The sequence below is a fragment of the Neovison vison genome, chromosome 4 (assembly GCF_020171115.1).
Source record: "Neovison vison isolate M4711 chromosome 4, ASM_NN_V1, whole genome shotgun sequence".
Classification (NCBI taxonomy): Eukaryota; Metazoa; Chordata; class Mammalia; order Carnivora; family Mustelidae; genus Neogale; species Neogale vison.
This window is the reverse complement of record NC_058094.1, coordinates 179,948,355-180,020,443: the sequence shown is the minus strand read 5'-3', so window position 1 is coordinate 180,020,443 and position 72,089 is coordinate 179,948,355. Positions and strand designations below refer to the sequence as shown.

Genomic DNA, 72,089 nt, shown 5'->3' with positions numbered 1-72,089 from the left:
GCAGGGCTGATGGGCTCTCTGTCCCCATCTGTGTGTAACTGCAGGGGTGCTAGGTGCTGAGGACTGTTCTAGGTGGGAGCAGCTTCACAAAGCACAGATAGGACAGTGGGAGGGCCCTGAAGCTTCCTATGTAAGTGGGAAGTATGATGAGACAGGAAGGATGCCTGCAAGGTGACCAGGGAAAGAGCTTGAGGGAAGCGGGCAGAGAGCACAGCATATAGGATGAGCCCAGAGACTTGAATGAAATTCTCCAGAAAAATAAAATGAAGTTTGAAGGGCTGGAGCATGAAGCAAAAGTTGGAGCTACAGGTTGGAGGAGCAGGGACTCAGGCAGGGAAGTACGGTCTGGCCTTATAAGTCTTGGTGAGAAATATGAATTTGAAGATCAAAGCACTCATGCACATGCATGTGCACACACACCCACATTCGTAATGCTTATATAGTTGAATTTCATAACGTCTATGAAAGTCTTGATTCCTTAACTTCTATGACATAGGATACATATTTGAATTTGGAACTTTCTAGACTTCTACAGTATTTTTAATTCTTCACGTTACGTTCTTGGAGTTTGTACCATTCTGGGACACAAAGCAAGCATTTGGAAGGTGCAGGATTTCACTGGGAAGTCTCTTGGCAGGCATTGAGCCCACTGATTCTAGTCACAGCATTGTGGCCCCTCAGCACCTCCGGTGAGGGCTGGCCTTCCTTTGGGGCTATTCTGAGCAGTAGCAGCTCTAGCCTTCCCTGCACACTGAAAGGTGCCACAGAAACTTGCAGCATTTCTAGCCAATAATTCAGATTCACTGGTTTCAGCTGATCCATCCACTTGGAGACCATTCAGAGCCAACAGGAGGTCTGGGTTTCTACAAGTTTCTTAAATGAGAGAAAGTTGAGCTAAGAAGTATGAGGAGAATTATGCTGTTGACAGGTGAGTGTTTCAAGTGTGGGTCTTGGCAATGAACTATTCACTTATAGTTTATGAGGCAATGATGAGACAGCTGCAAAGAAGCAAATCTCTGAGACATGACAGTTCAGTCCCAAAGACCATTAACAGAGGGTCAGCTCATCAAACACATCTGCAGAAATAGAACAGAGCAGACCTCTGTGCAATCCCACACATCGGAGTGATGGCTGCAGAATTCCATTTAATCTAGTCCCAGTGCAAATTGGAAACCCAAGAGTTCACGCCACAGCCACAGGCTTCAAAGCCTCTTCTTGTCTCTGCTAACCAGCTCAAGGAGAGAGAACCTGAAGGGAAGGTTTTCAGAGTGGATTTTGTTTCTTACAATTTGTTTAAACTTGAATATGCTTTTTGTAGGCATAATGAATGAAATTATTAATTAATCATTTTTTGCAACAGTGAAAAAAGCTTCCATTTTAATTACGGTTCGTTGTCATGTAGCTTGAATACAATCAGAAAGTCATATTTGAATTTAAACTATTCCTCCCCTATTTTTCTTACACAATCACATCTGTGTCTTTTTTTCCTACTTACAAAAGTGGCATGTTTGTGGCAAGTTACATATGTTTATGTGTGTGTATAAACATAAGCATATGTCCCCATGTATAAGCACACGTGTATACATACATCTATCTGACTTATGTGTACATATACACACGTATATACTTTACATAACATACATATATACCTTATATAAAATTATAAAATGAAAAGGAATTGTCCATCCTTTCCCCCATCATCAGCTCCACTCTCTATAAGCAACCACTGAAAAAGTGATGTTTTTTCCTCTGGACAGGATGTTCAAATGGGCTTTCCGTACCTCCTTCTCCTTGGAGGGACCAATATAGCAGACACCAAGCCCAAAGTGAAGGGGATATACGTGCGCACACACACTCACACTCACACTCACACACACACACAGAATGTACTGAGACAATGCAAGAGCCTATTCCTCCACAGAGAGAGGCAGCAGATACAAGGGAGGCTGATGGGTGGGGAGTTCTTTGGGGCAAGTGTGCTTAGACCCACCACCACTCCCTTGGAGGAACAGGAGGTTCCTCCTAACTCCAAGCCTAGGGAAGTGGCATTCCAGGGATGCCATGTCCCCATGGCATTGCTGGTTTAAAAGGTGAACACTTTTGAAATTTTAAAAGGTCTTGTCAAATATTTTTAAACTTGCACCAGTTACTCCAAAAGTGTTTGCGGGTGTCTGTTTTCTCACATTTGCACTGACACTGAATATAACCAATTTTTAAATTTTTGCCAAAGAATAGATCAACATATTCCTGGGGCCATGTTGCAGATTACTGACGTACCACAGAACTGGTGGAGTAAAGAAAGCTAAATCACCAGATGGCATCTGAGGGTCTCTGTTTTTCTACCATGATTTTATGACCCAAAGTGGTCCATGTGAGAACCCAATAGACGTTCCTCTCCTTACAGCTTTGCAGTAATCTTCCCTTGTGGAAATGGGTGCTTTAGAAAAGATTGTTGTATGATTCTGTTAGCAGGTGTTTTAAAGATCATTTTAATAATGTCTTTAGGATAAAATATGTTTATTATAGAATATATTTTAAAAACACAAAGATCAATCAAAAGGAAGAAGATAATCATTGTCTTAACTTTACCACTCAGATATACTATTATCCCTCTATAAATTAATGAATATACAAAAATAGGATTATATATATATATATTTCTATAAATTGGATCATATTCTACATGTTGCAGCCCTTTCTCTCTTACTTGCTGGATCCATGAACACCTTGTCATGGGATTAAGAAACCTCTACAGGCTTGCTGCTCAAAGTGTAGTCCAAGGACCAAGAGCATTGGCATCACCTGGGAACTTGTTGGAAATGCACAACCTGAGGCCGAGCTCACATCTACGAGTCAGATCTTCATCTCAACAAGATTCCTAACTGATTCATAAGCACATTAAGATGTGAGAAGTGGGATCTACAGCATCCTTTTTAATGGCTGACAAGTACACCACAGCACCAGAGTTTAATTGATTCTAACCAGTGTTGGGAGAGTTTATCCATCTAGGTGGCCAGGAACCATTTTCCTAGAAATCCTTGTCAGAGCCAGTCTCATTGGCCTTGAATAACAGAGACAATCCTTGCTGAGTGAGGTTGTGGGAAAACCAAGTCTGGGCCTAAGACTTCACTGGAGAGGTGTCTCACAGATGACTGTTCTCAGAATGGTTTTAAAAAAAGTGTTTACTATGTGATGGTAACAGATGCTTCCAAACAAAGAGAACAGGAAGCTGGTGCCTTCTCTGTCTACATTCAGCCGGGCTGAATGAGTTCTATTAAATTCGCCACAAACTTTGCTAAAGAGCCCAGCAAGCTGCAATGAAAATTACAGAACAGCTCCCAAGCACTCTAAGTAATCAGCTAAAATTGAGCTGTTTTCCATATTCTTTGCTGATAATGCAAATGGAACCTTTAAAGCGAGTGGCTCTAAGTTACCGCACATACTACAAGCTGAGAAGGCCCATGAGGTCCACACAGATGCTGCCACTGTACCCTGAGCCCTGCCACAGGACGACTGGTCCCCCACTAGAGGATTACGGGCCTAGGGCCAATCATCGGAATAGATTAGCTGTCAGGAAGTAAAAGCACTCTAGGGGAAAGGTTTGGTCTGTCTAAAATGTCTATGATTTTCTTCAGCACAGGCTGTTTTCCCTTGAAAGAGGCTCCCTTGTGCTGTCCAGGAGAAAAAGATTCTGGGTTAAAGAGTAAGATGCAGGACTCTATGTCTAAACTGGCCTCAAGCACCCGGAGCCCCAAGGTTATCAACCAGAGCAGAATGCAACTGCAGAAATTAACAATCTGGGACAAACTGACTATTTCCTCTCAGATTTTCTTAGTTCTGAATGGGGCATCTGGGAATAAACATCACTTTGGGATTTGGTAAGAGGCCAAGAGAAGGAGCCATGGAAAGGAAGATGACACTGCCTATAAATGCCAACCTACCCTTGTCCTAGCAATGTGACCCTAATGGTAACTGAAAGTTTCTGACCCTTAACTTCCAGGAAATAGGATGATAATACCCCCACGGGGAAGGGGCTCCTGGATGGATCAGTCAGTTAAATATCCTACTCTTGATTTCAGTTCAGGTCATGATCTCAGGGCTGTGGGATCAAGCCCTGCATGGGGCTCTGCACTGAGCGAGGAGTCTGCTTGAATTTCTCTCTCTCCCTCTCCCTCTGTCCCCTCTGCTCACATGTGTGCCCCGTGTGCATTCTCTTTCTCTAAAAAAAAACAAAAACAAAAACAAAAAAAAACTCTTCACAGGTAAGTCACTAGAAATGTTGTCACTTCAGATATGGTAAGTATCTAATAAATGCTGTTCTCCCTCCCTCATTCCCCAAAATGAACCAAACCTCACATGTTTCCTTTTCTCTCTCTTTACTCACACTTCAATCAGCAGAGATGAATGTGAAGGTCCATGAAGAATACATGTCACTTCCAGAAAGTCATTACAGCTAAACTCTAAATTCTTAGTACTCTTCACAAACAATAAATTTGTATTCAGCTGTTTATATCTGTTTAAACAACTCTTAATTCCAAAAGGAAAAGGATTCTTTACACATTAGATGAGTAAAACGTGGACAGAAAGAGAAGTCCAGCTGACTAGCATGTGGGAAAAATGAGTGCTTGCGTGTACTCCTGATGGGCATGTAAATCAATTCTAGAAGGCACTTCTAGCGAGTAGTGTGCATTACCTTGGACATGAAATTTTCACATCTGAAAAATGTAGAAAGTAATCATTGATCTCCAACAAGATTTAGTTTTTCCATTGTACCTTTCTTATTCTTTATAATGTTTATATAATTATACAAGTAATACATAAATATATGTCCCTATAAAAATAATGTATTATGAAAGCAAAATAAAAAATGAAAGCTGCCTTTACTCTCATCTTCCCTCTTCCCTCTCTTACCTTCCTCTCTAAAAATAATTTCTGATAAAATTTGTTTATCTTTCTAGACATTGTGCTAAACAGTTGCAGCATATGCGTTACATTCTCTGTAATCCCAAAACCATTTATTTAATAGTTCACCTCTCCCCTCTGATTTAAAATGCCATTTAAAAAATAAAAAATAAACAGTGGCTTATTGATACAGTGGAATATTATGCATGAGGAAGCTCTAACATGGATATAAAAGATCACCAGGATATATTATTAAGTAAATAAAAAGACTAATGCAGGGGTGCCTGGGTGGCTCAGTTGTTAAGGGTCTGCCTTCAGCTCAGGTCATGGTCCCAGCATCGTGGGATTGAGCCCCGCATTGGGCTCCCTGCTCAAGGAGTCTGCTTCTCCCTCTCCCAGTCCCCCTGCTTGTGTTCCCTCTCTTGCTATAGCTCTGTCAAATAAATAAAATCTTAAAAAAAAAAAAGTACAAAAAAAAAAAAAAGCAATGCATGGAAAGAGTACACATACTATTTGCATAAGAAAGAGAGAAGATATTTGATTTTATTTATATTTGCATAAAAAAACACTAAAAGATTATTGTGATGACGTGAGGAAAAAAAGAGAAAAAGAAAAAAGAGAGAGAAAAGGAGGGGGGAAAAAAAAAAGAAACCCTAGAAGAAGGAATAAAAACACAAGAACATAAGTAATTATCTGAAGGAGGCAGCAAGTGGCAAAATGGGGCAAAGGGGAATAACAGAAAGGGGAATAATACTTCTTTGTGCTAGGCAGAATAACTGTCCCCAAATATGTCTATGTCCTCATCCCCACTACCTGGGGTTATATGACCATTATAGGACAATTGAGAAGTATAGTTGCACATGGAATTAAGGTCACTAATCAAATGACCTTGAGATAGGGAGCATATCCTGGGTTATCCAGGTGGGCACAATGTAGTCACAAAGATCCTTAAAAGTGGAGAAGGGAAGCAAAGAGGAAAGTCGGAGGAAGGTGTGACTTCTAAGAGAAAGGCACAGACAAATGCAAGATCACTTGCTTTGAAGATGGAGGAAAGGGGCTATGAGGCAAGGAATGTGGATATATTAGGGTTCTCTTGAGAAACAGAAGATATAAAAAGAGACAAGATATATATGTGTATATATTATACAGAGATAGCTACAGACACAGACATAGGCATAGATATATACAGAGAGAATGATTTTAAGGAATTGACATATGAGATCATGGAGGTTGATAAATCCCTAATCGGCTATCTACAAGGGGCAACCCAGGAGAACCACTGATTAATTCCAGTCTAAATCCAAAGGTTTAAGAATCAAGGGAGCTGATGTTGTGAAGCCCCGTCCAAGGGCAGGAGATGACCATGTCCCAGCTCAGCAGGCAGGCAGGAAGGAAGGAGAAGAATGCTCCCTTCCTCTGCTTGTTTTCCTAACTGACCCTCAGGGGATTGGATGAGAGTCACCCACCCTGGGGAGGGCCAGCTACTTTACCAGCAAAACTGCTAATCCCATCTGCAAACACAGAAATAATGTTTAATCTGAGCACCCTGTGGCCCAAACTGACACAAAATTAACCATCACAGTGCAAAACCTCTAGAAGATGGAAGGGGTAATCTCCTTTAAGACTGCAGAAAGATGTAAACTCTTGTCAACACCTTGATCATTGCCCAGTGAGATCCAGGCTGAACTTCTAACTACAAAAATTCACTTACTTTCTAATTTTATTTGTTCCTAGTAAATATGCTTTTGGCTGTTAATTCTGCATGGAAAGCCACTTTCAAGTGCCTTTAATTGTTTTTGAGTATGCAGTGGTCTCAGTGCTATTCATTTTTCAAACTTTACATGATTTTATAATTACTCTTTATCCAAAAAATAAAGGGTGCTTACAAATTTCAAAATAGACTCTTTCTGCTCTTTTTTTTCTAATTGTTTTATTTGTTGTTTTTGTTTACTTTTAAATTAAGTTATTAAATTGTTTTATTATTTGACAATCTATTTTTTAATTGATTTTGCATATCCTTTTTTTTTTTAAAGATTTTATTTATTTATGGGAGAGAGAGAGAGAGTGAGAGAGAACATGAACAGGAGGAAGGGGCAGAGGGAGAAGCAGGCTCCCTGCTGAGCAAAGAGCCTGATGTGGGGCTCAATCCCAAGACCCTGGGATTAGGACCTGAGTTGAAGGCAGAGGCTTAAGCCACTGAGCCACCCAGGCACCCCTGATTTTGCATTCTTCTTAAAGCACAAATCTGATCAAGTTTCTTGCTTCAACAGTTCCTCATTCTCCTCAGGATAAAATCTAAAACTCACTGGGCTTCCTGGGAATCCCTTCACAATAGCCCCGCCCCCGTCCATCCACTCCCCCAGCACCCTGGCTCACGGCTGCCTCGGACTCCTCCCTGGTCTCACCCTGCTCTATTCCACCCTCCAACCTTCCCACCACATCGACCAATGCCACTGCATACTCTGTGGTCACACAGAGTTCCATTTAGTTTCATGAACATGCCAGGCTTGCTCTGGTCTCAGGAACAGAACATGTGCCATTTTCTCTGGGGAAACATTTTCTCATTTCTATTCCATTGACTGAAGAGCTCCTGCTCATCCTTCAGGTCCGAGGATGGTCATCTGTTTCTCCAGAAAGCCCTCAGCAAAGGTAAGGAGCCCCTGCCCATCTCCACACAGCACCTACCAGGTCACTTACCAGGTCATCACACAAAACTCCCATCACCTATTTTTTCCTCTAGAACTGTGACCGACTTAAGGGCCAAGACTGTGTTTTATCCATCCTAATGTGAAGTTCCCTCTTCTCGGCCCACTCAAAGTTCCTGGCGCTCAGGGCATATGTGTTGAGCATTTACTTGCTCAACAGATTCATGTACTTCAATAAGAAGAAAAGAAACCGATAGAAGAAAACACTGTATATACACAAAGCATTTTCAGCAGTTATGTATTAAAAACTTGCTGTCTTCTGGGCACTATATAAAATACATTACATGTGCTATTTCTTCATATCATGATGTTACAATGCTTATCATTGGGGGAGAACTGAAGAGATAATTTTATTCCTTTGACTTTTGAAATTTCCCAATTTATCGAAATCAGGGAAAATAGTTATGTAATGGTGCTCCTCTCCTATGGAGGTGTGGTGATATATACGAATATAAAATCCATATGCGTCATGGCCATTCTGTGAAAACTGACCTTGTGAAGAAGGCACTAAGCCAGTGGGAACTCGGAATTTGCATGGCGTCTCTTTAACTCCCCTAAAGCCTTAACACATGGTGAGTTCCAAAAGCACCTGCTGGCTCTATACATGTGCCACCTCATGTTTGTTTCTCCAGGCCTCTAAGTGAAACAGTGCCCACAAACACAGCTGCTGCTAGTGTGGGTATTGTTACCCTCTCATTCTCTGTGAAGCTGTGAAGAAATAAAAAATTCATCCTTCTGCATGCTATAGAATCACCAGTGGAAAATAATAAAGCTTAAATGAGCAGCATCTGAGCCACTGGAAAATATTCTCGAGCCTGTTCACCTCTATTAAGCCCTAACCCATTCTATAGTGCCACATAAACAATCTAGCACATTAACATTCCCAGTTTAGGCTCACAAGTCTCAGAATCCTCATTTTGAGCCTTTGATTAATGCACGATTATTTGAACAATAAAAAGTATTATTTTTTTTTAGTTCACAATAGAGCTTTGTGTGAGCAAATGTATGTGCTTTTCAGTCAAACATAAATAGCCCTACTTGGTTATGAATGAAATCAGCATTTATTGTACTAATAATTCACAAACATGAATTAAATATACCTAGAGTTAAACAAGCTTTAGTCCCTGCCTTCAATGCTAATGTCGCTCCTCTTTTTCATCATTTGTCTCAAACAGATATTTAGTAATACATTCTGGATTTGTAAGAAAAAAGGTCAAACAAATATGGTTATATCTGTTATAACCTGGTAAACATGAATAAAGCCCACTTGGACATTAAACCTGCAATCTTTATTCTTTATTCTTCTGCCCGTATATTGATTTCATATCACACTCAATACCTTTACTTAATGGGAAGTTATGGGAATGGTAATGCAGCATCTGGTACATTTGTTTTCTTTCATGTAAACCTCAACCTTCTAAATAATAGAGGTCCCATCTCAGCTGTGGTATTTAGACGAATTCTTACAGTTTGTAATGATAATCTCTACCATATTTTAGATCATTCCTATGTGCCAAAAATGCTCATCCTCACAGTGATTCCACAAGGTAGTTACTATGCCCATTCGAAGGAAGCAGAACCAGAGGCTAAACTAGGTGCTGTGCCATGTCCATGGTACCACTAACAAATGGAGAAGTCTGGGCTACAGTCCAGAACTTCATCTTTAAGAAAAATGACTAGAGAGAGGAAAACCTCAAAAATTATCCCTAACATCACTGAATTATTTTTTCACAAAGTAAGCTAATAGGTTTCTTTCAAGTTTTCATTTGTGTTAAGGTCCAAGACTAACTCTACCTTGGGTAAAGTTGAGTGCTTAAGATAAAGCTGCCCTGGCTTGAGATCCCCATATCCCATACAAAGTGTGGTGCTGGAAAACAAATAGGAGGAGGCCTGGGTGTGGACCCTAAGGTAGGAAATTTGGAAAAATTCAAAGATTGGAAATGTGGAGTGCAGGGTTTCAGGCATAAAGGTCAAATTGAGGGGTGCTCAGGTGGCTCAGTGGGTTAAAGCCTCTGCCTTCAGCTTGGGTCATGATCTCAGGGTCCTGGGATCAAGCCCCACATCAGGTTCTCTGCTTCATGGGGAGTCTGCTTCCTTCTCTCTCTCTCTGCCTGCCTCTCTACCTACTTATGATCTCTGTCAAATAAATAAATAAATTATTATTTTTTAAATAAAAGGTCAAATTGAGACAACCACCACAGTCTCTTACTCCCCAAACACAAATCTCTTGAAGTCACAAAGTACTGATGTGTTGTTATGACCAGTTGCACTCCTGAGAAGTACAAAGTACAAGAAAATTATTTCCCATATATTTTCTCCTCATATCTTCATCAATAATGAATTCAGCCACTAAAAGAATAGAGAACATAGAGTCATGACCAGATAATGAGGTGTTTATAATAGAGCATATTGTTCTCCAATCAAATAGAACTAAGAAATAGCAATTAAGTCCAACAACATTAACATTAAACACAAGTTTCTAATGTACATACCATTGATAATACAGATCCCATCTTGGTTGAAGGTGGGGTAAGGAGTACTTCAACCATGAGATTAGGAGGACTATAGTAGTACTCTTTCCCCCCCAAGTCCTTGCTTTTCTATGCCTAAAGCAGAAGGAGGTAACTGCATTTCCTTCAACTCAGAGGGTGGGAAAACTAGTACAATACAGCTAATAATGTTCAACATAATTCCTGAGCTACATTAATGGCGAGGAAGTTTTCTTACCCAAGATCATAGTAATTGTCAAAACCTGAGGGGCAAGAATTGTTGAAGAGAAAGGCAAGACACAAGTTGTCAAAGGCAGAGATTCATGGAAGAGAGGTGTCACCAAATAAATGGGGCCAGAAGCTGAAATGGGGTTGAATGGAGTCAATCAAGTAAGAAATAAGATCAAAGAGCCTGGGAGTCAGCAGACAGAGTCTGGATCACCCTCAGCAAGAGGCAATACTCTGAGAGCCCAAAGCACCAAGAACTAGACTGACAGAGCAAAGAGAAGAGGCAACATGAAAGGACTCATGGAATCAATGCTAGAGAGGCTCAGGAAATGTCATCATGACGAATGACAGCTACCAGGCATAACCTCATGCCAACCCTAAGTTAAATGCTCTAAAAGTATCATTTCACTTAATCATTACAAACTCTGTAGGGGAAGCTGACCCCAGAGACCAAATCTTTGAATCATTCTACTACTATCTGAAGAAACTATGAACTCAGAATGGGTCCTTGATAAGTGGTGGCTCTCTGACTGTTCTGAAAAAAAAGAAGTGACTAACCCTAGAACCTCCTGTAACTGTTATAGCAAATTGTATTACAGATGATATGCTCCATAGTGGTGCCAGCACTCTAATTGTCCTGTGGAAGAATAGTCAATGCCAGCTGCTAGCTAGAGGAATACAAAACCACCATTTCATAGTTGAGAGCCCCCACTGAATCTGACTGGAAGTAAGTTCAGGGAAATCTTTTTGGTGCTTGAAAAATAAGGCCAAATGAAGAAGCACAGGAAAGGTAGACCCAAGATCCAAGGGTATTTGTGGCCACATCCTCAAAATACCTCATCTTCCAGTTTGAGGACATGTTGGAAAAGTGGCATTCATATTTATAGGTCCTTAGGAATCTAATCTGCTACAGTACAAGGTCTTAATCAGTCAGGAATTTTTTTTTCACCATCCATTCTTGCTCTCTCTTTCCTTTTCCTTAAGGTCTTCCACTACCTACAACCTTATTCTCTAACAAGGCCAAGAGTCCAAGAAAGTGTCTAGGATGCTAGCCTGCATTCTAGTTCTTCGAAAATAAAATTCCTATAAGCTATTATCTTAGAGTAGGCTCCCTAGAAGCAGAGCCTAAGACAAGGATGATTGTAGGTGGGATTTACTGGAGTGGGGGGGTACTTTCCAATAGGGAATAAAACAAGGAAGACAGGTCAGAGAAAAGAGCTAAGCCAGTGCATGTTCTTAGTTGAAGCTTGACTTCAGTCTGTTCTCATGGAGAGCTGTAGAACACAAAATGCACCATAGAGCCAGTCCCCAATTGGAACAAGACCAGTTTTCCTTCCCCATGCCAGCTAGCTCTTGGCAGTGTGCTAAGAAGCAGAATATGTGGAGGAGCATTATGTCCCAGGCAGGCAGATTCTATTCAGCCTGGGACAGGCCTCCCAAGAAAAGGACAGCTCTCGCTTGACTGTTTTCTATTTCATAGTTGTATTAGTTCTGTACTTTGTTCCCAGATGGGGTTTCATACTTTCTTTCACCCAATTCAGTCTATTTAAAGTTAGTGAAAACTTGCTTCAGTGGTTCAAAAATACAGCATCTCTTGGAAATCTGTCAAACAATTTACTTGGGTTCTATTTTTTTTTAATCTCTATTTTTAAATATTTTAGAGAGAGCCCCCAAATCTCTCCTGATTCAAAGAATTGCAGGACACATAAAAGCCTCTTTGTAATTCCTTTTGCATTTTATACCATGTCTGTCCTCTCACAAGGTATAATTTGTTCTGCCTCTTTAACTTTGACACCAATGTAAATGAGGCCTATTTGTAGAGAAAGCAGAGAGTTAATAGCCATTAAATCTGAAGCATTACCTTTTCTTATTTGCAATAGGAATGAAGATTATTATCTTATAGTCCCCAAATGGTACCCATTTCAAGTGCTGAGTTTAAAGGGATTAGGGCATATTTCAATGTTGATTAAGAGTCAGGAAGGAGGAGAAGAGGTGGGAGACAGCAATGGAGTAGAGAGACCCTAGACTCACCTCATCCCATGAATATAACTAGATAACTATTCAGTTATGCTACATACCCCAGAGATAGATCTGAAGACTGGCAGAACAAACTCCACAACTAAAGATAGAGAAGAGACCCCATTGAAGAAGATAAGAAGTATGGAGATGCAGTTTGGGAGAGAAACAGATCTTAGCCACTGTGGTGGCAAGCTGGTGGGGTGGGGTGTGGGGGTTGCTGTGGTCATATAGAATGGCAAAAGACAGAGTAACATAGGAGAGTGCACTGGGAAAATGAATCCCTATAGCAATTGGCTTAGAAAGCAAGAGTGCTCAAATTTCATGAGCTCTTGCAACCAGTGAGGAGTTTAAAAGGTCAACGTGCTTGGCTCTGGGAGAGCTAGGAGGACATTGAGGCTTCTCTTGGAGAGAAATTAGGCAAAACCCATTTATAGACAGTGTGAAAACAGTGATCTGAAGAGCACCTGGGGTACACAGAGGGGATTTCTTCTTCTTCTTAAAGCTATTACCCTCAAGAACAGGAGATATAGGTGAATTTCTTAACACAGAGAAACAGGTACAGAGACTTAGACAAAATGAGAAAATAGAGAAATTTGTCCCCCCAAAAAAAGAACAGAACAAGATCATGACCAGAGATCAGGCAAAACAGATATAAGTTACTTGCCTGATGGAGAATTTAAAGCAATGATCATAAGGATACTCACTGGGTAAAAGAGTAGAGGACATCAGTGAAACCATTAACATGATGATAAAGGGTAACATAGCAGAGATAAAGGCTCAATAAATGAAATGAGAAACACACTTGATTGAATGAGCAGCAGGCTGGAAGAAACAGAGGAACAAACTAATGACCTGGATGACAGAGTAATGGAAAGTAATCAAGCTGAACAAGAGAAAGAAAAAAAAAATTATGCAAAATGAGACTAGACTCGGGAATCTCAGTGACTCCACCAAACATAATAATATATATATTATAGGAGTCACAGAAGAAGGAGAGAGAAAGGGGCATAGAGAATTTATTTGAAGAAATAATAGCTGAAACTTCCCTTATCAGGGAAAGGAAATAGATATCTACATCCAGAAAGCACAGAGAACCGCCCCCCCAAACAAAATCAACAAAAGCAGATCCACACCACGGCAATTAAATGGCAAATTAAAATGGCAAAATATAGTCATAAAGAAAAAAAATATTAAAAGCATTAGGACAAAAGGAGATAGTTACATACAAAGAAAACCCCATCAGGCTATCAGTGAATTTTTCAGCAGAAACTTTCCAAGCCAGAAAGGAGTGACATGATAATTCAAAGTGCGGAATGAGGAAAAAACTCTGTGCTGAATGGGGAAAAAACAGCCAAGAATACTCTGTCCAGCAAGGATATCATTCAGAATAGAAGGAGAGATAGTTTCCCAAACAAACAAAAAAGGAGTTTACAAACACTAAACCAGCCCCCCAGAAATTCAAAAGGGAATTCATTGAGTGGCAAGGACAGATAAAAAATGACAGTATGAAAGTAGGAAACACAAAGGCAGTAAAATTTAATATTTCTCTAGAAAATCAGCCAAGGAACTCACAAAATAAGGATGTAAAATATACTTCCATATATTAAATATATACTAAATATATAAAATATACTTCCCATATACTAAAAACATGGGAAGGAAAGGACTAAAGAATGGGTTCAAACATAAATGACTATCAATGTAATATTTACTGCTATATGCAGAAGTTATATATAAAGCTAGTGGTTACTACAAATAAAAAGCCACTAATAGATATACAAAGAGTAAAGGAAAAGAAATCCTAATATATCACTAAAGAAGAACAGAAAACCATGAAAGAGAGAAAGACAAGGATTGGGGAAATCTTCAGCAACAATCTCAAATCAAGTAATAAAATAGCAATAAATGCATATCTATCAATAATTACTTGGACTAAATGCAAATTATTTGGGCTAAATGGACTAAACATTTCAATCAAAAGACACAGGGTGACATAAAGGGTAAATATACGCTACCTGAAAGAGACTTGTTGTAGATTTAAAGACATCAACAGATTGAAAGTGAGGGAATGGAGAAACATTTCTCATGCAAATATATATCAAAAGAAAGCTGGAGTAGCAATATTTATAACAAAATGGAATTTAAAACAAAGACTGTAACAGAACACTATATAATCATGAAGAGGACAATTCAAGAAGATAAAACAATTCTAAATATTTATGCACCCAAATACAAAAAGAAGCTAATAACAAACATAAGGAAATAACTGATAGTAATAAAATAATAGCAGGGGACTTTAACACTCCACTTCCATCAATGGATAGATCATCCAAACAGAAAATCAACAAAGAAAGAATGATTTTGAGTGACACACTGGACCAGATGGATTTAACAACTAGTTATATGCAGAACATTCTATCCTAAAACAGCAGAATACACATTCTTTTCAAGAGCGCATGGAACAATCTCCTAAACAGATCACACATTAGGCCACAAAACAAGCCTCACTAGACTCACTTTGGTCAGGTTGCAAAAGTAATAAGAAAGCAGTGAAATCACTGGTTCCTCTTCAAAGCTCCTGAAGCCCTGCTTCCAATCTGGAATCGAGCGTGGGTCCCCTGCATGTAAACACATCCGCTGTCACTCTCCTTGGAAACATGAGAGTTGTTTGTTTTCTTCTTCTTCTTCTTTTTTTAGATTTTATTTATTTATTTGACAGACAGAGATCACAAGTAGGCAGACAGGCAGGCAGAGAGGAGGAAGCAGGCTCCCCGCCGAGCAGAGAGCCCGATGCGGGGCTCGATCCCAGAACTCTGAGATCATGACCTGAGCCGAAGGCAGAGGCTTTAACCCACTGAGCCACCCAGGCGCCCCGAGTTGTCTTCTAAATGCATGGTTATCCTCCCAATATTGTACTAGTTAAGAACTGGGGAACATCTTGGCCGCCTATACTTCGTGCCCTGCTCATAATACATTTTCACCAAAAATTCTGGACTACATGAATGAATGGGTGAAAGAATTGGCAACATCATCCCACTGGTCTGTGTGCAGTCTTGTCACCTCTACGGCACACACTCTCTCTCTAGTTTTAGATCCCTCACCAGCTTAAGGTTGACCCCCACCCCCTAAATCCTTCTTTCCTATATTTATTATTTATCAGGTGTTCTCAACCTTGGGGAGATTTCAAAACCCCTCACAGCTGGGTGCCTCCTCCAGAGATTCTGACGTAATTGGTTTAAACTGCCCCAGTGATTCTGATGTTAGTGAGGTCAGGCTTGCCAGAGCTGTGTCCACAGGTCTGGGACTCTCTGTGATGGAGGTTTTGACCAGCATCTCCCACTTGGGTAGTCAGACTGGCAGAGCACAAGCCAAAGGAGGTGCTTTGAGTCAGGCTAACATTCTACTTCCTTCACTAGGTCCCCAACAGTGGATCTAACATCCACTTGGCTATTCTGCCCCATGTCCTCTGTCTGCAGAGTGATGTATGGGGCAGTGAGACGCTACCTCCTAAAAGAAGCAGCCCCTGGCTTGTCCTCTCCATGAGACACTGTAAAAGGGGAAAGGGAAGATGTGAATATGCTGTTTGGCCCAGAGAAAGGGAGTAGAAAGGATATCTGGCTTAGAAGCAGGAGTCCCTCAGGCTACCTAGGCCTTCTGGGAAGGACTGTTACTGACAATGTGCCCGTAAATGTCTCTAGGTAGACCTGCTTAATTATAGTGGCATTTCACTAACCCCCACTGGGTTCTTTAATGAATGTCTCCTCCTTCATGGGTCCTGGGAGACTCCACTCCTCTGTTGTTCTCACTTATGTGGCTGGGGTTTCCTGGGAAGCTTGTTTAGTAAGGCAGCAAAGATAAGTGTTTTTCTCAGAAAAATTCTGTTTTGTTTTATTTAAGTCTCACTATCTGAAAGTCTTTTTGCTATTGTTTTAAGAGGTAGAAAAGCTTGGATTCTATAGAAGTGAGCCAATATTTCAAGAAGACAGCTGAGCGAGCATACCTGTGGCTGGCTTCTGACTCAAAGTTCTCTCTTATGTAAGACACACCAGGAATGCCAAAAAATGGGGGCAGGAAGAGCTCTGCATATTCCAAGTGCCATGATCTGTATACTCCCATTGTGGCTGATTTTCAGCTACTAACGTTTCGGAGAACTGGCTATTTCCCATCCTCTCAAACATGTACACGATGGGAAGCCCCTTATGATTAACCAACTGATAACTCAAAGTCACATTATTTAAACACTGGATATGGACTCTGTGAGAGGGTGGTGGAGTATCTGACCACAGGTTGGGAAGAAAGACACTCAGCTTCTCTGAGAAGAGGTCCCGGGAAGACTGAAAACAGTGAGGCCACAGATGTGCAGAACAGAGATGCTGAGGGGGGCTTGGAGAGGGAAAGCAAGATGCCATCCACAGAGCAAGGCACCAAGCCCCAATAAGGTCCTCAGTTTAATTAGCCCCTCTCTTCTCATTAGAAGAAAGAGGTGGCGGACAACTTATTTCAAAATAACCCAGGGAAAGAAGCACAAAACTAGGCAGAAGGACTGGGGTTGATACTCGCTGAGTCAGTGAGCAACATGGTAGGACCGGGGGACCCTACCTGTTGAGCTATGCAGGTAGAGGAGCTATCTGCAAGGATTGGAGCAGCACGGGGAAGTTTGACCTCCACGTGCAGATAATGAACATGACGGTTGTTGACTGCTATTTCTTTTTTTTTTTTTAATTTATTTTTATTTGACAGAGATCACAAGTAGGCAGAGAGGCAGGCAGAGAGAGAGGGAGGAGGAAGCAGGCTCCCCGCTGAGCAGAGAGCCTGATGCGGGGCTTGAACCCAGGACCCTGGGATCATGACCTGAGCGGAAGGCAGAGGCCTTAACCCACTGAGCCACCCAGGCGCCCCTTGACTGCTATTTCTTAATGTGCACTGCATTGCTGTTCAGATAACACTCTTTCTACAAAATGAGCCAGAGAGAAAAAAGAGGTAAAACAAAAATTCATATACTTTTGCTTTAGGCAATCAGTGAAGGTTCTACAGTAGAATACAACAAGTGAATATACACAAAATAATGAAAGACAGCAATTACTACCCACCAGGCACTTTATATATCAACATTTAATCCTCAGGACCGTTCTGTGAGGTAGGTGCCAATATTAATCCCATTTTATAATTAAGAAAAATGGTTACTTAAGACTACTTAAGTAACTTGCCCAAGGTCACACACTAGTGAGTGGCAGAGTGAGTTTGAAGCCCAATGGTAGTGTGGCTCAGAGTATGGTCTCTACTGTGGAAGAGATCTCTCCTTATAATTACTTAGCCCTGGAATTGCATATTCCGGGCATTTGCACGTTATCCTGGTTTTCTTTTTGACTGTGGGCTCCTCCAGGGTGTCTGTCTCTTCAAAAGTGTCAGGAGAAGCCATTTCTGGACTCATTGGGATATTGTGGGGCAGAGGTACTATCTGGTTGGGACTTCTGGACCCTGACTCTGCTTTCACCTCCCAGAGGAAGAAGGAGCCTTGCCAATGTCAAGTTCACCCAAGAACCAGGAAAGGGAATGTAGATTGATAGTGCAAATTCTTCACAATGGGGCAAAAAGAGAGGTTTCCAGATCAACCCAGACTTTGGCAGACCATTTCCTTGTGGTCCAAGTGTTCCCTTGCAGACTCAGGGGCCAAGGGGTGTCTGCTGAGGAATGCTGTTCCCATTTGCTTGACCAGCTCTCTTCTGGAGAAAATAAAATATGACCTTAGCTAATTAAGTTAGGGATTTTATCTAAACCTACATCCACACCAGAACATTGAAGTCATAAGTATTTGTTGGTGAAGGAACAAATGAATGAATGAATAAATGGGTGGGTTCCCTCTGCTGCCTGGCCCTACTGGGGAAAGTCACTGCCAATGACTCACTCCAGAGAGTTCTCCTCCTAGACTCCAAATCCTCTTCCTCCAGAGCCCTAGGTCTCCTCAACGGACTGCTGGGTACTCTTTAGAACTGGCTCCTCAAGACCATATCCTCTGACTTTGCCCCCCTCTCAGTCCCATGCCTACCTATGTGGGTGCAGAAATCTCACAAGGGCCTAGTGTGTGGCTAGACCTCCAGGTTTCACATCTCTGAGGTTCTCCATTTCCAGGCCCACAGTCACACACTCTCCCCCAGGACAGGAGAGGAATGCAGCCCCTCCCCCCGCCCATCCTGCCAGGGCTTCCTTAGGTAAGGTCAGATTCCACAGAATTCAGACTCAGATGAGGATTCATTTTTTCATGTGTCACCTTTAAGCCCCAAACAATATTTTTTCCCTCTTTTCTACAAAAGAGGAATTACTTTTTTTTCCTCTTCCAGTCTTGTTTTGATTTTTCCATCATAAAAGAATTAAAATGTAAATCCTTTGTAATAATGTATGATCAAAGGGCTCAAAGAGCTCATGGACATATTTTCTGAAGAAATAAAAAATATGACTGCTTACCCAAAAGAACCCCTGACACACTATAACAGGAGCCTTGGGATGTCCAAATGTGAAATTATTACCGTAGTTTTTCTGCTATTTGGCTGAACTATTTCCTGTCTCTATATCAAGGCATCCTATTAGCCTCTGGGTGCACTCCATGATTGTTTCAAACAAGTGCAATATGGCCCAGCTCCGAATTTGAAGCTGTTAGCATGCGCAGATGGTCCTGAGCAGGGCCCTGGCTGGGGGTGAGAACAGAAACAAAGTTGTGTGCAGCAGCTTACAAGATGCCACAGATGCATTTTTGAAACCTGTCCAGTGACGAATGTTACAAGAAATGTCCCCAGAGCTGTGCTCATTCTAGGGAAAACTTTTTTAATTAAAGAGATTTTCAATAGCTCCTATCTTGGGAAGGTCCGCTGAGTTTAGGAATGGAAACTTACTGGGCTAGCTCATAGGAGAGAGAAAAGATGCAAATGATTGAAAGTCCAAAATGTGGCTTTAGAAAGGCAGGCCTCGGGATAGGATTGCAAGGGTCCTGACTCAGGATTTGAAGACCTGATCGTTCTCATTCTGCTTGTATCTAACTGGTCAGCTGCTAGCTGTCTCTGAGGCTCAGCTTTCCCTTCTAGTACATGGCATTAGACCAGCACAGTGCCTGGCACATCACAGATATTCAAGTAATGATCCTGGAAGGGAGGAAGGGAGGGAGGGAGGGGTTCTCAAGCACTGCTGCAGAATCAAATTAAAATAAACATAAACTCTCCTCACCATATTCACTTTCTAAAGCCCCAAGATCCTAATCTAAGCCCCCTCAAAAAGGGGTAAGGGCACTGCCCTGGGAATAGTAGCTCCATGGGCACTTCCGATAAGTTGGAGAGGGAAGAAGTACCCCAGATCATGAACCACTTATGGGAAAAATGAATTATGGGTGCAGAGTACCTCCTTCCAGGCTCAAAGCTTCTTCCAAGCCCTCCTTTAGCCCCAGGTTATGCAGTATTGCCCACAGCCCCAAACTTCAGCCTTCCCTGCCCCTGTCCCCTGCCCTCCCTCTTACTAGTGAGCCAGATCAGAGCTATTTCTTGATGAGTCCTTGGTCACCAGGAAAGCAATGACCTTGCTCTCTAATGCTCAAGGACATCTCTGTTTAGGAGGACAGCCTCTCACATCCTGATTCCTCCAGGAATCAGCCCAGCAGAAAGAGGCAGGGGTCTCAGCTTTTACACCTTTCCCCTTCCTTGAAGTGTCCCACAGTTCCTCGAACAGTGATGCCTACAATCTTCCTCTTCCTCTCAACATTAGGAGACATGAACAAAGATTAGGAGTGTCCGAAGATTCACAGCCTTTTCCTCCCTCCCTCCTCTTCCCTTCAGTTATGAGAAAGTCTGGTGCTGCCAGCCAGACATCCTCCCCTTTCTCTCTCCATCTCCCCTCCCATTTTTTGTACACACTGGGGTCATGAGTAGGGGAAGAAGATGTGTAGAAGATTCACATTGCAAAGGGAAGAAAAAATTTAAATCAAAAAAGAAAAACCGATCTAAAGTGATTGGTAATCACTTTAAACACAAGCAAAATTGAGAAAGTGGAAAGAAGAAAAGTGGAGGTTTGAGAAGTTTGGGCTTAAGAGTTGGGGAGTAGAAAATGGAGTTTCAGGGATTAGCTGTGTCATGTGTGGGATTACTTGAGAGTGGCAGAGAGAGAGGGACAGAGGAGGAATGTGCTGCATTAAGAATATGCTTCCTCCGTAGAATGAGTAAAGGTTTGCATTACTTTTCATGACTTTATGACAGCTGCAATGTGTGTCACTGAATATGAGTCAGCACCAAGAGAGCTCATGGACAGATCTCCTTATATATTGAGGACAATTACTTACTCCACGATGGCTCAGGCTGGTTCCTACATGTTTCTTCCCTGCCCCTGACCTATACAAGTCCCCCAAAATATGAACATAAGTCACTTATTCTTGTCCCAGTCATCCTAGAGTTTTGCAAAAGTCCTCATTACTTAGGAATATGAGTGTTCCTTCTTCCTACTTTTGGAAACCCCTTTCCTCCCCATCCAATCCCAAATTCCTACCCTAGTAATTCAGCCCTGGTAAAGTATGGAGGGATGGGAGATGCTGGTGACCAGGAGGGGAAGGGAAGTAACTAAATTACTATTTCCTCAGTGTCAACATCAGTATCTGTAAATGGAAGACTCAGAAGATTGTTTTGTCATTAAAGTGGGGATAAGCAAGGAGAAATGGCGCTCTGTAAAAGACTGGTCCCCTCAGAAGCCACACGTAGAAAAAGGGTTTGGGGAACATGTAAGAAGGTAGTGTTCCACTTGCGTGCTGCAAAGGCCTATTTTAGAGCATTTCCTATCTGTGAAATTCTCAAACTCTCTTCCAATTCTTAGCCAGCAATGTCGATTAAGTGGATAACTTGAAGACAAGCAGTCCCACACAAGTTCCATCAAAAGGCAATTTGCTGCTTTCATAACAGCAGGGATAGCGACTAGTAGTTAGAAAGGCAGAAGTGGCTCATCTATCTTTGGGGATAATTTATATAACTTGGATGACGTGTAATTTAACACCCAAAAGGATGGTGATTTAATAGCCCAGATTTTTTTCTTAATACTGCTTTGTTGTCATTAGGTGAACGTCACTTCATTCTTCTTTGTTTTCATTTGAAGGGAAATCTGGTTTTTTTCTTTTTTTTAAATAGCTTAAAACGTAATTTTTTCCACTGTGGACAGAGAATAAGAACCCCAAGGTCAAACATCTGACCTTGAACCCCAAAGTTAAGCCTCTGTGCTCTCAGTAAAAGAATAAAGATCTGTGAATGTGAAACAACAAAGTGGGTCCAAACAGTTCCTAGGAGATGAATGTGGGAAGATGGGTTTTCAGATTGTTTGCTTACAACATACAGATATGATATGCAAATAATTTCCTCCCTGCAATTCTCTGAGAAAAAACTGCCATGGCAGTCAGCTTCTCATGAAGATCATTACTCTTACAAAGAACCCCATCAGGGGAGCCTGGGTGGCTCAGTGGGTTAGAGCTTCTGCCTTCGGCTTGGGTCATGATCCCCGGGTCCTGGGATCGAGTCCCACATCCAGCTCTCTGCTCAGCGGGGAGCCTGCTTCCCCCTCTCTTTCTGCCTGACTCTCTGCCTCCTTGTGTCCTCTGCCTGTCAAATAAATAAATAAATAAAATCTTAAAAAAAGAACCCCATCAATTCCCATTTCAGAAAACCCTCCACCCCAACACTAAACAACCCTTCCTCTTTTGAAATGTCCCCAAACTGCTCACTTGTCCCTGGCAGCCAACTAAGACTGTCAAATGTACCTAAGCACTAACTAGAAAGTCTCTCCTGCTCTCCCATCTTTATAGGACACCTGCCAGTCAGATGTTGTCTTGGTGTTTCCTCTTTTTACTTTATAAAACTTACTTTCCTAGGGCACCTGGGTGGCTTAGTTGGTGGAGTGTCTGGCTCTTGGTTTTGACTTAGTTCTCAATCTCATGGGCTGTGGCATTCAGCCACGACTGAGGCTCCATACTCAGTGGGAAGTCTGCTAAAGATTCTCTCCCTCTGCACCCCCCCAACTTCCTCTCTCTCTCTCTCTCTCTCTCCAATAAATAAACCTTTTTAAAAAAAAGCATTTACTTCCCTTCTTAATATCTTTGAACTTCTGTTGACAGAAGGTGGGTGTCCTGGCTGTAAGTTTATGAAAAAAAAAAACAACAACCAAAAAAGCCCAGTCTTTGTTAATTTGTTACCTCAGACTTAGTTTTCAGAAAACCTTAGTATTCCCAAATAATGACAAGTAATAGAAAGTTCAGTGGGACTTTTTAATTTGCCCAAAGCCACAGAGGAAAGTTGCAATTTGGACCCAGGTCTATTTGCCTCCAAGGTTATGCATTTTTCTTTAACCCTCCCCACTTCCCACCTTGGTGTGTACAACTTCACCTTCCGCAAACAGTTTTCTCCAGAAAACTGAGAGAGGGGAGGTCTGGAAGGAGGTAGTTCTGGTACCTGGGGCTCAAACAAGCAAGCGATGAACAAAACCTCCATGAAAAACATCGGCTCACAGCGTGTGTTCATCTTACTGGTAAACCATGGCCAGCAATGCTAAGTACATGGGCCTGGTCTGCTCTTCTGTGCATTAGACAGTTTGCATCGTCGAGGCTGCACATGACACAGTTTAACTCGATTTCACCTATGACACAATACTGAGGTAACATGCAAGGGGAGATGGGACAGGGTTTGGTCTGCCTAGTGGATAGCCTTGAAGGCCCTAGAGCTAATGCTGTCTCAGTCTTTCAAGGATGATCCCCTAAACTATCAGTGCTTCTCATAGGTATCACCTAATAATCTTTAAAATTGTAAATGCCATGTAAAAATGCCAGCTCTGGGTTTGAGAGCCCACATGTCTGACAAAGTGCCCAAGTGAAGCCAGCGTTGCCAGCGTGAGGTATCAAGCATCCCTTCTCAACCCTGGCTGCAGGGTCATGAGATAGGAGAACCACCTGGGATCTTTTTATTTTTATTTATTTTTTTTCCTTTTTTTTTTTTCAATTTATTTATTTTCAGAAAAACATTATTCATTATTTTTTCACCACACCCAGTGCTCCATGCAAGCTGTGCCCTCTATAATACCCACCACCTGGTACCCCAACCTCCCACCCCCCCGCCACTTCAAACCCCTCAGATTGTTTTTCAGAGTCCATAGTCTCTCATGGTTCTTTTTAAACGCTGAAGCCCAGGTCCCAGGCCCAAAGTTTCTGAATTAATTAGATGTGAGATGGAGTTTGGGCATAGCTACCAACATTCTAGAATCCCCTCAGCAACCCCATGAGAGGCTCTGGGCAAGAGCCTCAGGGTAATTAATTCTAGCAAGTCTCACTCAGCTATGAAAGGATGAGATTTCTGCACCAAAAATGGGAAACTTCATGAGTGATACCTTTCATCAGTTTCAGGCAGCCTTTCTTTTCAGTAACTCTCTTCTGTTTAAATGTTTATGTATTAGTGACAATATTTTAACATGTATTCCCTCATCATGAAGCTGGTTTCTCTCCACACCTCCACAGCCATTAAGATTAAGGCATAAGGCAAGTCAGGGAAGATGGTTGGCTGGGGACAGACAGTGAACTATGCTGGGAGTAGGGTGGGGGAAGTGAGGAGAGACAAGGTAGGGCAGGAGAAGCCTTGCAGTTGTGAGGGTATATCGGTGGAGAGTGAGTAAGAGATCGGGTAGGAATCCACCTGTACCCGACTGTGTCAAGAGAAAAGACCAGAAGCATAGGTCAGGGTGGACTTTCGCAGCAGAACCAACAGGATGCCCAATAACAACAGAGACAAGGGACACCCCTACAGAGGTACAGAAACCCAGAGGTCCATGCAGAGACTAGCACTTGAGTCCAGCTTCTTTCTCTGAAAGCTTCCTTCTTTTTTCTTTCTCATATTTGAGCTGGATTTTTGTTTGTTTGTTTACTTGAGAGAGAGAGAACTAGATAGAGAGAGAGAACATAGCAGAGGGAGATGTAAAGAGAGAAGGAGAAGTAAGGAGCTGAGCAGGGAACCCAATGTGGGAATCAATCCCAGACCCTGGGATCATGACCTAAGTCGAAGGCAGATGCTTAACTGATTCATCCACCCAGGTGTCCTGAAAGTTTCTTCTGTATCCACACATCATCTTAACTGAGAAAAGGCAGAAGAGAGAAATTTACAAGATTGATGTAGATCATTTACTCAAAGGAGACATTTTCGTGTCTCCATGAAATGGCAAATTTAAGTTTCCTTGGCTGTTCCCCCACCACCATCAGCAAGAAGAAGGCAGGTTTGGGGCCCCTGGGTGGCTCAGTGGGTTAAAGTCTCTGCCTTCAGCTCAGGTCATGATCTCAGGGTCCTGGGATCAAGCCCCACATCAGGCTCTCTGCTCAGCAGGGAGCCTGTTTCTTCCTCTCTCTCTGCCTGCCTCTCTGCCTACTTGTGACCTCTGTCTGTCAAATAAATAAATAATTAAATAAAAATCTTAAAAAAAAAAAAAAAGAAAGAAAAAGAAGAAGAAGGCAGGTTTGTTCCCAGAACAATCACAGGAAATGAAAGATATTGTTCTTTTGAGCATGATTAGTTTTTTTTTCAGTGAGTTGTTGACCCCCATATACCCGAGTCATTCTAAGCAGAGAAAGCCTGTTTATTTGTGTGTTGTTGTTGTTTCTTTAAAGTAGCTTAAGAGGAAGAGAACATGGAGTGATCCATGTTTCCTCTATGGGACCTCAAAAGAAGATCTTTCTAGCAAGAAAAATGCAGGCCATTATTGTAGTATATGCTGAGTATTACATCCAAGTAAGGCTTACCCCATACCAAAATGTTCTTTTAAATCTAACCAGTTAGAGAAAGTGGTTTCTCAACTCTCTGTGAAATTGGTAGGAAAAGGATTATTATGTCACTTAATAACCAAATCAAGTATCATAAAGAAGTTCTTTTCAGATTTTCCATGGCTTCTCAGGCTACTATTTGGTGTTTGCCTTCTCCTGCCTCCCCAGCCAACTTGCCCAATCACTTTCTAGGCCTTCAACCAACCCAAGACACAACCATGAAGGGGGACTTGTCAAAAAGACACAGGCTCTTTGGCATACATATGGAGGCTGTATTGAAAGACCACCAGTCTAAGCAGTAGAAATATTCATTTAAAGTGTTCTCTTGTATTAAGCATGTCCTTTTATTTTCTGTATTCTGGTGCTTTGATGTCTGGGGACTTGCTGATCCTGGACAGACTGTCCCTCAAGAGCTAACCAATTCCTAAAGATGATAAATAACTCATCTATGAGCATGCCTTCTGTATGCAACCAACCAATCCAGATCCCACACTTCCAAACGCCTCCTCTGTTGGGCCCTCACACCCAGGGCTACTCTTCAATCCCTCCCCTAATCTCCCCAGGGCCAAACACCAGACAAGTCCTATGCCCCAGAGCCCTCTGAAATTATCCAAATTAGCCAATCCTAACCCTGCTTACCTGCCTTGCCTGTTCCTTCCTGTGGAAACCAAAATAAAGGCTCTTGCCCATGTTTTACCCTTACTCTCTCTGCCTCCTATTGACCCTCGTGCTTCCCTGTGGGGCCCTGTGGGATTTTCCATACCTCCTGTTCCTAGGGAACTGTGAATGATTTCTCCCTTCATGACAATCATTTCTGCGTCTGTGTATCTTACCATACCTGATTAAAATAAATCCTGTATATACTTACACCACTTGTGTTAATGGTCCAACCCCAGGCCAGACCAGGAAGAGCTACCTACCTCATTCCTTCTTTTTTTTTTCCAATTTATTTATTTTCAGATAAACATTATTCATTATTTTTTCACCACACCCAGTGCTCCATGCAAGCCGTGCCCTCTATAATACCCACCACCTGGTACCCCAACCTCCCACCCCCCCGCCACTTCAAACCCCTCAGATTGTTTTTCAGAGTCCATAGTCTCTCATGGTTCACCTCCCATTCCAATTTTACCTCATTCCTTCTTGAAGAATGAATGGCCTCTCTACCTCCACCCCAACCCCAACCCTTGGGGAGAATACAAAATGCAACTGGATAGCTGATGGCCTGGGAGAGAGAATAAAAAGAGTTAAGAAATGAACTTAATAGGGGAGACAAGAAATCCAGGCAAGAGAAGTAGCTGGGTAAGTGCATACTGAGAGGCAACTCAGAAAAGCAAAGAATTTTTTGGCCCTATCTTTTTTGTTCCTTATTCAGATTTGATCCTGGGCTAGAAAAAAATCCTCCTCATCCCTTCTACTACCACCACCTCCTAGACTGCACAACAGTACTTCTTACCCTGCCAAAGGTCAAAAGCAAAAGGAGTTAGTCACTTCATTATCACTCCAATGGCTCTCCAAGTCCTCTGATATTTCCTTATGAATTCCTCTGCCTGCTCACCACAAGGCTAAAGAATAATCTGGTTAAGTGGTATTCTCCTGTGGAATTTTACCATTTGTTTACAAGGCACTTTGTTTCCATCCCCTCCCTGTATTCTCCCAACAATCCTGAGGGGTCAGCAGGAATTAATTTTTAAATAAAATCCCTCTCTATTCATCAATCTCTCAATTTCAAAGGCAACCTCAGCAAAATTTCATGATCAGAACACTGAATACCAATGGGAGTCAAACCTCTTGAGGCCATTTCCGCCAGTCCTCACAAGCTTCCCTCTGGGTAGTCAAACAGGGCTCCCTTCAAGAGGGGCTGAACACTGACATGAAACTTGAGACAAGGGAAATTATTCTAATACCACTTATGTCTCCAATACTTAGATCAAGACTACGTGCCAAAAGCATCCATGTTTTACACATTCATTCACTCGGGAAAAACTCAGATACAAGAGGTTCAGGAAGTAGTTGTGGAAAAATGTAGCCTTGTACTTGCCAGCTTCTAAGTGCTAATCTTTAAGATGGTACAGATATTCAGGAAAACTAATTAAAAAAAAAACAAACCCCAATAAATCCCTATCAGCTCTATGCTTCTCCTATGAAAATGCGATTTTAAAAAAATACAAGTTGAATGATAACTTACAGATACACCTTGCTTTATACAACGGAATTCTTTCTTTAAATGTGTGAGCTGACTGTATTTCTGTGAGTCTGAATGCATTTGATAAGAAAGGATATGGGGAAGGGAGAGAAGGTGGGGTTTAATAATTAAAAGATACATAGATTGGGACGCCTGGGTGGCTCAGTTGGTTAAGCAGCTGCCTTCGGCTCAGGTCATGATCCCAGGGTGCTGGGATCGAGTCCCACATCCGGCTCCTTGCTTGGCAGGGAGACTGCTTCTCCCTCTGCCTCTGCCTGCCATTCTGTCTGCCTGTGCTCACTCTCTCTCCCTCTCTCTCTCTCTGACAAATAAATAAAATCTTTTAAATTAATTAATTAATTAATTAATAAAAATAAAAGATACATATATCTGTTATAACTGGAAAAATAATTATCTTACAAAAAACAGTTATCTTCTAACTTAAATATTGTGTAAATGTATGATTTTACATGTCCCTTTGCTTAAGGTGGGATACAGATTTAGTTTGCAAAATACTTTATTTAGACAACATGGTTTCATACATAACTGCTGGTGGCTACACCTAGTGTGGGATCTGAATGTCCTTTTCTATCTCCAGTTTTGATACGAACTAGCTGTATGACTTCAAGCAAATTATTAATCTTGGCATAACTTGATTTCTCTTTTTTCTTCTTAACAATTTATTTATTTGAGAGAGAGAGAATGAGCAGGAGGGACAGAGGAAGAGGGAGAGAGAATCTCAAGCAGAATCTCAATCAAGCAGATTGAGATTCTCTTGAATCTCCATGAGAGCCCCATGCAGGACTCGATATCAGGACCCTGAGATCACAACCTCATGAGTTGGACACTTAACTGACTGTGCCACCCAGGGATCCTTTTTTGTAAAATAAGAAGTTTGGAATAAGTTTTTATTCACTGATTTTTCTATATGTACACTCACTGGCTTAACTATAACATATACTGAGATGTTAATATATGTCAAGATGAATTTTCTAGGAACAATTTTTACATTTTTTCCCCTGTGGCCTTAATGCTACTAAATTCAAGCCTGCTTAATGCTTCCATTAGATTGTGATTTTGCAAGATGTTTTATGTTTCCAGCCTTGTTTATTCCTGTGAAGCAAGGAATATTATTTGAAAAAAAATAACTATGTACTGCTATCCAATGGATAATCATTACATTATTTTGGATTTCTATTGAATTTCTATGTGTTTATTATACCATATTCAGTAAATTACCATATGTTCTCTTCTGGATAGCTACTATTATGTCAGACATATGCTTGTAAGATTTACCTTTTGTCATTATTTATTTTTTAATCATAGCTATGCTCTGTCATAAATGAGAGAAGACAGATGCATCATTTCCCCAGCTTTGGCCAAAAAAAAAAAGGGGGCGGGGGGAGATGTATTCAGAGTAAACAAACAATGTAGCACATCCTCATTGTTTTTCCTTTAAAACAAACAGGGCTAGAATCAGGGCTGCTGTGCATGGCTGTGCATGTTGTATACTGCACAGCTCTCAGGTATACCATTAACATCTGAATGGCACCCTTGGCATTGTGTTGTATACAACCTGCTGAAGCATATGCAGAGGACCTTGCTGCAATATAGGCATGACTTAGACCAGTCAGCATATTTCCAGGGGAAAATGCAATTCTAATACTCTGTATAATACTATAGGTTTTATACAAGATGAGCTATAAGCAGAGATAAGATAAATCAGAGTCAACAATACAGTATCCATGATAGATGCGTTTCTCTTTACTTTAATATTAAATTCCTTCCATTTAAGGATATTCCTCCTTTCTCCATTTTCTCATTACCTACAAAACTCCCTGCAGTACAGCTTCTGTTGATTCAACTTACTGATCCAATTTAGTATGCTCTCCCAGGGTATACCAGTGACATGATGTGAACTTAATTTTTCAGTTCTCATTTTCTTTGGATTCTCACCAGCTTTTAATTTTGCTGGCCACCCTCCTTTCTGTATGACCTTTCTTGCTGGAATGGTTTCTTCCTTTGGTTCAAACATGGATGGTGAAGATCCTACCAGAAGGGTCATCCTGTATGGATGAAACCTGTGTTTTGTTAGAAAAGTTGGAACTATATCCCAGGCAAGAAAAAGAAATCACTTGCATAGCCCCATCTTGAAAGAGGTTTCGGTCAGGAGGGAGGAAAGAAGGGATGTAGTATTAGGACCACACTCTGACCTGGGACTCCAGTTTCTGCCCTGGTTCTATTGGGCAGCGTTATGTGCAACTTAGAGACCCTTGTCACCGAAGACAGAGCACTCAGGATTCACCCTTCCGGGACTTCAGTGTCCCATGAATGAATGTGATTCTAGAAGCTCATTTCTCAAGGAGCTACTGAAAGACAATTTGCCCCAGGACCAGCCATAGGAGAGGACCAGCCTCCACCAGTGTAGTCTAAGCCCTAATGACAGGATAGCTTTACCTGTATAGATGTGTCCGCCCTCTCTGTAGCCAAGGACCCCACTCTATCCCTGAGCTTCTGTCACAGAAGAAAACTAGCACCCCTCTCCCCAGTGTCTCAAAACCAGCTGGGATGACCATTGTAGCTCAAACCACCATAATCTCTCTCTCCTGAGACATCAGGAACTGAAGCACATCCACTATGGGGTCACTGGGGGAGCTGGGGCTTCACCCAGCTTCTGCTATTTACACATAATTCTCTAAGATAAGCTTCTACTTATTCATAGTCATAAAATGAGGTAGGACGGAGCCAGACTGGACATCCTCAGTCTCAGAGTATCAACTCTCATAAGCACTAGGGGGCTCTGAACACTAATAGGGGAAGGATAAAGCCTCGGCTGGGAATAATCTGGATTTGGAGACCTCTATTTTAAAAAGATAAGTATGTGGAGAGAGGCTCAAATATTCTTCCTCTTGGGAAAAACAGAGCACATTAGTCATAACATCAAAGTGTAGAGGCACCCCAGTCATAATGTCAAACATTGGTGGTCCTTCTCCTTCCACTAACTAACTGTTCTTGTGCCCTTTCACTGTTTTCTCTTTCTCATACCCCTTCCAGATAACCCCTAAGATTTAGGCTAAAGTCAAATGTCCACCCCACGCTATTCTCTCTCAAATATCTTTTTCTTACAGATCTTATGAACTTTCACAACTTCAGCATTCTCCTAAAGCAATAGCTGGAAAAGCCCTTGATTTGGAGACAGTTAAAAAGAAGCAATCCTGAAGATGTCCTTGTTTGGCCAGCCCAAACCAAAGGCAGACTGCTCACGCAAAAGATCACAATGAAGGTAAACCCACACACCAAGAAAAGATAGGAGAGCCCATCTGTGAATAATTGGAGGACTGACTGATCAGAAAGAACCAGAAATGGGGAGACCATAGCCAGAGAAATAAAGATGGTTTTGTTGTTTTGAAAAACAAGCTAAGCCTTACTAATAAGCAGGGACAGGCACAGAGTTCCACTCAATAATAGTCTGCAAAGAAAGATTCCCTCCAGACAGAACAATCCTCCAAGTTTTAGAAATCAAAGACAAATTAATACTCTTACAAAGCACAAAGAAGAAAGAAAGGATAATGTTTAAAGCATAGAAAGGAAGAACCATATCAAACATTGCCTCAAGTGAGGAGAAGATGAGACCTGGGGAGAACATCTACAATCAGAAAAATAGGAGAGATCACAATGCACACCAACCCAGCTGACACTTCCTTTCGAAAGAAGGAACATATTCCAAGACCTCATGACTGAAACAATTTGGCAACAAATTCTTGATTTACAAAGATGGCTTCAAAAAACAATGGTAAGGGCACCTGGGTGGCTCAGTGGGTTAAGCCTCTGCCTTTGGCTCAGGTTATGATCTCAGGGTTCTGGGATTGAGCCCTGCATCAGGCTCTCTGCTCAGCAAGGAGCCTGCTTCCCCCTCTTTCTCTGCCTGCCTCTCTACCTACTTGTGACCTCTATCTGTCAAATAAATAAATAAAAATTTTTAAAAAAAAGCAAAGGTAAATTGAAAACAGATGAAAGCCATTCAGAGGAGAAATGTATTAGAGTATAGACCAAGGTCTGGTTAATTACATGAAGCAAATCAAGGAGACAAAAAAATATACATGGAATTATGAAGCTGAACAATATAATAAGTAAGGCTGTAACAGGCATACAGGTAGAATTTTTTTTTTAAGATTTTATTTATTTATTTGACAGATAGAGATGACAAGTAGGCAGAGAGGCAGGCAGAGAGAGAGAGGAGAAAGCAGGCTCCCTGCTGAGCAGAGAGCCCGATGTGGGCTCGATCCCAGGACCCTGAAATCATGACCTGAGCTGAAGGCAGAGGCTTTAACCCACTGAGCCACCCAGGCGCCCCAGGGAGACTTTAATGATAAAGCATTTTCACCTATATCCTGGGAACTTGTACAAAAAAATGGTTCATATTGTAGGAGATCAGACTATGCCACCCAAAACATTCCACTTTAACATACAGATCATTAGGGGCTTAAGGCAACTGAGAAGAAGTAGACGAAAGAAAAGCCCTCTGCCTTTCCGCTCTTTGCTAGGAAAAAAAGTCAATTCTTAATCACTAAAGATGACTTTAAACTCATCAGCTTAGAGATAGCATCAGAAGAATCTACATAACGAACTTTACTAAAACGACCTTTATTTTCCACTGGTTTCCCCTATATTTACCTTTCCCCAGTCTTCTGCCCCCGAAGTCATAAATTCCTTTTGTCTTGTCCCTTCTCTACAAATGTATTGTCCTTTGTGAAGATAACATATAATCCTGAAGTTCTTAAAAAAAAAAAAAAAAAGATGTGTTTATTTAAGAGAGAGAGAGAGAACAGTGAGAGCGATCACATGGCAAGAGGGGCAAAAGGAGAGATTCTTCAAGTAGACTCCCCACTGAGTGCAGAGTCTGACATGGGATTCAATCCCATGACCAATGAGATGATAACCTGACAGGAAACGAAGAGTCAAATGTTTAACCCATTGAGCTACACAGACACCCTTATAAGCCTGAAGTTCTAACTATCCTTTTGAGTTACACATCACTAAGTTTTTCCCATGTGTATATACTTTGCAATTGTTAAAAAAATTTTTGGTGGTTTTTCTATTAACCTGTCTTTTGTCAGTCTAATATGTAGGATCCCAGGCAGAGAATCTAGAAGGATAGAAGGAAAAGTGTTTCCTCCCCTACAATATTCTGACACGTAATGTGTATTTAATAAAAACAAAAGCCAAAATTTTAGCTGCCACATTCTCCCATTATAGTGCAATAAAACTGGATTTCAGTAAAGCATTAAAATATGCCTAATTCCCTGAACATTAAAAAAGAAGATGGAAAGTTCTTAGACAGTATGTGTACTCTTTCCCCTCACCTTATAGTCTATGCTCAAATATTTATAATCTGCTAAACCCTATTCCAAATATCCTGATTCCTTCCTGATCCCTTCTCTTAAGCCAATTGAATTAAGTATTTCTAGCACCAGGCCCTTAAAAAAAGAGGCCTATTTCTCAAAGCCTCTTAGGAAATATTGGCACCAATCATCTGTCCATCCTATGCCCCCCCAACTTGGGTCCAGGCTTTTTCTCTGGAATGAAATGGCAAGTATAGGGTCTCTTCCTGGGCCATAGCCAGATCCCCTAGCCTCAGTGACTTATTTGAGACACTGAAAGCTGAGACAGGTCACCACAAATGTATAAGGTTATTTTGCTTACTTCTCAAAGTACTTTAAGCACAGGAAACATGCTAAGCCCTTAATCTTTTATCTTACTTTCCTAGAGAAGCACTAGCTCTTGTAGGCTCAGGTTTTGTGTTTGCTGTTCTTTGCCTGGAATAGTCCACCTTTCTGTTTCCTTGTCACCTGGCCAAAACTTACTTGGTTTTCTAGTCTCAGATTAGCATCCCTTTTCTCTGGGAGTTTTTCCTTGACTCTCCAAGACTGGGTTAGATAACCCCGCTTGATATTCCTTCATGCTGCTACCTATCAATATCTTAACACTATGCACACTGCTCTGTAGGTGGTCACACCTATATGGCCCTTCGACTGTAAGATCCTTCAGGGCAGGAAATGCCCTTAAGATATCACCTTCTTTAATACTGCCAATGCCTAGCATAGTGCTGGCACAGAGAAGGAACACAATAAGACTTCTGTTGAAAAAATATGAAATGTGGGTCCAATATTACTCATAATATCCTGAATAAGTTCCAGCTGGGTTGAAAGACTTCAGCAATTAAGAACTGAAATAAAATTAAAGAAAGCATTTGGAATCTCTGTAGAGAAATTATTCTAAATACTGAAAATAATGAAGTTGATATCAGAGAAAAGATGGATATCTTTGTAAATATAAAAATGAAAACAAAATATGGTAAAATCTATATAAATAAGTAAGAATGCAACAGAACAGAAGAAATGTGATTAACATAACTAAAACTTAACATTCAACATACATAAATACGATACATATATATATATTTATTTATTTAGCCATATTCTTTAATTGGAAAAGAGATATATGTTAAAGTGTACAAATTTTAAAAAACCACTGCTTCAGTGACAATTCAAGAAATGGAGATTTTAAAAGTCTGCAGGTGATGTTATATAGCTACTAAAATAAATATAAACAATAAGCCCCAATATTGATAAATCAGTGTGAATTTACAGTTATTACTATAGACATTATAAGTTGCTTCAGTCTGGAGAGCAATCCAGCAAGAAGAGAAAAAGAACTAGAATATGATTATACGTGATACTTTACAACTTCACTTTCAGGGGTACATCCTGAAGAATTAATCTAAAAGTAAGCCAAAGATGAGCCGTATAAAGAAGTTTGTAGCTAGGCTACTTAGAGATTATGAAAACTGGAAACAATCCAAGTGTCACTTGATAGAATTATGGAATATTACTGCAATGGGCATCTATCAGGATAGCATTAATATGAACTGTGCCCTTATGTGGGAATCTGATGTAAAGAAAAATAGAAAAATGCAAAATTTAAAACATGTACATAGTGGTTGCTGCCACATAAAGGTCAGAAGGGAATTCAGAGATACTATATCCTGTTTAGCTTTTAATATTCCCCAGCTTCATTTATTGATAAAATGGCTTACCCCCACCTCAGTTATTTAAGAGGGAAAAAAAGAAGCGTCTTAAAAAGGTAGATATCTTGTACAGACATTTAACTGATATGAATGTACATAAACCCAATTTCTGGCCATTATGATTATAATCATTATTACTTAACGTACCAAGGCCAGAATTGCTTTATTAAGTAAAAGCCAACTAATTAAGAGGGGAAAAAAGGGTATTTAGTGGGTGCAACAACACATCCTCCATCACACATTCTTTCCCAACCACACTGCACACATGTCCCTTCTCCTTCTCTCTTCATTCCCTGACAAGTGTCTACCACACCCTTCCTCTCACTAGTCTTTCTGCTGCTGGTTTATAGTTAACCAAGATTAGTTCAAAATTTGTAGGAATTATTAGGCCTTGATCTCTTTGGAGTAATGATACTTTTTTAGTCTAAGAAGACAACACCAAGAATGATTTGAAGTTACAAGGAGAACTGCAGAGACTTAAAAAAGAGACAGATAAGAGGAAAGATGGCTGCCCAAGAAGCCATGTTCCAGGCTAAGAACAGACTGAGCTCTAATGGTTCCTTACCTCAGACATGTTCCTTAGTCTCTCTGAACTTTAACTTCCTCGGGTTTCATATGGTAGAGTTGAATTACATGATTTCTCAGGTCCTTTCCTTCAATTTTATTCTTCTTAGGAAAGTGTGGAGTGTGGCCTATTAATGCAGCATAGTCAAGGAAGCATAATTTCTCTAAACTTTATTTCCCCTCTTTTGCCTTTCTCTCCATTCCTAAGGCAGTTCTTCTGTTCATTGTCTCAATTTCTTCCTAGCGCTGTTGATATTACATTTTTCTTGATATTACATATTTTCATTTTTCTTAGAGCCCTCTGAAGCCTTTTTTTAAAAATAAGCCTTATTTTAAGAAGAGTTTTAGATTTATAGACTCTGAAGCACTTTGAGACATATAAAAACAGAAAAGAGAGGTTTTTTAAAAACCCATGTAAAACACAAAATACTTATAACTTTTGTTAAAATAGTCACTTTGTGAATACTAAAATACTACATTTTCTTTTTCTTTTGCTAGAAAAATTATGGAGATAAATCAGCTATTAATTAGGAATATACCATTTTGATTCTTAGCCAGTCTCTGGGCATAGTTAAGTAGCTAAATTCTTTCTTCTCTTCTCTCTCTCTCTTTTTAAATAACATTGTTCCCTTTTATGAGACAGAAAAATAGCAGAAAGCTAAGCTTTTCGAAATGTCATCATTTATAAATTTAATGCCAAATATTTAAATAGCAGCAAACATGTTAAAATGTACATGATGAAATTAATTTTTTGAAAATATTGACTTTTGCGAAAGAAGAGCCAATAATTCACCAGTCGTATCTCTATGAGATGCTCCTATATTACCTTACTGCAGTAAAGAAGTTTCTAGAGATAGCCACTTGGCATAGTTTATATTTCTTAAAACTGTTAGGGAGTGACTACTTAGAGAAATAGCTTAAAACTTAGGGACTCCCTTGAGACAATAAGGAAACCTTGAGAAGACTGGTAAAGTGGAGATGTTTATAAATTCACTTTGTTTTGTTGTATAAATTTGCACAATAATAGGGATTATGACTCAGAGTTCCTACATCCTGTTTCAAGGAAACTGCCTCATTCCCATAGGCCTAGAATAACCCGGCTATTCTATAAGACATTATGGATAACCTATTTGTTCCATATCTCTCAACTCCCTCCTCAACAATGTAGAGTTAGCTTTATCCATAATAAATAACCTCTTGTCAAAATACCTACTGCAATTCTCCTCCCCCCTTCCCTTACACACCATTCAGCTCCGGTCTCCTCTGATGCCCTCCTGTGCAGTTTTGAGGTCCGCCTGCATCATCCTTCAGCTCTTCCAAGGCCTTATTAAGCAAATATCTACTTCTCCACTATCTACTTTTACCAGCTTTCTATGACCATTCCCAGTTTATTCATTTTCTAAGTTTCCCCAACAGGGACATATCAGCTTCTTGCCTATCTTCCGACATTCTTGCTTTTCCTGGCTGTGCTCCTGCCTTTCTAAATAATATAGTCCAAAGCCATTTCGTGGACCAAGCAAAGCAGGCATCTATGTTGAGGGCAGAGTGCTGTCAGGGCCAACGGCAGTTGTAGGAATCTCAGTAGGATGGCAAGGGCTCCTTCACAGATTGGATAGTAATAATAAAACCTGATGTGCTGTACTATTGCCTGAGTGGGATAAGGAGGGAGTCTCTGTTGTGGGAGGAGGGCTGTGGCAGCTCAGAGTTGGGTATTAGAACCTGAGAAGTACAGCATCTGCCTGGGGCAGGAGTGGGGAAAAGTGATTGTTATAGGAGATTAATTACATACAAGGAGAGTTAATCTAATTACTAAATATGTTAAGGATAATTAGAACCAAGTTTCTTCTTATTGGATAAGAGAATTACAAATGTTGTATGGGATTGAAATTGAAAATATTAGCTCAGGGACCACTGGGTGGCTCAGTCATTAAGTGTCTGCCTTGAGCTCTGGTCATGATCCCTGGGTCCTGGGATAAAGCCCTACATCTGGCTCCCTGCTTGGCGGGAGGCCTGCTTCTCTCTCTCCCACTCCCCCTGCTTGTGTTCCCTCTCTCAGTGTGTCTCTCTCTGTTAAATAAATAAATAAAATCTTAAAAAATATATTAGCTCATTTATTAGTTCATGAGTATTGAACACATAGGTCTCAGTATAGAGAGATAGGAATAAATACAGAAAAAAGTATGTGTGTGTGTGTAACAATGAGCAGACCTGGTTATCAGATCTTGGTTTTTAAATACCATTTTTTCTAAAAGGAACCAGTGCTCCTTGGAGAAATGTTGGATTTAGGGTTTAGGCAAGTACAAAATTGGCCTAGAACATCATATTAGACTGGAAAGCAAGGACAAGCTCAAAGAATAATAGGTACATTTCAAAGGGAAACAGGATCCAGCTTTAGGGTGTCTCACTGGCCAAATCTGGGACCATTTTAGCATCAAAATAAATAATGATATTAGATTCTAATCCATTGAATACAACAGAAATCCAAGACATATATAAACAAATAGGAAGGAAAAAAAAAAACCTATTCCTCACAATATAATGCTACCTGATAAAAGCAGAAATAATAATTGAATTAGAAAATCACCATATCAAGATGGGATCAGTATAGAGACAAACCATAAGAGACTCTTAATCTCACAAAACAAACTGAGGGTTGCAGGGGGTTGAGCAGGGGTAAGGATAGGGTGGCTGGGCTATGGACATTGGGAAGAGTATGTGTTATGGGGAAACTGTGAAACGTGTAAGCCTGATGATTCACAGACCTGTGCCCCTGGGCAAATAATACATTATATGTTAATAAATTAAAAAAAGAAAATTACCATATAACTGTTATCATAGTAATAATTAATCAAACAAAACCATCAAAGGGTGCTTAGTGAATAACATTTTGAAAAACAGAATATTTCATAATCTCAAAATACTTCTTCACAAAATTCTTATTAATTACAGAGAGAAAAAAAAGAGTAACTTTATAGTGGAGAAGGCTGGCAAGCAACATCAAGTGATCAAAGATAATATCACTGGTGATGGGTCAAATAAAAATCATGTATCACCTGATGGGATGAAATGAGATCACAGCATCATTTCTGTGACATTCCTGCCCACACACAACACTCCCTGCCAAATGTATAATCTGAATCTAATTAGGAGGAAACATCAGACAAACCTAATTTGAGGGGTACTTTGCAAAATAATTGTCCTGTAATCTTCCAAAGAGTCAAGTCATGTTGGTCAAGGAAAGACTAGGAAACTCCCAGTTAAATAGACATGACAGTAAATACAAGAGAAGATCTCAGTCTCAATTCTTTGGTATGAAGGATATCCTTGGGATAATTGGTAAAACCTGAAGAGGGTCTGATGATTAGGTAGCAGTAATGAATAAATGTTAATTTCCTGATTTTGATGTTCTGTTAGGGCTCTGTGAAAGAATGTCCTGATGTATGGCAAATACATGCTAGAGTATTCCAGGCTGATGATACTAGGTCTGCACCTTACAAATAATTCGGGGGGAGGGGAAATGTTCTTTATACTATTCTTGCAAGATTTCTGTAAGCTCAAAATAAAAAGGAGAAATATGAAATGGAATGGGCTGGCTGGGGAATAACTAGCTGAGACAAAGAAACTGACGGTGACCAAGTTGAAAAATAGACTGTATTTATTGACAGTAGACTGGATAGCCATAAGGAAAACTTGAATAAAAACGGAGACTCAGAGAAGACAAGCAACAGGCATCACTGAGAAGTCTAGTCCAACCCTATCCTGAGGCTGGAGCCTTCTGGATCCTCCTCCTAGAAGCTCCACCTGGGAACACTTGAACTTCCATGGCTGTTGGCCTCCCCAAATTTAGGTTAGCAGAATCAGTAATTCCATTGTTCCATTTGCCTCTCTAGGCTCCTGCTTTCCCTTGGTTTACCATCTTGTCAGCTCTTTCAACAAACTTCTAAGATATGCTTTCCATGGGATGGTTTGTTCAAATAATCTAGATGATCTTATTCCATAAAGAGAAATCTTTGCTTTATTCTCTTCATAGCTTTTACTTCTTCTTAAAAAGTCTCTGTATTTCTTTATTTTCTGTCTCTCTGCACCAGACTGAAAATTGAGATAACAGGGCCCATCTGCCTTGCTCACTATTATCTCTCCTTCCAAGGAAAAAGCAAGCATGGCCACAAAGAACCTCTGTTGACAAGGTCTGACAAATCCTCCAAAAGACTGACCCAGGCACATTCTCTCAAATTACCCTGAGACAGTAAGAGCAGTATTGAGACAGTAATCTTCAACATACTACTCCTGAAACCATTCCCAAGGTCTGGTTCCCCTTCATATATACCTTATACCTTCCTCCTCCATCCAGTACCTGCTAGGAATGGCTCCTCTTCACTTGGAAAATTGCTGCTTATCTTTTTTTTTCTTTTTTTTTTAAAGAGACATCTAATTTTTTTTTTTAAGATTTTATTTATTTATTTGACAGACAGCACAAGTCGGCAGAGAGGCATGCAGAGAGAGGAGGAAGCAGGCTCCCTGCTGAGCAGAGAACCTGATGCGGGGCTCAATCCTAGGACCCTGGGATCATGACCTGAGCCGAAGGCAGAGGCTTTAACGCACTGAGCCACCCAGGCACCCCTGCTCCTTATCTTTTAATAACCTGTTCAAATGTTCCTCGCTCTATGAATCTTTCCCCTTGTCCCTAGACAGGGCCCCAGAGCTTCTTCTACCCATCTCTGCTATAGAGACCCTTACCATATTGTACTGAAATATTTTGGTTATTTTTCTGGTCTTTTCACTGGAATGTTTATGTTCCTAACTGTATCTCCAATACCTAGCACGGTGCCTGGAACATATTAGGAGACCTATAAATGTTGACAACGCCCTAGAACATCAGAGCAGATTAGTGCTGGTCAAACTTCTTTCAACTACCTGTTACTGAGTCTCAAATTGCCCAGAAACTAAGTAAAAACTCATCTACAATATTAAAAATTAAAATATCCTCTTAGCCTTAAGGTACTTCAATTCATTCATTTTCCATTGGGGCCCCAAAATCTGCATTTTGAATAAGTCCCTGGTGATTCTGGGACAAATTTTGAGAAACACTGTTCTGGACCATTTTAAACTTTCAGCCCACTCCTCCTTCACTCCAGTCTTGAGTGGTCCCCTCTCTAGTTAATCAGCCTCTATAAAACTAGGGACACATCCTACACAGTTCTGCTTTACTGTTTCAGCATTTTGATGTAGATTGCCACTCTCTTAGTTGGATTTCCACAGAGACTTGAGGCCTCAATTGTTTTGTTGAACTCTAGTTTAGAATTTTATGTGATTTTATGCCATGCAAAAACTCATACTCATTTCGACTTCTAGTTCCCACACTTCACGGTTTCTAATCCCAACTCCAAATCAGTTACCTGAGATTCCCAGCTCTATCCTCACCCACATAATTTTTCATAATAAAACCATTGGACCTCCTGGACCTTGAAGGCCCCTCTCTGCTCAGGGCTCCCAAAAGACACTACCTAAGTTTTTCCTCACATGCACAGCTCTTCCTAAAAGGCTATGCTAGGAAGCAAGATGAATGCAAGCTTTGAAGAAAATGTCACTTCTTTCCAGTTATAAAATTGACTTTTTTGTTTCACTTGATGCTGGTTTAAGGGACTGAAATATCTAAATTCTCAAGCTCCATTAACCACTATCCCATCAAATGTCATGTCAAGTGCAGAGCAGTCCCGAGGCTCTTCTGCTTCCTGGGCTGTGACACATTTTATCTTCATCCCCCTTGATGAACCCTATTAAATTTTTTCCTTATATGGTTCCCCCAGGAACATGAGTGAGTTAAATCTGGCCTGTTTATCCAATATCAAGATGGCCCCAACAGAATGGCACTCCTAAGAGTAATTCTCAGGCCCCATTGAATGTCAGTAAGTGATGTGATCTGATCTACATTATCATGTCCAGACTGTAGAACCTTAAAGAAACCTGGATTATTATCATATTATGTTATAAGAGTTTTCAACTTGCAAAAAACCAAGATTATTCCCAGGAGTAACAAACCCAAATGTTCATAGGAGCAAGGAGGATAATATAAATGTGTGAATCTTGTACATGTAAGAAAATAAGGTTTGGTGGGTATTGTGGGAAAATGACAATAGATTTCTCCAAAAGATATTCAAATTGAAAAAGAAAATTGCCGAAAGTCCATAAAAAATAAAATCTGCTGGCCTGCCACCCTTCCTAAAAAGATATACTTCATCCACATTTGATAATTTTTTTTAATTAGGTATTTTAGTTAGGTTCTAGGTTAAGCTACCATAACAAAGAAACCTGAAACTTCAGTGGGCCAAATAACACAGAATTTTACTTCTCTAAGAGACCAGAAGTAGGTGGACTGTCTGGACCTACAAGCTCTGCTCCATGAGTACTCCCAGGTATCCAAGGTGGGAGAGCAGTTCAGCCATCCTACATACATGTGTCCATGTGTGTTTCAAAGTGTCTGCTCCAGATGCCACCACTTCCCAAGAGGCAAGAGAAAGAGGGGAAGTGGATTCATTTTAAGAACATGTCCCAAAATTTGTACACATCACTTCCACTCAATTACACCGTCTCTCCTGGGCCTCTCATGAACACCGCTAACTTAAACTCAAGTTAAGTTTCCATAAACCTAAATCATTTCCTACTCTTTAAAAATTGTGTTTATTGGGAAATCAAGTCTGAACCGATCAGCTTTTAATATCTGACATTTAAATTCTGCACCAAACTCACTCTATATGACTGAAAAGAACTCACAAATTCACATTAGTACAGTTGTTGAAAAGCAAGATTAACATAGAGAAGGCTGAGTAGTAATGAGCCTTAAGAGTCTCATTTAAGGGCACCTGGGTGGCTCAGGGGGTTAAGCCTCTGCCTTTGGCTCAGGTCATGATCTCAGGGTCCTGGGATCAAGCCCTGCATCGGGCTTTCTGCTCGGCAGGGAGCCTGCTTCCCCCTCTCTCTCTGCCTGCCTCTCTGCCTACTTGGGATCTCTCTCTGTCAAATAAATAAATAAAATCTTAAAAAAAAAAAAGAGCCTCATTTAATATGCGTGATGAAAGCAATCAACTACGCTTATTACTAGAACATTACCTACTATGACAACAACAAAAAGGGGGGAAGAAAAAGGTAAAGACTACTCTAATTCAGGGTAAATGCAAGGGAAAAATATCTTATTCTTTATTATTTAAGCATCTACATATTGTTGGTATCACTAACCCATCCAAAAAGAACTGATGGAAATGCAGTAAGGATAAATACAGAAGGTAAAAAATCTTAGACCTACGTAAGAAACTTGAAAAACAAACAAACAAACGAAAACAAAGGTGTGGATATAAAGTGGGTCTACAAAGGAGCTGGCTTTGTTTTGATAGTGAGTTTTAGCAGGTGGCAGCTTAGATCACCAAAAAGAGTGATTGTCTGGTTACAAAATTCACAGCATTCCTAAGGTTCATTCCATCCAATTCCTATTCCCTCGACTTAGTTCTCTGCATGTGTCTTGCATTTTCATGCTACGTGACCGGCCGTGCTGTTGGTTCTGCCTGCATACCATCTGCTCTACCTCCCCCTCCCGGAGTCTCCTCTGTCCCAGGCCAGGCAGTCGCTGCCTTTGGAGGCCTTCCCAGGTTTTCCAGCAGAGTTAGTTATTCTCTTTCTTATTCCCATAGTCACACTTACACTACAGTAGTCATAATCTAAACTTGGGCTATATTCCATTTATTTTGTGTTAATTTCCCCTTCAACAAGATGTATATTCATTAAAGGCAAGGCCTATGGTTTCTTTACTCATCTCAATTTTTCCCTCTTCCTAGGATAATGCCCTATGCACATGGCAGGTACTCAATCAATGTTGCTGAATCTGTAAATGAAGGTTGACATTTCTAAATGCCCACTCTACTGAGAAATGCTCCTCCTTGCCCTTCTACCCTACCATCCCTTGAGCTCCCCATATTGCATAAAGAGCCATGCATAAAGATGTTCACTACAGCATTATTTATGACTATAGAAAGCTAACAACCACCTTGTTTCTCTATAGTGAGTAGACATAGACATAAACTATTTAATTCATATACTAGAATACTATATAGCAATTAAAATGAACAAATCAAAGCACATTTATTTGTCAATAAGAATAAATCTGAAAAAAGCATTAAATAAAAAAATCAGGTTCATGAATAATATGTAAAGTATGACATAATTTATGTAAACTGCATGGATTATCATTTCACTAAAAAGCCAGGTAAATTTTTTGAAAGAAAAATAAATTTGGGGATGCCTGGGTGGCTCAGTCAGTTAAGCACCTGCCTTCAGTTCAGGTCATGATCCCCGGGTCCCAGGATTGAGTTCTGCATTGGGCTCCTTGCTCAGTGGGGAGCCTGCTTCTCCCTCTTTCTGCTGCTCCCCTGCTTGTGTGTGCTCTCTCTCATGCTCTCTCTCTCTCTCCCTCTCTCTCTGACAATTAAATAAATAAAACCTTTAAAAAAGTAAATCTTAAAAGATAATAAGGACTCTTCCTTCAGCCCCATTTCCCCTCCAGCTTCTGTGCTGTCTTTATGTTTTTTAAAAGATTTTATTTTTAAGTAATCTCTACACCCAATGTGGGGCTTGGACTTACAACCCCAAGATCTGAGAGTCACGTGCTCTACTAATTGAGCCAGCCCAGTGTCCCTGTGTTGTCTTTATATGGCTTATTCTGATACAAAGCTCAGGAACTGGGAACAAAATCCCATAAGCAGGGAAGACAAGAACCCAGAAGGCTCTGCCCCATATAGTTCTTCACATGGGGAAGTGTAAACCCTACATCTAGACACCACTGAAGAATCTCTAAGTAATTCTTTGGCCACATGTTAGTGATGAAAAAAAGAAAAACTGAGAAAGATGCTGATAGACTTTAGGTCCAAGAAAATACAATGACTACTCAGAGAAAATGGAATTTTAATGAATGGATTTAAAACCCTCAGCAGTTAACTCTATAGTTCATCCAGTGGTGAGTGGAAGAGAATCCACATTGCAGAAAGGAAGACTAAAAAAATCTCTTCTAAGACAGAGAGCTCAATGCTTCCTCCACTTTAGGGGAGAACATTAAACTCAATCCACTTTACCCAATTTCCAGAGTCCAGAGAAAAATTATGTTGGGAAGAATATTAAATGGGGAGTCGGGAGATGTGGACTTCTGACTATTCTCCATTTGCCTCCACCCCCAGATCTGTTCTCTGCCCTACTCCGATTTCTGAGAGGCTGGGCTCTCTGGACTATTTCATCAAGGCATTTTGTTGGGTTTGACCGATGAGAGTCAATGACAGGAGTCATTAGGGGACAGGAGTAAGAGAAAAGAGACAGGTTGGGGAATTTCTTCCTCTTTTCCTCCCTGCATTGGTGCCACAGCTCTGGCAGTGGCTGTGTCCCTGCACAAGCAAAGCTCAGGTAACCTCTCCCCCAGACTCTACTCTCAGAGGACTTCTTTAAGGCCTAGGGGGAGACAAAGGCTTCTTGCTATCACCAGTTTCTAGCTGCCTCCCATGTGGGTTTTCTTAACTTTGCCCACACCTCTATAAAACGTGACTTCAGCCAAGTCCTTTTAGTTGAATCATCAGGTATTGGGATGCTGGTGGGGATCTCAGTTCAAGACTCAGCTCTGCCCCTAACAAACTGAAAGAGCTGAACAAATCACTTCTCCGTGGGCCTCAGTGCACCAATATGTGAGGGAAGAATAGATGATACTGAAAGTCTCATCCACCTTAAAGATTCTGGAATCCACTTGAACCTGAGACAGGACGGAGCCCTATCTCAAGTGAATTTTTGCAGCATATTTGTTTAAAGACGCTCTTTTTAAAGGACAGCTAAAGATGTCTACTTTCCTATTTTTATCCCTTCTCAAGGAAATGTTTCAACAGGATGAGCTTGAGTCAACAGCTGGTGGGGCCAAACATTTTAATTTCATTTCCCTCCCCTGCTCCGATCCTTCTTGGAGAAATGCAGAGTGCTCAGCCCTACTTGGACAATACTCACTGAGCCTCACAGTCCAGGGAGAAGCCAACACATCTCCGCCTGGGACAGCTCATAGCACCAGCGCCACCAACAAGCTTCAGGAGGCCCCAAACCAATTCCAAGTCCTTCTCCTTTCCTGACTCTCTTTGCTCTCCAGTTCTTTTTCCCTCTTTCCCAAACTCAACTCCTGCTTTCTCTTTCATCTATTTATTGCCTCCTGTCCTTTATGTGCCACTTCTCAAGACTATTGGAGGCACAGGAAATACAGAGGTCTTGGTCCTACAGCTTCAGTGGTTTATTCAAAGAGCCCACTGGCACAAAGGCTGATCAGCAGGCAGCTTCTGAGCCTAACGCCAAGAAGTCCCTGCCCTGCAGGCTATCAGTACCTCTGGCTGAAATAAGACACCTCACAAAGCTGTCCACCTGGAATGGATGAGCAGCTGGCAGAAAGGACATCTGGGGTGCTTCCAGCCAGACACAAGGCAGAGATTGCCTGCCAGAACTGCTGATATGATCTGAATGTTTGTTTAATTTCTATTTGAGCACTCATTCTAGGGCTGGCCGAAAACTCAATTTCAGACTGTTTTGACATCCTTCATTTCTGTGTCCAGAGAGAATGCTGTTTCTGGAGCACCAAGGTTCTAGGGGACCTTCTGGTCACCATATTTCATAGTATGACTTCTTCAGATCTGAGTGAGCCCTCTTGCTTCTTCTGTAGCCTGCTCCTGAGACCTTGGATCTATTTATAAGTCTCCCTGGATAAACCACACAGGCATCCCTTCTCAGCACACTTCCAAGAAGAGAGGGCCTGGTCCCTCCTTCAGGATCCATAGACCCCTCTACCCTCATCTACTGTAAACAGGAATGACAGTTTTCAAAAGGGAACAAATCCTTCTTCCCGCCATGTTTCTTATCAAGATACATTATCCATGCCCTGAATCTTCTCCTCTCTTTGGAGCTTAGGTTTGGGTTTTTTTGTTTTTGTTTTTGTTTTTTTAAGATTTATTTAACACAGATTGAGAGAGCGAGAGCGAGAGAGAGCAAGCACACAAGCAGGGGGAGTGGGAGAAGGAGAAGCAAGCTCCCCACCAAAGCCTCAATCCCAGGGCCCCAGGATCATGATCTGAACTAAAGGCAACACCTAACTGGATGAGCCACCAAAAGACCTCTAGGGGGCTTTGGCTTTTAAAAGCCAAAGCTAGGATTTCTGCTTTCTGTCCTGCCACCTGCTTCCCCTGATTTGAATGAGCACAGGTCTATCTCCCTGCTTGAAGAGGGGAAGGGATGAGGAAAGGGTAGTGAGAGAAATAAGAAAATAAATTAATCAGCCAAACCTTCAGAATAACATACTCTCTTCTTCACGCTAACTTACAGTTTCTTCAGTTCACATTTTAGCTAATCTCAACCTCCCAATTTGACCTCCACCACTACATAGCTTTAGCCATGGGTGTGAGCATTTTCTTTACACAGACAACACAGGGACACATGTTTTTGAGTTCTGTGAGCATTTCACCATGCACCCCATTCCCAATTAGCAATCCACTGAGCCGTAGATAGCACTGTGGGGTCTCTCAAAGCCTCCTAGTCCTCTCTTAAACTGGTGCTAAGGAAATAATCCACATAGCCCGGGGTGCCACTGGAGGGCAGACAGGGAAGGCATCCTAAACAGAGCTCAGATCAAAAGCACAGGCTTTTCTGCAGGCAAGTTCTCAGCCCAAACTCCCATTCTGCCAACCATGAATAGTGTGATTTTAGGGCTCAGTTCCCTATAATGTAAAATGTATATAACAATAGTACCCACTTGAAAGGACTGCTGCCACGAAACATGAGAATGTACGCAAAGTACTATCCTTAGCATTTGAGAGCTCAATAGGTGATCTTTGCCTTCATTATGATTACGATTATCTAGTACATGCACCCCAAACTCTTCTGAAGCTCTTTTGGCACCTTCCTGTCTACAGGGATCCAGAAAGACAGATTGGCTATGAAAAAGATGAAGTAGGCAACATGGTGTCCATGATGCAATCCCAGGAACTAGGTCCCCCAGACTTGGCCTCCCAGTGATATGTTAGGTGACAGTTCACTAGGCATTGCTTTGGATGATACTGATGCATGGACAGCTTTGGATGATACTTTCGCATGGTAGAAGCACTCTTAATCCCAATGTGGAGGGTTGCAGAAGGCTCTTAGGAAGCATGATGCCAAAGATCAATCTGGATAAATGAGTAGAAAGTTGCTAGGTGGAATGGAGGAATGAGCACGAGGAAGATTCAAAACAGTTACATTAAAGCATGCAAAGTAGAAAGTGAAAATGGAGAACTGAGCAGAAGTCAGGTCATAAATAGCCTCACTGATCATACCAAGAACTTTAGACTTTATTCTGAAGCTACTGAGAAATCACCAAAGGATGTTAAGAAGTAAAATAGTTAGATTTTTATTCCAAAAATGAATGCTGGTTTTAGTACGGGAAATGAGTAAGAAGCAGAAAGACCGGTAATAGGAAAACAGTAGGAGGTGATTGCAATAATCCAGGTGAGAGACGATGATTCTTCAAACTAAGTCTGAGGTGATGGCAAAGAGAGGATGCATAATAATAATTTTAATAGATAATATTTCAGTGTTTCCTATGTGTCAGGCACTGTCCTAAGACCTCTATATGGCTTAAGTCATATAAGTCAAGGATTACCTCTCTAGACTTGGATAACTGCATTTATAATGGAGAAAAAGGAATTGCAGAGAATGATGGACTTGTTTTGGAGAAACTGACTTTCACACACCCACTGAACATCTGAGAGATGTTGAATAGGCAGTTAGCACAGACTGTCTTACTCACATTTAAGTTCTCAGCACCTGGACTGTTAGCAGGTGCTTAAGAAGTGTGCATTTGATGACTGGAAATTTGGAAGTCATCAACAGTCATCTACTATAATAGTAGATGTGATCACCTAAGGAAAGAATATAATGTAAGAGAAGAAATGTGTAAATGATAGATTCTGAGAAAGAACTAATAAATAAGGAATAGACAGAGGAAGATCAGCCGCAAGGGTGATCACTCAACACATTTTATTTCCTCCATGTATATAATATGCAACACTTCTTCCCTTGTTATGACATAGTGGTGAGGGAGAGTGACAGGGTTAGGAAACAGAAAACTATCAACACTGATCAAAGTTATCAATACTTAGTTATAATATGCATCTAATCTGTTATAAGAAAATATCCAACTAGACTTCTAAATAAAAGAATGACTTGGACAGTGAAGAACATGGATGAGGGGAGAAGGATATAGTCTTGCTGGCCAATATAAACCCATAGGCTCTATCAGATAAGGCATGGCTTATACCCCACCCCTGTCAGACAATTCATGCCCACTTCACTCACTGATGGGCCCTTGTACAGACACAGCATCCCTGCAAATGCACTCTAGCTGGGTTCATTTCAAAGAAAGCAGGACTACTTCAAATCCATATTAACCTATGAAAATCCCAAACCAATGATTACTGGGATATCATCATTCCCAGGGGGAAATGATGATTATAGAAATATTTTTTTAAAGGAGGGTCTGAATTATTTTTAATAATGTTTTCTATTCATTCACTGATAAAAAGGTGAAATAGTACCAGATTTCTTTTGTATACACATAATACTTAGTGGTATTCCCACCAATACATGATATCTCTGGCATTTGATTTTATTATTCCTAAGCAGGCGATGTCTCTTACCACCATTTGTCTTTTGTTTTGGATTTTTCTGTTTTGTTGTTGTTGTTGTTTTGCTTTGTTTTGTTTCCAGAAAGGTTGATTTATTATGAGCTATTCTGACATCATTTTTCAGACTGCCTGGCAGTCTGGGGATCAGGGATGGGAGTCTTCCTGTGACTGTGGTGGACAGGGGTATGGGTCTCTACACAGCAGGGCTCATTCTCCTGTGCTCCTGTGGATGGCAGCTGAGGTCCTAATGGAGTACGACTTGATGGCCCCAGGCCTTCCACCACTCAAGAAGCTCAAGGCATTTCTGCTCATACCTCCTCTGGAAGACCAGCCTGGCAGACTGCTGCCACCTCCACCAGTGGAGTTCACCACAGAGATATTCACAATCCCCACACCATCTTCTTCTTCTTTTTTTTTTTTTTAAAGATTTTATTTATTTATTTGACAGAGAGAGATCACAAGTAGGCAGAGAGACAGGCAGAGAGAGAGAGGAGGAGGCAGGCTCCCTGCTGAGCAGAGAGCCCGATGCGGGACTCGATCCCAGGACCCCGGGATCATGACCCGAGCCGAAGGCAGCGGCTTAACCCACTGAGCCACCCAGGCGCCCCCCACACCATCTTCTACCAACTGCTCTCCTCATCCTCCAGCTGCTTGGGGTAGGTGAGGATCTTGATGTCCAGGGCCATCTTGACATCCATGAGCTCCTGGTGCTTGCACAGCTGCTGTGCCAGGTCCTGCCTGCTTGATGGAGGGTGGCCTGAAGCTCCTCCAACTTGGCACATGCATTCTTAAGTGCCAGCTTCCCATGTTCTTCAGCCTCAGCAATGGCAACCTCCAACTTAGCACATTAGTTCTTGCTGTTGTCAATCTCAGCCTACTGCCTCTGAATGGCATGGTTTGTTTCTGAAATCTCAGTGGGATACTCTAAGGGTCATCCTCATGCTTCCCAACCTTGGCCTGAGGGTCTCAAACTTGGTCTTGTACCAGACCTCAGCCTCAGCTCAGCTGCAGCTCTTTGTCTGGCCTTTGACCTCAGCCATGACGCCATGCAGATCCAGGGAGTGGTTGTTGTCCATGGACAGCACCACAGACATGTCTGAGATCTGGGACTGGAGCTCTGCCAACTTTGTCTCATAGAAAGTCTTGAAGACATTAACTTCATTAGTCAGGGTATCTACCTTGGCTTCCAGATCTATCTCGTTCATTAAGGCAGCATCCATGTCCTTTTTCAGCACCAGAAACCAGCTCAGCAGTCAGTGATGGTCAGTTTCATCCTGGTACTTGTTCTTGAAGTCTTCCACAATGTCCTGCATGTTCCACATCTCTGCCTCCAGGCAGCCCTCATCTAGCTGCAGCAACTCAAGCTGCCCTTTGAGGCAGCTTTGCCCACATTGCTGGCCTCAAAGATGGGGGAGCGGACAGCTACTTTTGGCTGACTTCTGCTCCTGCAGCAGGGCCTCCTTGGTCTCCAGCAGCTTGTTCTGCTGCTCTAGAATCTACAACTTATTGATGAAGGAGGGAATTAGTGTTGAGGGTCCTGAACTTGTGCTCCTCCTGATGCAAGTGCTGGATGGTAGGCATTGAGCCTACCCAGAACAAAACCAACAGGCTCTGACTGATGGTGACCTCATGGATGCCAGCGCCCATTGGGCATGTATAGGGGGAGCACAGGACCATGCATGGCCAGGTGGCACCCAGGCTATAGAGACTACTGTTACTGAAGCCACTGGGGTGTATGGAGCTCAGACAAACCTGGGTGCCTCCCTCCCACCATGCCTGCTGCAAGATAGACAGTGGAGCCCAAGCTAAAGGCCTGGGAGCTTAAGGGATGGACATACTGGATAGACTGGGCTGGAACGAGCAGTGGGCACATGGGAGCTGAATTCTTTTACCATCACTTATAATACATTAGCCTGATAGAGAGTTATCATATATGCCAAATAAAATACAAGTACCCAGTTAAATTTGAAATTTAGATCAATAATAAATAATTTTTAGTAAAAGTATGTCCCAAACATTGCATGCCTTGAAATACACATATAACTAGACATCTTGTATTTTATTTGTATCTAGTCTAATAGCAATGATCTTCTCTTATTTTTGTAGGGTTCATAACATGAATCTGTCTCAGAGATCAAAGGCCTCTGGTGTTGTGCAAAGGAGAGTTCTGTCTTTGCTGATTAGGGACCAGCTCTGCTCAGGTGGATGGAAGCTAGGTGGCTGGTTCATTTATAAGATGCAGCCTGGCTCCTGGGTTCTCCATGCTTACGTCTTCTGAGCTTCCAAACCTACCAGGCAAGTCCAAAACTCCAGCAAAGAAATACCTTCCCTAACTTGAACATGAAATCTGAGGGCAATAATAACACTTTTTTCATATTTGTATTTCATGCTGAACTCCCCTTTTCTAATTTTAGTTTTGTTTGCCTTTATTTTCTCTTTAGCTTCAATGCTGTCTTTGAGAATTCCCCAACTGGTGAAAAGGTTTCAAACTGTGGACCCAGCAGGAGGGCCACTATGAAATTAAAGGAGAAGCTAGTCCTGTTCAGGCCACAGATGACAAAATCTTCCTTCTCACTACACCCAGAGGAAGACCATCTTTCAAACCATGGTAATCATCCAGACACGAATTGTGTATTGTTCTAAGACATTTACAAAAGTATCCATGCGTCTGTCTACCCCTTCATGAGTTTTGTCAGCAATTACTACTGATCACCTTATCTTACCAAAAAGGCAAAACCAAGCCCCATGGAATGGTATTGGTGCTGGAACCAAGTCTCAGAGTCCCATCTAATGACAAGCAAAGACATAGTAATTACAGTTGTTTTTGAAACACTTCAGGCTTTCTGCACCAGCCTATGCATCTTCACTGAACAGAAAAAGCCTGGTGTTTGCCCCCTATGTTGGTGGTATTATCGGGGAACTCTTTAGTTCTTAATGTTTCTTATACAGGAAATTTTAGAATACTCTCTTTTCCCCTTCCATTCTCTATACTTCACATGGTTCCTTCTATTCCCTGTCCTTTGAATTTTACTGTATCTGTAAAGTCAAATCCCATTCTTATGATATTCCAGAATGGCCTCAAGGATGCAGTTCTCAATTGTAAAACAATTCATTCTTATACCTGTTGACCATGTATCAACTCCAAATCTATGCTAGGTATTTCATATGATATCAGCATTTTATAATGCATACAGGACAGAAAACTTCTATGTGCAATGTACTGAACAAAGACCATTAACAGTTTACAAAACAAAATAAAAAATGGATTATTTTTTTAAAGAATTTATTTATTTATTTGTCAGAGAGAGAGAGTGTGCACAACCAGGAAGAGTGGCAGGCAGAGAGAGAAGCAGGCTCCCTGCTGAGCAAGGAGCCTGATGTGGAACTCGATCCGAGGACCCTGGGATCATGACCTGAGCCGAAGGCAGTGGCTTAACCAATCGAGCCACCCAGGTGTCCCTAAAAATGGACTATTATACTAAAAATTAAAAAGGCCATAAATGTGCATGGAAGTTTAAGATCAGTTTTATAAGCTCAGACAACCACTAAGTTGATAACCTTGATACAGATGAAAGAGGGAAACATGTTTTCTCTTCTCCCTGAAGAGGAAAATGCATTATCTTCTCTTCACAGCTTTCAGGCACCTGACAGCTGAACTTGGCCTTGGGCCAGTGAGTGACTCACTTACTCAGTTACTGTCACGGTAATGAAAGGGTCTTTTGCTCCATCAGTTGTAAGTTTTTGCAAGACGTTAAACAGAAGCAGTTTAGAAATGTCAGTAGACACCATCCCTTTCTGTAAGGCAGCCCAGTAAGGTGCTGGGACTCTGTGGTGGCTCACACTTGGTCTCCTCAGAGAGTCATTCGAAGATGCAGCATGAAGAGCTCCAGGCTCCAAGACTCACAAACCAGGCTGAGAAGAGCTGCCCAGGGGATGGCTTTGGTTCCACTGGAACATCTTCCAGGCAGGAGGGGATGTAGAAAGACAACAGAGGGGAGCTCCACGGCATAAATCTTCATCTCGGCAACAACTTTAATTAATTACACAGTTTCAGTGAAATCATTCAGCCTTTCTGAACGTCCCTTCTTCCCCCTCAGGTGGTAACAAAGATTCTGAATCATCACCTCTCAGCTTTTCTGAGGCATAAGTAACATAATCAAAGGATACTCAGGAAAACATAAAATGAGAGGCTTAAACTATTCAGTCTTCATTTTCCCTGCCATTATGTCCTAAGACCATATCAAATCCAAAGCAGACACTTGCTCCAGAAGACTTTCCTTTCCCCCAAAATTTCTGGGCACAGAATAAGGCCCCAGCGAAAGAGGAGGTAAAGCATTTAGGACATCAACTGATATGATACTTAGATACAGGTTTTTATCTTCTTTTTATCTTTTTATTTTTTTCATTTCTTATTGAAACAATGGTAAACTAGATGATTTTTTTTTCACCTCCCTTGGTCTCTATTTCAATATTTGTAACATCAGGAATCTCCATTTGTATGTCTGATAGGCTTCTCAAATCTAACTGAACCAAGCTTTCCAAACTAGCCACTACCAATGGCATCCATAACTCCATGCTGTCATAGCTCATCCAGACATTTGGGGTCACTCTTGACTCTGTTCTCCTATACCCCACATCCAATTCATTAACAAATCCTGTTGGCTCTACCTGCAAAACATCCACAATCCAACCATGACTCCTACTCTCACAGACCTTTCTGGGTTGAGTTGTTATCACCGCTCCCTGAAGAACTGAATAATTTCTAATTGCTCTTCCTGTTTCCCCCTTGCTTACCCCCCTTTCCCAGTCCAGTAACCAGAAGGATTTTCCTAAACTCTGTGTATCTTTGCCTATAGATCTTGAAGATGAAGTATGGACAAAGGCTTCTGTGTACACAATGTAAGCGACAAAGTCTTCTGTGTCCCAGTGAGGAGGAAGAGGAAACAAGCATTAAAATAGGAAAGGAGGTAGGGCAATAAAAGAAAAGTGTAACTCAATCAACTGATGCTTTGTCCCTGGAGGAACTTCTAAGGGGCACCGTGAATACCTCTCAGAGCCCTGCATGTGGGAGAAGGAGAGAAGCATTGGCTTCTGTCTCCCAATGGTCCAAGGTGCTCCAAAGCCCCGTTGTCGACACTCCACCTCCACAGTAGTACATGTGTGAGTCTGAGGGGATATCCTATGCAATAGGTGTAAAGGAGCCCAGGGAGGACACTAGATATGTGGCACAAACTAGCAGTAATGTACTTGTAAAACTCAAGATGGAAATGACTGCTGCCATTATGGTTAGAATAACGGGCAAGATGGATCCTGAAAAGATCATTTCATACTGCTACTCTGTTCACAACCAACCAAAAGCTTTCCATCTTTCCCAAGATAAATTCAAGATCTTCACCATTATGTATACCAGTCTCCCCACTGTGCCTGGAAGACCTATGAAAGATGCCCTATTTCAAGGTCTTTGATCTTATACCTCTTCCTTGTTCCCACTTGAAACACTCTGTTCAAATGATACTTCATCAGTGAGGGCTTCCCTGGTATGACCTTGCATAGAAAGTCTAAGGAATACACTCAAAAACTATTTTTAAAATTAGGGTACCAGATTAATATTCAAAAATCAATTGTATTTCTATACATTAGCAAAGAACAATTCAAAAATTAAATTAAGAAAACAATTTCATTTACTATATCATCAAAAACAATAGCATACTTGGGAATAGATGTAATAAAAGAAATGCAAGACTTGTACGCTAAAAATTTTAAGAGATAGTGAGAAAATTAAAGACCTAAATAAATGGAAACACATTCCAGTGTTCATTGATTAGAAGACATAATATTATTAATTGATTTAAAGATTCAAGGCAATCTTATCAAAATCCCAGCTACATTTTTTTCAAAAGTTCACATGTCTGAGAAACAAACTGAGGGTTTTGGAAGGGAGGGGGGTAGAAGGAGTGGGTGAGCCTGGTGGTGGGTATTATGGAGGGCACATATTGCATGGAGCACTGGGTGTGGTACATAAACAATGAATTTTGGAACACTAAAAAAAATAAAATAAACTTTTTTTTTAAAGTTCACAAGTTGATTACAATATTCATATAGAAATGCAAAGAGTGTAACGTTAAGCAAAATATGTCAGTCAGAAAAAGACAAACGCCATCTGATTTCACTCATTTATAGAACTTATGAAACAAAACAAATAAGCGAAGGAAAAAAAAAGAGAGAGAGACAAACCAAGAAACAGACTCTTAACTATAGAAACAAACTGATGATTACCAAATGGGAGGTGGGGGGAGCAGGAATAGGTGAAATAGGTGATAAGGATTGACGAATACACTAATCATGATGAGCACTGAGTAATATGTAGAATTGTTGACTCTCCATATTGTATACTTGAAACTAATATAACACTGTTAACAATACTGGAATTAAAATTTAAAACTTCATTAAAAATGAGTTAATTAAAATAAAATCACTTATATTTAAATTTAAAAAATGCAAGGTACCCAGAATAACCAAAACAATCTTAGAAAAGAAGAACAAAATAGAAAACTCATACTTCCTTATTTAAAAACTTAATATAAGGCTACAATGATCAGGACAGTATGGTACTGGCATAGGGATAGAGATAAAGATCAATGGAATAGAACTGAGAGTCCAGAAATAAATTCATAGATTGATGTCCAATTGATTTTTGACAAGGGTGCCAAGAATATTCAATGGGGAAAGAGTAGTCGTTTCTGAAACTACTGGATATCCATGTAAAAAAGAATGAAGTTGGACCTCTATATCACACCAGAAATTAAAAATTAACTCAAAAGGCGGAGGGGGGGCACCTGGGTGGCTCAGTGGGTTAAGCCTCTGCCTTCGGCTCAGGTCATGATCTCAGGGCCCTCAGATCAAGCTCCACTATGGGCTCTCCGCTCACCAGGGAGCCTGCTTCCCTTCTTTCTCTGCCTGCTTCTCTGCCTACTTGTGATCTCTCTCTCTGTCAAATAGATAAATTTTTTAAAAAACTTAACTCAAAATGGGTGACAGACTAAATGTAAGAGCTAAAGCTAAAAAACTCTTGAAAGAAAACATAGAAACAAATCTTTATAACCTAGGATTAGGCAGTAGTTTCTCTGATATAGTACCAAACACACTAGCAACAGAAGAAAAATAAATTGGACTTCATCAAAATTAAAAATTTTATGCTTCAAAAGTTACTATCAACATTAACATTGGTACAATATATAGAGCTATTCTGAGAGAAGGCAACCAACAGAATGGGAGAAAGTAACATATCTGATAAGGAACTTGTATTCAGAATATATTTTAAAAACTCTTACAAATCAGTAATTTGAAAGTTATGATATTGTACTAAAGTTATATGTGATGTAACATACAACATATAACCTATTTATAAAATGTACAAAAGATTTGAACTTAAGTTTCTTCAAAGAAGACACACAAAAGGGTAACATGTACATGAAATATCTGCTCAGTCTCACTAATTGTTAGGGTTATCAAATCAAAACCACAATGTGATATCATTTCACACTTAATAGGATTATTATGATTTTAAAAACCAGAAAATAACAAATTGCCAGGATGTAAAAAACAAACTACAACCTTCATATCTTATTGGTGGAAAATTATAAGTGGTGTATCTACTGAAAAATGGCCTGTTTTGGAAAACACTTCCTCAAAATGCTAAACATAGTGGTACCATATAACCCATCAACTTCAATCCTACATATATGCTAAAGAATCATGAAAACATATAACTACTCAAAAACTTGTATACTAATTTTCATAGCAGCATTGTTCATGATTACAAAAAACGTGGAAACAACCCAAATGTGTATCAACAGATGAACGGGTAAACAATATGTAGTACATCCATACGATAGAATGTTACCCACTTTTAAAAGGAATGAAGTACTGATGCATGCTACAGCATTGATGAACCTTGAAAACATTAACCAACTGCAAGAAACCAGGCACAAAAGACCATATTGTATAATTCCATTTACATAAAATGTTCAGAACAGGAAAATTCATACAAACAGAAAGATTAGTGGTAGCTCTATTTGGGAGAGGAATAAGGGATAGTAAATGACTGCTTAATGAGTAAGGAGTTTTTTTGGGTGATGAAAATGTTCTAAAATTAAATAGTGGAGATGGTTGCACAACTCTGTGAATCACCTAAAAACTACTGAATTGTACACTTCAAAAGGGTAAATTTTATATATGTGAATTATATTTCAACAAAATTGTTATTTTAAAATAACAGACTGAGGGGCGCCTGGGTGGCTCAGTGGGTTAAGCCACTGCCTTCAGCTCAGGTCATGATCCCAGTGTCTTGGGATCGAGCCCCACATCCGGCTCTTTCCTCAGCGGGGAGCCTGCTTCCTCCTCTCGCTCTGCTTGCCTCTCTGCCTACTTGTGATCTCTCTGTCAAATAAATTAAAAAAAAAAATACTTAAAAAAACAGACTGAAATGTTTGCAAGGATGAGAGAAAGTGGATATCCTACACATTGCTGGTGAGAATGTAAAATACTACAGTTATCCTGGAAGACAGACTGATAGTTTCTTTAAAAACTGAATATATGCGGAACGCCTGGGTGGCTCAGTTGGTTAAGCAGCTGCCTTCGGCTCGGGTCGTGATCCCGGCGTCCTCGGATCAAGTCCCGCATCGAGCTCCTTGCTCGGCGGGGAGCCTGCTTCTCCCTCTGCCTCTGCCTGCCTCTCTGTCTGCCTGTGCTCGCTCTCTCTCTGACAAATAAATAAATAAAGTCTTAAAAAAAAAACAAAACCTGAATATATGCTTACCATACCATTCAGCAGTCACATACCTAGGCATTTACAAAATGAAAACTTACATCCACACAAAAATCTATACAACAATTTTTTATGCCTGTCTTATTTGTATTAACTAGAAACTGGAAAGAGCCAAAACATATGGCAAAGGATGAATAATTGAACAAACTGATACATACCATGAAATACTACTCAGCAAAGAAAAGGAATAAATTTTTTATACACAACAACTTGGGTGGATCTTAATGACATTATGCTGAAGGAAAAATGCCAGTTTCAAAAATTCATATATCATATAATTCCAACTGCAAAACATTCTTTAAATTACAAAATTATAAACATGGACCTCTCAAGATGGCGGGGTACTAGGAAGAGGCGTCTTTTCAGCTGGTACCCCAAAGTGAGCTGATTACCTACCAAAGAACTCTGATCACCCATGAAATCAGCCTGAGATCAGAATTATACACGTCTGGATCTCTACAGGGGCAGAAGACGCCAGTGAGCAGGTAAAGCGGAATGGGAACGGCGGACTGATATCGGAAGATAAACAAAAGGGGGAGGGAGCCACCAGAGGCGACCGGTGGGAAAGTAATACCCCAATACGAGCGAGAGTGCCCTGCGTGTGGGGACCAGCAGTAACTTGGAGACTGGTTGAAAGCACTCCAAAAGAGCAAAGGATCGCGGGGGCAAATTGTGGGAATCGGGGAGGCTAGGGACAGGGGCTGAAGTCCCCGGTCCCAGACGGCCTCCCCGGCGCGGAGGCAGAGAGAGTGCGGCGGAGAAACCGGCTCCTGGTCCCTAAGCCGCCAGCGCGCCCCAGAGCGCGGGGGTTCCGGCTCCTGTGAGGGGATGGGAGCTGTGCCGGTCTGCAGAACGCGCGCTAGCCCTACCACAAAGTTTGAGATGCCCGCGCACGTCGCTCCAGCTCTCCTGGGTTTCTAAGGCCCGGGGTGCTTCTTGACCCGCACCATTGTTTCAAAGTCTAAGCCGAGAGCGCGCGAAACTCTTCCCCGGACAGAGGCGCGCAAAAGCCCAGCCTGCGGCTTACGGACCAGCGCCCGGTTCTCAGTGCCCCAGACGCGCGCCGGACCCACAGCCGCCTCTGAAAAGAGGTGCGCGCAAGCCGGGCACTCCCAGCCCGGGCCGGCGGCAAAATCTCAGTGTGCGATCGCTGCTTGGAACCTCTCTGGCGGTCAGGAGCTCCCAGACAGCTGCCACTGCCTTGGCTTTGGGGACGAGCAAAAGATCCTGCGCCCCCAGGGTCTGCAACTTGGAACCTGCACTGCCAGCGGCCAAGGGGGAAGTTATTCAGCTTCTGCACCCAGACTGAGGCTTCTCTCTGAGACGGAGATCAGGAAGTGTTCCAGGGTGCACCTGGACTGCACCAGAGTTGATACATCCAGCTACATCTGTTCAGTCTTCTCCCACCAAAATGACTAGGAGGAGGAATGCCCAACAGAAGAAAAATACAGAGGATGGACCTTCTGCAATAGAGCTAACGGCTATCAACATAGACAATATGTCGGAAAGAGAATTCAGGCTAACAATTATCCAGGCAATAGCTAGGTTGGAGAAAGCCATGGATGACCAAACAGAATTGATTAGGGCCGAACTGAAAGCGACCAGACAGGATGTTCACAATGTTAGGGCGGAGCTTAAAGCCACCAGGGAGGAGGTCCACAATGCTCTCAATGAGTTCCAATCCAATCTAAACTCTCTCAAAGCTAGGGTAACTGAGACAGAAGATAGAATTAGTGATCTGGAAGACAAACAGATAGAGAGAAAGGATCAGGAGGAAGCCTGGAACAAACAGCTTAGATCCCACGAAAGCAGAATTAGGGAAATAAATGATGCCATGAAGCGTTCCAACGTCAGAATTATTGGAATTCCTGAAGGGGAGGAGAAAGAAAGAAGTCTAGAAGATGTCGTGGAACAAGTCCTTCATGAAAACTTTCCGAATCTCGCGAATGAAACCAGCGTTCATGTACTAGAGGCTGAACGGTCTCCACCCAAGATTCTACACTCCAAAAAAACATCTCGACACCTGATAGTCAAATTGAGAAATTATAATTGTAGGTATAATCTCTTGAAAGCTGCCAGGGCAAAGAGGCTCCTTACTTACAGAGGGAAGCCCATCAGAATAACGTCAGACCTGTCCACAGAGACCTGGCAAGCCAGAAGAGGCTGGCAAGATATATTCAGGGCACTAAATGAGAAGAACATGCAGCCAAGAATACTTTATCCAGCAAGACTGACATTCAAAATGGATGGAGAGATAAAGAGTTTCCAAGACCGGCAAGGCTTAAAAGACTATGCAACCACCAAGCCGATACTGCAGGAAATATTAAGGGGGGTTCTATAAAAGAGGAAAAATCCCAAGAATAGCATTGAACAGAAATATAGAGACAGTCTACAGAAAGAAAGACTTCAAAGGTAACTCGATGTCAATAAAAACGTATCTATCAATAATCACTCTCAATGTGAATGGCCTAAATGCACCCATAAAACGGCACAGGGTTGCAGATTGGATAAAACGACAGGACCCATCCATATGCTGTCTACAAGAGACCCATTTTGAACCTAAAGATACACGCAGACTGAAAGTGAAGGGGTGGAGAAGCATCTTTCATGCCAATGGGACTCAAAAGAAGGCTGGGGTAGCGATTCTCATATCAGATAAATTAGACTTCAAACTAAAGACTGTAGTCAGAGATACAGAAGGACACTACATAATCCTTAAAGGGACTATCCACCAAGATGATCTAACAATTGTAAATATCTATGCTCCCAATATGGGAGCAGCCAATTACTTAAGAAAACTGTTAATCAAGATAAAGAGTCATATTGATATGAATACACTAATCGTAGGTGATCTTAACACGCCTCTTTCAGAATTAGACAGATCATCGAAGCAGAAACTCAACAAAGAAACAAGAGCATTGAATGACACATTGGACCAGATGGACCTCATAGATATATACAGAACATTCCACCCTAAAACAGCAGAATACTCATTCTTCTCAAGTGCACACGGAACCTTCTCCAGAATAGACCACATACTGGGTCACAAATCAGGACTCAGCCGATACCAAAAGACTGAGATTATTCCCTGCATATTCTCAGATCACAATGCTTTGAAACTGGAGCTCAATCACAAGGAAAAGTTCCGAAGGAACTCAAACACCTGGAAGCTAAAGACCACCTTGCTTAAGAATGCTTGGGTCAACCAGGAGATCAAAGAACTGAAACAATTCATGGAAACCAATGAGAATGAAGACACTTCGGTCCAAAACCTATGGGATACAGCAAAGGCGGTCCTAAGGGGAAAATATATAGCCATCCAAGCCTTGCTCAAAAAAATTGAAAAATCCAGAACACACCAGCTGTCTCTACACCTTAAAGAACTGGAGGATCAACAACAAATCAAACCAACTCCACACATAAGAAGGGAAATCATCAAGATTAGAGCTGAGATCAATGAGGGAGAAACCAGAGATACAGTAGAACGTATCAATGAAACTAGAAGCTGGTTTTTTGAAAGAATCAATAAGATCGATAAGCCACTGGCTACACTAATCCGAAAGAAAAGAGAGAAATCCCAAATTCATAAAATTATGAATGAAAAGGGAGAGATCACAACTAACACCAAGGAAGTAGAAACAATCATCAGAAGTTATTACGAACAGTTATATGCCAATAAGCTTAGCAACCTAGATGAAATGGATGCATTCCTGGAAAAATATAAACTACCAAAATTGAACCAGGAAGAAATCGACAACCTGAATAGACTGATATCTAATAACGAGATTGAATCAGTGATCAAAAATCTCCCAAAAAACAAGAGCCCAGGACCTGACGGATTCCCTGGGGAATTCTACCAAACCTTCCAAGAAGAAATAACACCTATTCTCCTGAAGCTGTTTCAAAAAATTGAAGCAGAAGGAAAACTTCCAGACTCTATGAAGCCAGCATTACCCTGATCCCCAAACCAGGCAAGGACCATACCAAAAAGGAGAATTTCAGACCAATATCACTGATGAATATGGATGCTAAGATTCTCAACAAGATCCTAGCCAACAGGATCCAACAACACATTAAAAAGATTATCCACCATGATCAGGTGGGATTCATCCCTGGGCTACAAGGATGGTTCAACATTCGTAAATCAATCAATGTGATACAACAAATTAATATGAGAAGAGAGAAGAACCACATGGTCCTCTCAATTGATGCAGAAAAAGCATTTGACAAAATCCAACATCCGTTCCTGATTAAAACGCTTCAAAGTATAGGGATAGAGGGAACATTCCTGAACCTCATCAAATCTATCTATGAAAGACCCACAGCAAATATCATCCTCAATGGGAAAAAGCTTGCAGTCTTCCCGTTGAGATCAGGAACAAGACAAGGATGCCCACTTTCACCACTCTTGTTCAACATAGTATTAGAAGTCCTAGCAACAGCAATCAGACAACAGAGAGAAATAAAAGGTATCCAAATTGGTAATGAAGAAGTCAAACTCTCTCTCTTCGCAGATGACATGATTCTTTATATGGAAAACCCAAAAGACTCCACCCCCAAACTACTAGAACTCATACAGCAATTCAGCAGCGTGGCAGAATACAAAGTCAATGTGCAGAAATCAGTGGCTTTCTTATACACCAACAATGAAAATACAGAAAGGGAAATTAGAGAATCGATTCCATTTACTATAGCACCAAGAACCATAAGATACCTGGGAATAAACCTAACTAAAGAGGTAAAGGATCTATACTTGAGGAACTATAGAACACTCATGAAAGAAATTGAAGAAGACACAAAAAGATGGAAGACCATTCCATGCTCTTGGATCGGAAGAATAAACATTGTTAAAATGTCTATACTGCCTAGAGCAATCTATACTTTTAATGCCATTCCGATCAAAATTGCACCGGCATTCTTCAAAGAGCTGGAGCAAATAATCCTAAAATTTGTATGGAATCAGAAGAGACCCCGAATCGCTAAGGAAATGTTGAAAAACAAAAATAAAGCTGGCGGCATCACCTTACCTGATTTCAAGCTTTATTACAAAGCTGTGATCACCAAGACAGCATGGTACTGGCATAAAAACAGACACATAGACCAGTGGAACAGAGTAGAGAGCCCTGATATGGACCCTCAACTCTATGGTCAATTAATTTTCGACAAAACAGGAAAAAATATACAGTGGAAAAAAGACAGTCTCTTCAATAAATGGTGCTGGGAAAACTGGACAGCTATATGTAGAAGAATGAAACTCGACCATTCTCTTACACCGTACACAAAGATCAACTCAAAATGGATAAAAGACCTCAACGTGAGACAGGAATCTATCAGAATCTTAGAGGAGAACATAGGCAGTAATCTCTTCGATATCAGCCACAGCAACTTCTTTCAAGATACGTCTCCAAAGGCAAAGGAAACAAAAGTGAAAATAAACTTCTGGGACTTCATCAAAATCAAAATCTTCTGCACAGCAAAGGAAACAGTCAAAAAAACAAAGAGGCAACCCACGGAATGGGAGAAGATATTTGCAAATGACAGTACAGACAAAAGGTTGATATCCAGGATCTATAATGAACTCCTCAAACTCAACCCACACGAAACAGACAAACACATCAAAAAATGGGCAGAAGATATGAACAGACACTTCTCCAGTCAAGACATACAAATGGCTATCAGACACATGAAAAAATGCTCATCATCATTAGCCCTCAGGGAGATTCAAATTAAAACCACATTGAGATATCACCTTACACCAGTTAGAATGGCCAAAATTAACAAAACAGGAAACAACATGTGTTGGAGAGGATGTGGAGAAAGGGGAACCCTCTTACACTCTTGGTGGGAATGCAAGTTGGTGCAGCCTCTTTGGAGAACAGTGTGGAGATTCCTCAAGAAATTAAAAATAGAGCTTCCCTACGACCCTGCAATTGCACTCCTGGGTATTTACCCCAAAGATACAGATGTCGTGAAAAGAAGGGCCATCTCTACCCCAATGTTTATAGCAGCAATGGCCACAGTCGCCAAACTATGGAAAGAACCAAGATGCCCTTCAACGGATGAATGGATAAGGAAGATGTGGTCCATATACACTATGGAGTATTATGCCTCCATCAGAAAGGACGAATATCCAACTTTTGTAGCAACATGGACGGGATTGGAAGAGATTATGCTGAGTGAAATCAGTCAAGCAGAGAGAGTCAATTATCATATGGTTTCACTCATTTGTGGAGCATAACCAATAGCATGGAGGACAAGGGGCGTTAGAGAGTAGTAGGGAATTTGGGTAAATTGGAAGGGGAGGTGAACCATGAGAGACTATGGACTCTGAAAAACAGTCTGAGGGGTTTGAAGTGGCGGGTGGGTGGGAGGTTGGGGTACCAGGTGGTGGGTATTATAGAGGGCACAGCTTGCATGGAGCACTGGGTGTGGTGAAAAAATAATGAATACTGTTTTTCTGAAAATAAATAAATTGGGGGAAAAAATTATAAACATGGAGAACAAATTAGTGATTGCTAGGGGTTAGGGATGGAGAAGAGGTAGGAGGAAGGTGTGACTATAAAGGGGTAGCACCAGGGAGAGCTCTATGGTGATGAGATCATTCTATGCCTTGAGTATGTTGGTGGTTATATGAATCTACAGCTGTGATAAACTGACATAGAACTAAACACACATACACACACACATACAAACACATACATACTGTATCAATGTTAATTTCCTAATCACAAATAATATTGTACTGAAGTTATAAAAGAGATAACCACTGGGAGAAAGTAGGTAAGTGTACATGGCATTGTTACCTCTGTGTACTATTTTTGCAATGTATAAATCTATAGTTACTTCAAAATAAAAGCTTAAGAAATAACTAAAAACTCACAAAACACTGTTCTAGAGGCTCTTTAAAAAGTCCTTTTATAGGGTAATTCAAATCCAGAAGGTACTTAAATTCTCCAAAATTTAACTCTAAATTCCCAACTCCAAAAAAAAATGTATATGTTACAATGCTAAACATGGGAACATTCATAAAAGGGTATGGTCCAAAAAAAAAAAGTTCCTTTATAATTGTTCAAGAAAAGAAAAAATTGATAAATTGAATTTCAGCAAATGAAAAATTTGGCTCTGTAAAAGCGCCTGCTAAGAAAACAGAAAGACTAGCTACAGACTGGAAAATAATATTTGCAAATAACATATACAACAAAGGACTGATATCTAATAGATTAATACATAAAGAACTCTCAGAACTCAAAAGTAAAAAAAAATTTCATCAAATAAGATATAGATAGATAGGGGTACCTGGGTGGCTCAGTGGGTTAAAGCCTCTGCCTTCGGCTCAGGTCATGATCCCAGGGTCCTGGGATCAAGCCCCGCATCGGGCTCTCTGCTCACTGGGGAGCCTGCTTCCTCCTCTCCCTCTGCCTGCCTCTCTGCCTACTTGTGATCTCTCTCTGTCAAGTAAATAAATAAAATCTTTAAAAAAAAAAAGATATAGATAGATAGATGTACCTATATATGATGAACACATAAGAAGATGTTCAACATCATTAGGGAAATGCAAATTAAAACTGCAATGACAAACCACTATATATTTATCAGAATTTTAAAATAAAAAATAGTAGTAATATCAAATGTGACAGGAAGAAAATGCATTACTCCTACATTGCTGGTGGGAATGTAAAATGATATAGTCACTCTGAAAAACAGTTTACCAATTTCCTTTCAAAACTAGAAGTGAACTGGGGTGCCTGGGTGGCCAGTTGGTTAAGTACCTGACTCTTAATTTCCACTCAGGTCTCTGGGTTGTGCCACTAAGCCCTGTGCCAATCTCCCCTCTGGGCATGGAGCCTGCTTAAGATTCACTTTCTCTCTCCCTCTGCCCCTCGTCTCCCCACCCCATGAATCTGGGCATGTGCTCTCTCACTCTCAAAAAAAAGACCTTAATGTGAGGCAGGAATCTATCAAAATCCTAGAAGAGAACATAGGCAGTAACCTCTTCGACATCGGCCACAGCAACTTTTTTCAAGATAAGTCTCCAAAGGCAAAGGAAACAAAAGCAAAAATGAACTTTTGGGACTTCATCAAGTTGAAAAGCTTCCGCACAGCAAAGGAAACAGTCAACAAAACAAAGAGGCAACCCATGGAATGGGAGAAGATATTCACAAATGACACTATAGACAAAGGGCTGATATCCAAGATCTATAAAGAACTCCTCAAACTCAACACACACAAAACAGATAATCATGTCATAAAATGGGCAGAAGACATGAATAGACACTTCTCCAAAGAGGACATACAAATGACTAACAGACACATGAAAAAAATGTTCATCATTATTAGCCATCGGGGAGATTCAAATCAAAACCACATTGAGATACCACTTTACACCAGTTAGAATGGCCAAAATTAACAAGACAATAAACAATGTATGTTGGAGAGGATGTGGAGAAAGGGGAACCCTCTTACACTCTTGGTGGGAATGCAAGTTGGTGCAGACATTTTGGAAAACAGTGTGGAGAGTCCTTAAGAAATTAAAAATAGAGCTATCCTATGACCCTGCAATTGCACTACTGGGTATTTACCCCAAAGATACAGATGTAATGAAAAGAAGAGCTATCTGTAACCCAATGTTCATAGCAGCAATGGCCACAATTGCCAAACTGTGGAAAGAACCAAAATGCCCTTCAACGGATGATTGGATAAAGAAGATATGGTCCATATATACAATGGAGTATTATGCCTCCATCAAAAAGGATGAATACCCAACTTTTGTATCAACATGGATGGGACTGGAGGAGATTATGCTGAGGGAAATAAGCAGAGAGAGTCAATTATCATATGGTTTCATTTACTTGTAGAGCATAAGGAATAACATAGAGGACATTAGGAGATGGAGAGGAGAAATGAGTTGGGAGAAATCAGAGAAGAAGAAAAGCCATGAGAGACTGTGGACTCTGAGAAACAAACTGAGGGTTTTGGAAGGGAGTAGAGTGACGGGTTGGGTGAGCCTGGTGGTGGGTATTAAGGAGGGCACGTATTGCATGGAGCACTGGAGGTGGTGCATAAACAATGAATTCTGGAACACTGAAAAGAAATAAAATTAAATTAGATTAAATATTTTTAAAAAGCTAAAAATGAATTTTTACAACTTAGAAATTGTACTCTTGACTATGTATCCTAGCAGAATGAAAGCTTATTTTCATGAAGAAACTTGTACAGCTTTCTTCATAATATCTGAAAACCTGCCAACTACCTAAATTCCCCTCAAAAGATGAATGGTTAAATAAATTATGGTACAGGGGCGCCTGGGTGGCTCAGTGGATTAAGCCTCTGCCTTCGGCTCAGGTCATGATCCCAGGGTTCTGGGATCGAGCCCCGCATGGGGGCTCTCTGCTCAGCAGAGAGCCTGCTTCCTCCCTCTCTCTCTGCCTGCCTCTCTGCCTACTTGTGATCTCTGTCTGTCAAATAAATAAATAAAATCTTAAATAAATAAATAAATAAATTATGGTACATATATACCATGGAATAGTATTCAGCAATTACAAGGAACAACTATTGATATAGAAACAGATGAAAGTCAAGGAAATTATGAGTGAAAACATCAGACTGCATGATTACATTTACACAGTCATGAAATAACATAATTATAGCAATGGAGAACAGATGAGTGGTTGCCAGGAGTTAGGGACTCAGGAAGGAAGTGTGAGGTTAGCTATAAAGGAGTATCACAAGAGAGTCTTGTAGTGATGAGACAGTTAAGGATCTTGATTCTATTTGTGGTTACATGGAGATATACATGTGATAAAATTATACAGATAAATACACCCATACATATGCATGCATGCACAAATGATACTTATATAATTACTGAAATCAGAATAAGTTCTATAGATTATACCAATACCAATTTCCTAGTGTTGATGTAACAGTTACACAGTATATTAACACATGGAGAGGCTAGTTGAGGGGTATACAGAACTTCCCTGTACATTTGTTTGTACCTTTCGGTGAATATATAATTATTTTAAAAGTTTTAAAAATAAAGAAATAAAGTGAAATAAATACAAATAAAAGGTTTTTTTTGTTTTTGTTTTTTAAAGATTTTATTTATTTATTTGTCATAGAGAGAGAAGCGAGAGCAAGCACAGGCAGGCAGAGGCAGAGGGAGAAGCCGGCTCCCTGCCAAGCAAGGAGCCCGATGAGGGACTCGATCCCAGGATGCTGGGATCATGACCTGAGCCGAAGGCAGCCGCTTAACAAACTGAGCCATCCAGGTGTCCCAAATAAAAGGTTTTTTAAGAAAGAAAACCAACTTCTCTCCCCCAGCCCCTTTCTATATTTCCTACTCTTCCTTCTCACACACACAAAAAAGAAACTGAAGAGTAACTTCTTCAAATTTTAAATAGAGAACAACAGAGGCCTATTTTTCTTTGCTTACAGACTTCTGTTATATTAAATTATTTATTCTGTTATTCTGTTATTAAATTATACATTAAATGAAAACATCCTGCTAATATATTAATAGTGGAAAAATTAGGTCTGTATAATCATGTGGTTCAGATTAAAATGTTTGAAGTTTATGTAATCAAAGAAAGCCAGGCACAACATCAAACTGTTAGACAAATTAAAGTTTTTAATAGTTTTTTTAAGAAGATATTATATGGTAATCAACTGTTTCATTAGCTTTAATACTGCCTACATTTAAATGTTTACATACTAGTTCCCAGTTTAATTTGAACAAATTGTGCACAATTCAAATATGCTTTCTCTGGATTTCAAAACTCTCCAAATGTAAAGACCATTTCCCCCCACTGGATACACACAGTGAGTTAAGATTTCAGAAAAATATCCTCCTTCCCTTAGATAAAAGGAGTTAAGTATCTGCTTGGATTCAACTCCACCTTGGATAATTCAGGAAACATTGATGATCTATAGAATGCACTATAGAAAAAGTCTGGTAGAAAACTCAGAAGGAAAAACATGCTGAGAGCACAAGGAATTCTCCAAGAACGGATATTTGACTCTAAAAAGAGGGCTAGTGAGAGAAGAACAGGAAAAGTCCAAGCTGCAAAGTAAATGAGGACGATGCAATAGTAGTAAGATCTTTTAGGCTCTGAGTGAATCATAAACATAAATACAGAATTCCCTAAAAGAGCTATGAAAATGAATTATGAAAGGAAGTCTGTCTGGAAGTGTCACTATGTGCAAATCTCCCCTGGGTATTTTAATTTCCTTCACATGAGCATTAGCACAAATCTTCCTAAGTTAGTAGTCTGCACTCTCATTTATTCAGCACAATTAACTTTGCCTCATCTTCTCAAGCTGTCATTTCTTGATGAGCTTTTCCTACTCTTCTTTATTTTCTATTCTCCTTCCTTAAACTAGGGGTTTCAGATCACTGTCACTGTATTCCCTGTGTGGAGAGAGAGAGCCCTTTCACAGCAGATCCTCAAAGAAAAGCAAATCCTACCCAAAGTCAATCATGGCGTCTTTACACCCCACCAGAATTGGGCCCCAACAGAAGCCGAAAGCTCCAGAGACCATACTTTCAGCTTACAGCCCCTCCCAGGACAGAGCAGCCCCCAGGAACATGGGATTGAAGCCAGCTTCCACATCTTCAACTTCAAAGACTAAGAACGAGAGCTACCACCTTCCTTCTCTAGGATCCTATCTCTCTACCTAAGAAATTCCACATGGGAAAATCAAAGCTCCATCCCCTGCTCCCTTATTTTCAGTGGGAAGCACCCTCAAGAAGTTGTCCCCACCTTTACTGTGACAAGGAAAAAATATAGGTTAATTTATGAGAGCCTCTGGACCCCCGATTAATTTCTCTCAATGCATGAACAAAGATCTTCATGTAAAAGATGTTCAGAGCATTATTTACCCCCTTCGCTCCTGCTAAGTGACATCAACTTTTAGTTTTTGGAGTTAGTATCTGAGTGGTGAATAGTGATATCCCAAAAAAAGGACTATGAATTCAGTAATTTCTAAGTTAATTTGTATTCTATTCATCCTCGCAGCATAAAATACGTATAAAATAGTTTAATTCGTGTGTGAAGCCTATTATTTACTTAATTCACAGCCAATATGTGATCTATCCCTGTGCTGACAGATTCCTTTCAATAGTTCTTCATCCCATTCTCAGGTGGGAAAACACTGTTCTGGGGAATGTTCCTGAAGCAATGAGTTGAAAACTGTTTCTTATGGCAGGAACACATTAGGCTGGGATTTTAAAAACATGGCCATGCAATGATAATAATGCAAGTGAAATTTAAAATACCGTGAAAAGAAAACACAATGTGCAAGTGACTTGGAAGCTTCACTGAGATATCCTGGGGTCGCACTCATAAACACCAACTTAATTGCCCTGCCAGACAGGCATGCCCCATGTGAGACCCTTAGGTCAAGGCAGATGTTTCCAAGCTCCTGGAAGAACCTTGTGTCTCAGTACTGTTTTTAGTCTCACTCACTGTTTCTCTTTTTCTGCTTCTTTTTTGATGTTTTGTTTCTGGGAGAGTTTTCACTGACCACCACCTTTTCTGACTTTCATCAGAAGCCTGGCTTTGATTATAAGGTCCAACAATCTGGTATCTTTGAGCAGAAGATGACAGAGAATCTGGTTTCTGTTCAATAGAAGATGATGAAAAGAAACCTTGTCTCTTCATATTTATTTGTTTGTCTTGAGGATTCTGACATCTCCTGGCTATCTCTTTGTGTTTGTCTTGTTTCTGCACCATTATGAGTTAAAATCACTTAAGAAGAGAAACAGTGTTATTTCTGCTAGAAGGAAGAGTAGCCTATGAACTAAGGAACAGCTGACCTGTGCGCCTTTGAGAACCGTCCTGTATTCCTGGCCATCTTGTTACCCAGCCACAACCTACCAGTGAGTTCTGCAGACTCATGCTGCAGTTACAAAATGGAGGCTGCTGGTCCTCTCATTATGTGTGTGTAAATGAGTATTTTCTTTTCCCTGCTTCACAAAAGTAGAGGAATTAGCCTTTTTAAATGGTTTCTGAAATTTTCACGGTTGTATTTCTTGGCCTAATAGAACCTAGACACAATAAACACTCTCTTTACATAAATAAACAGTTTATGAGTAATTGTGGTTCTTTCTATATATGTCCCATAATAGTAGTTGTGCTCATCTTCTCCCTCAAAAATTTTTTAAAAAATTAACTAGACATTAAAATCTGTAATATGTACACACTGTAGGATATATAATTCAATCAGATCTACCCCCATCAGAAAGAAAGTGCACACAAAGATTTAAATGAATGAAACTGGCTTTGTGTGGCTTTGAAAGCAGACAGCTCGACCTCTGAAAGAGCTTCGTGTAGTTTGTACAATTTTGAAAACAACTGTGTGAATCGGCCAGATTCTGGAATGGGAAGGATCAGTGCTGGCTTGGCTGGTGCTTTATGACCTCTAGAGAAAACAGAAGGGTTCTGAGTACAGTGGCCTCTCTTACCCATGGGGGATACATTCCAAGACTCCCAGTGGTTATCTGAAAACTCAGACAGTACTGAAACTTACACATACTACACTTTTTCATATATGTACATGCCTAAGAAAAAGTTTAATTTGTGAATTAGGCATAGTAAGAGATGAAAACAATAATAAAAAATTAAAAAATAAAATAGAGCAATTTTAACAATATACTGTAACAAAAGTTACATGGTCTCTCAAAATATCTTATTGTACTGTACTCACCCTTCTCATAATGATGTGAGATGACAAAATGCCTATGTGATGAGATGAAGGGAAGCAAACCATGCAGGCACTGGGACACAGCGTTAGGATAATACTGATCTTGTTTCTAAAATAAAGAAAAATCCAGCTATAAACTCAATCTTACCCAGAAGTTGGTAAGATTCTTCAACTGTACAAGTGGGAAGTGTTTCCTGAGCAAACATACTGGTATATCTTGCCTACCTCCAGTGAAAATTAACAAATTAGGTTATAAACTCTTTAAAATTTATCCACCCTCCTGTTTTGATTGGCCTATAAAGACTAATAAGTGTACATACATTTATAGTAAAAGAAATCAAGAATTTCCAGAAAATAAACCATTACTTGAGCTTCTAATGCTTTAAATAAGCTCGTCCTTCGAGAAAGCTTCAGACACCCACTGAAACAGAATCTCAGTGGGGAGAACAAATGGTGGGGGAGGACAGGGAAGTTGAAATTAAATTACTGCTCTTGGTTGCTAAGTTCCAAGATATGATGCAAATAAATACAAGTTGTTAGGGAAAAATAATTCTAAGAGAACTTCAGTACTTTAAAGAAAAAATTAAAGAGTTTTAAAATTTGTACATAAGTATAAAATGAAGTTCAGACAATATTGCTAATGAAAGTGAATTCTTGACAAAATTGACTTTTCCCAGCATGAAAAATGTTAACATAATAACCTACTTTATAAAATATTTGGTTTTATTTTTGCATGAAAATCTAACTATTTTAAGCTATCCAAATTCTCTAATTTTGTGAGCCAAGTAAATCTCATTTCCACAAAATATTTAATATTACAGAAAATAAAAATCATAAATTTTAAATTAAATTAGAATAAACC

The 72,089-nt window shown here is 40.6% G+C and overlaps 1 pseudogene; it reads right to left on the bottom strand.

Moving 5' to 3' along the window:
- Positions 1-48,765: 48,765 nt before the first annotated feature.
- Positions 48,766-52,715, bottom strand: LOC122905426 (annotated as a pseudogene).
- Between the last annotated feature and the right edge of the window lie 19,374 nt (positions 52,716-72,089).